Raw genomic sequence first — 72,089 nt, 5'->3', positions numbered from 1 at the left:
TCACCGGTACTGTCACACCAAAAATAACCGTGAACCATATTATGTAATAGCTATAATCTTGCCAACTGGGAGAGCAGTGGTGGGTTTTGTCGGTGTACACAAAATATGAGATAAACCCGACCGTTGGTGGCAGCGTGATGGTGATACTGACCACCCAGACGAAAGCGATCATGAAGTACACTCGACGTCGCGATGCCGGGAAACGTGTCGACCAGACGATGGAGATGTATCGATCAACGGCGATGCACATGACATTGGTGAAATTACCGACGCTACAGGTGATGGCGCAGAATCCATTGATCTGTAGGAAATAATGTGAGAAAGTTGGGACTTTGAGTGGAAATGTAAAAAGCATGTAAGATTTGACATAACAATACGTATTCCTTGTCACTCATCTCCTGAAGTAGTTGTAAATTCAAACATTGTTGGCAGCGTGATGGTGATACCGTCAACAGTTGCAATTTCAGTGGTGGGTCAAATTGAACTTGACATCTGAAAGACAGTATGGCTACTGTACATGCAATTTGGTGTTAAATGAAAATATTACAGCACTAACGAGGAAAAACTTAACAGTTCAATTTATGAAATCTCGACTCCTAATGTTAGTATTTATACAATGCGGCATAACGTGTGTCAAGCAATACAGGGGGTTAAAAAAGTGTACCCAACTTTGATGGCTTCTAATGAAAAATTCATAACCAATATGACTTTGAAATAGATTTCATGATGAAGAGTAACTTGTTTTCTGTCCAATGATACCCTGTTCATAATATTAGGGTTAGTGTCTCTGTAGCTTCGCCATTTACAATGACCCCAAAGTCGTAGGTACATTTTCACCACCATAATCACAACATTGACAGGTGAAAAGGTATTAGATGCAACTCAGGATCTGAGAAACAAAAGAGGATCTACAAAAGACAAATAGCACAAGCGAAACAGAAAGTAGAGATTAAGTAGAGATTAAGTCTTAGTATTATACATAATATAACAATATTGTTTGCTGAATGTATAGGAATTCAAAAGAATTCAGAGTTCCACTTGGTTGAGAATGGCAACTGATGTTGGGTAGCGTTAATCTCTACTAAACAGAGCAGTTCCCCTTTCAGTTCTTCAAGATCGAAAAAGAGCACTGTCGGTTAATTTCAAGCACCTGTTCGATGTTTTCTTATGGGACCATAATTGTTAGTAATTTCCATCATAGCAAATATTCAAGTATTATCTAGGGTTAGATTATGATGCAGTTATCGTGATGTTGTGGATGGCCTATTTAGGTTAAAAATAGGCTTTTGAATGGTTTCGTTTTATAGATTAAGGTCGATTATCTAATACACGCCCGAGACCCCTCAACCAGGAAGCTGTCACAAACTTGACATACTGTTTATCGTAGGGGTCACTACTGCTGGGGGCAGGATAGTGAAGTCATGTGGCGGAGACACAAGCATTGGATGAGGATAATATACATCAAATCTTAGGTTTTGTAACAAATGCAAATGCAGAATACCTTCTCTTATCAACCGAATTTCAATTTTCCCATTGATATGCCTCAATATTATTAAAGGGTATGAATTTTAGACACCAACTTCAATTTGAAAGTATCCGGGATCATTTACCGGTCAGCTGCAGGTTTATGAATTGGCACATTATTATTCAGAGTTAATTAATTATACATGTATATAACAAACCTCTAATCAGTATAGAAGGCCATCGTTCCAGTCTTAATTTCGGAAAAGAAAAACAAAAGTATTGAAATATATGCCAACTTACAAGCCCAATAGATTGTCCAGTTATTTTCCTTCTGCAGAAAATGACGCGTTTTAAAAAACATATTATAGATATCAGGAATTTCGGTGCGTTTTCTATTAATAGCGTTTTATTAATGCGTTTTCTATGTGATAGCTCATCACAGCTGTGCTCACTTTGGCAGATAAGATGATAATTTACAAAATCGGTATCAAAACTATCTCATGGGAAATTAATGGCTATACTACTTTTATCTTTTTCGCAAATAGAGATAAACCATCTTTAACTTATTTCATTATGTATTTTCTTGTACTCAATGTTAGAATATGACAAGAAATGTTTTAAAGATGTTTGACCAAATTAATAATGGCACGTCTATGTGGGTGGTCCCATTTCCCAATATCAGTGTGCAGGGAATTTTATTGTTTCCGATTTTCAACACTATTCTGTCCAATCGCTACAATTTCGATAATTCAGAAATCTCAATGATTTTGATAAAGTTTCATTAACAACGCACTTACGTGGCAAGTACTAATCTTTTCTTTAAAAAAGGGTAATTTTCCGAAGGTTCGTTAATCCGAAGGTTCATTAAGGTTTGTTATTCCAAAATTTCGTTAGTACTAAGGTTTTTTTTTATTCCGAAAGTTCTTAATTAGGAAATGAAAAGGTTTCGTCCTTCTGAAAATGACATAGGTATCATCATTCGGAAGGTTTGAAAGTGCAGAAGACCATATTTCATTACCAGAAAAATGAACCTTCTTGAAATATGGACCATTAATAAGAAAAATGAACCTTCAGAGAAAATAAAACTTCGTAAATACGTGTGTCCCTCTCCCATTAAAACATACGGGAAAGGAAGATCAACCTACCGTGCAGACGATCGGGTTTTTCTTCAAGAGATATCCATCATCAAAGATGGCGGCAACGGAGAATGTCATGCTGAAAACAGTGATTCCTAGGTCGATCACGTTGAGATTGACGATCAGGAGATTGTGGTGGATCTTCCTGAGCTTCTTCGACGTCAGGATCTGCGTCATCGCCAAGATGTTTGCGAAGAACGAAGCGATCATGATGACGATGAGGGTAGCTGCTTCGGTTATCCCTTCAGGACTGTCCCTTTCGTGGAGGGGCTCATCAGTAGTAGCATTCGTCATGTTTGTTTCAAAGATGTAACCATCCATGATTGCAAACTCTGTTGATATTGCACTAGTGCTCGTAAGTTGACTCATTTTCAATTAGTTTTTGAAAATGAAATGTTATATTGACAGATACGCTAGCTCTTAGTAATATTGTGTATACTTCAGTGTCAACTTCAATGCGTAGACTTGGACAAAGACAACGAAGAGCATGTCGCGTCGTTATAGTCAGTTTTGCTTTGTACTATTTTCTATTAGTCTGTTAATATGTTAGTCCTGACCTTATTCATATATATATATTGCTCTTGCTAATGGCTTTTAGTAAAAACTACTCGGTCGAATGTGAGAGTGTTCATACTTTATTCATAGAGTCTCTGTCGGACTAACCCCGGCTTCCTGTCCTTTACACAAGAAAATTTCCTGATCAATTTACATCAATGCTTAATGATTTAGTTCGAAAGCTGCCTGGATTCCATTAGAAAAAGCATCATGTAGATGGAGAGTAAATAAAAAATCAGAGGTTGTCTGTGTATGGCGTTTCTAGAAAATTGCCATACAGATTTTCTTTGTCGTACTGGTTTTTAATGTCACACTGGTGTCCATTTAATAATTACGAGCGATAGGTTCCTGTTCCCAGTTAAAACACACAACAATGAAGATTGCTTGTCAAAGGTGACTGTAGTTTAGACGAAATGTCAGATCGCTGTTTGATTCTGTAAACAGAAACAAATGGGTTTGGAATTACAGAAAATGATGTCAATCAAATATTCTACAGTTTCGTGTGAACGGTTGAAATAAATACACTTTAAGGAAATTAGCATAATTATGTTTGTAATGTTAATTTGAAAAATGCCTTTGTTAAAGATTTGTGTTACTTGTTTGTAAGCTGAGCCTTTAAACATATACGCTGCTGGTCAGTTGAAAAATAAATAGATAAATTGATAACTAACTAAGTTAGTAAGTAAGTTACTAGATAGATAGATAGATAGATCAAGAAAAAAACCCAATCAATTTATAAATATGAAAATGGATAAACTAATAAATTAATAACAAAATAAGAAAAGAGAGGAAGGCTGGATTCGTTAGAATTGATAATGACCACATTGGTTGGAAAATTACAATGCTTTTCCTAGCTTGTAACATATTTCTTTTTAAATAATTTGTATGTGAAATACTTTGTTATTCAGTTGGTAGTGCCCCAGAAAAGTACTTCAGGCACACTCAATCTTATTTGTTGGGAAAGACAACTTTAGATTGAATCCAATATTGATTAATTCACTTTAAAAGTGGGCTACGCTCTATCAATTCATCTTAATATTCGTACGCTAAGGATTGCTCGACAAACATTTCAAACGTGAAGGATTGCGCGGCAAACATTTCAAACGTGAAAAATAAAATATCGAGTTCTTTTCCGAATGAATGATAATTAAACGAGGAAATCGAAGCCCGGTGAACATTTATATCCCGTCTTGTTATGTGATTATCAAATTAAAATCATTGCCAACAAGAAGTCTGTTTGAAAGGTAATGTTTAGAAAAGGTTTTTTTTTGTTAAAGAGCTCGGATTGAAATCGATATTGATTCATTCACTTTGAGTGGGTTCTGCTTCATCATGTTATTACAATATTCCTATGCTGAAGATTGCTCGGCAAAAATTTCAAACATGAAAAATAAAATATCGAGTTCTTTTCCGAATGAATGATGATTAATCGAGGAAATCGAAGCCCGGTAAACATTTATATCCCGTCTTGTTATGTGACTATTTAATTAAAATCATTGCCAACAAGAGGTCTGTTTGAAAGATAATGTTTGTAAAGGTTTTTTTTTTTTAAAGAGCTCGGATTGAAATCGATATTGGTTCATTCACTTTGAGTGGGTTCTGTTTCATCATGTTATCACAATATTCCTACGCTGAAGATTGCTCGCCAAACATTTCAAATGTGAAAAATAAAATATCGAGTTCTTTTTCGAATGAATGAAATTTATCGAGGAAATCGAAGCCCGGTGAACATTTATATTCCGTCTTGGTATGTGACTATTTAATAAAATCATTGCCAACAAGAAGTCTGTTTGAAAAGTAATGTTTGGAAAATTGTTTAAATGATTTGGCCTGAATTTTCTTGTTTTCGTGTACTCGAAAATGTTCTATAGCATAGTCATGAATACATTTCATTTCTGTGAGTATTCTAATGATACAACGCAAAAAGAGTCTTTAACTGTATCACCGGTAGTGGCCCCACCCCCGCACGCACGTACACACACACACACACACACACACTCCCCCTCTCCCCATCGTATACAGATTATGAAATGTCGTGATTCATCATGGTTCGGTTTTCAACGTGATCTTGCCAAACAATCGTATTTGTGTGTGTGACATGAAACATGTCGAGGAGCAGCTAAATAATATAGGGGGAGGGGTGGATAATTTCACCATATCTTGCTTTGTGAGAATTTGATAAATGATCTGATGAACAGTTAATATAAAAAGGAGTTACAAGCAAAGGAATTAAAAACATCATTATCTAAAGAAAAGAATGATTTAGCGTAATATATCCAACTCGTGCTTATTTTGTGAGCAGCGGGTGTGCGTGAGCTTTCCCCAAAAGCTTTTCAACATTTGAATTTGCTGTGAATCAATTACTCAATAATTTATTAAAGAATGTAAAAAAGAACAACCCTGATAGTACAGCGGCATATCTGATCGTACATTTTTGTTGAAAACCAAGAAGTGACTACATTCGTAAAGCGACCTAATTCATACCGATCGATATCAGATATGGAAGCACTAGGAAATATAGTTTTATGCCACATTCAGTCCACGTCCGCCGGCCATAATGGTGCGTTTATGTACATTCGAAATCGATAATATCGTATGAATGCGTGTACGCGTATAATGATGGCTTTTAACGTAAGAATAATATGAAACTTTAAAAATATTAATAGACACCGCGTTTTACGTTTATTGCCATGTTTTCGAGATATACACATCGTGTTTTCTCCTTCAGCTGCTCCCTTTCCTCTGCCTGTTATATAGCTCTATTGCCTTTACCTTATCTGCTAAAACAAATTTGTTCTTCTTTGTTTTACAATTCTTCTCTTCCTTCTCCTTTCCCTTATACTTTTATCCATTATGTCATAAACCAGGAATAACCATGCAGAGTAATTCATTTCAATAAAGCATTTATATTCGGAATTAGTAATTTCAAAGTATGAAAGTGATTATTTAAAAATTAATTTCCATCGTGGCTACTTAACCGAAATCTTTTGAAATAAGTTTAAACCTATAGGCATCAAATTAGACAAAAAAAGAAAATAAACTAAAGTAACCTAACTATATCGTCGTACAATGGGAAATTTCACATATCCCCCCAAAATAATAAAATTAAAATATCATTACTCAATATTGTATAACATTGTATTCAAATAAGATAAGACAAAAATAAACCAAGGGACAGATCATATATCATCATGAAATCGAAAATTCCAAATATCCCCCCACCCCACCCAAAATCTAAATACCATAACTCAATATTTTAGAATCCCTTAAGAACCTACTAGGCTTCAAAGTACATGCAAAAGAAAAAAGAAAAACAATGAGACACATCGAATATCAATATACAAAATAAAATTCGATCTATCATAACTCACCATTCAGCAGTCGTTAATGCAATCTCTCCAAGGCTACGCAGAAATGTCATCTTTTCACTCCCGATTGACGACGAATCATGCTATTATTAAATGCCTCAACCTTTACGTCACATGGGTTAGCTACTAAACATCCTTCACAACGGAACTACCCCCTACAAAATTGACCAGACCTTCGTTGATTCTGACACAACAGAGGGACAGACGATGTTTATATACCAGCAGGTATTTACTGATAATTCGAGCGGTATAGAGCAAACATCCTTAATGACAATGAGCAACATTTGCACACGGTTATGCCATCCATTCAGTGCTTTAATGTCACTATCAATTAGCAAAGGGCGTGTTTACATTCGAATTATAACGTGAGATGCACCGTTCACATCATACGGTTGTATCGTCCAGTTTGGATACGCAGGTGATAAACACAAGAGAGGAAAGCACAAGCTCCTGCTTAAAGGAATTTACACCTTTCTCCCTGTATTACGTCGCTCTTGGTGTTATGTTCATTTTCACTGGATAAATTATCATTTGAATAGTTGTGAAATGCGAAGAGAAAAAAATGGAAGAAAATAATTATTTCTTTGATTTCAATTAAATATCGAATTTCGAAATCAAAGATTTTACATCTCATTGCAATCAAAATGCGGGATATGTCATGCCTTCCAAATAGAGAAAAATCGGCTATGCAAACAGGCTAATGGCCAGTCTTACGACCACTCTGACGTCAAAGCAATTTGCAACCAATCGGGGCTTTTCTAAGACGGGTAGGCTCCCTTCCTCTCAATAATTCGTCACAAGGAATGTACGAGTCCAAATTATTTTCTACGACAGCAATATTGTCAAAACTTTAGTCGTAGTTGGTTGTTACGGGATATTAATTATGGTGACTTTAATATCGTCACTGCACTGAAAAACACAAGGGACTACAACTAATTAATTTTCATAAATTCATATATATTACTTTCATGCAGTGGGGTTACAAAAGCGTCCAATACTTCCACACCCACAAACACTCACACATACACACGAGTCGACACGACTCCCCGAAAGTGGGAGACACAGTGATAACATGAGAAGGATAAAGGGAACGAGAAAGAAAGTGAAGAGGAGCAAAGTACGTAGGGCAGAAACAGGATTAGAAATTTAGGTTAACTGACTCATTCTTTTGTTTTGAGAGGAGGGGGGGGGGGGTAGACATTTTCATTTCACAGTACCTGGTTGTACAGGACGTATTATTAGTATGAACTGAATTCCAAATTCAAGGACCCTGGTACCTGAACATTTTTAATGAGTTTGTAATAATTTCATAGTATAATTGGCAACTTAACATTTAGAACGGACCCATTTTTTTAATTTGTCTAAATGTAAAAAATATTCCGACATCCATCTATATCATAGAGTTTTTGAAGATGAAAATCAATAAAATAGCATAAGTATTAGAGATGGAAGTAGGGCAAAATGTAGCACTCTATTCATGTTATGAATAATACTCTTTCTTTCTTGAAGTTGCCTACCAAGATATCTTAATCACATTCGTCTCTATTCACTATACTTCACTTTCTTCCGGAGTATAAAAATAGACAACTGTCATAACAAACCCGCCCTAGTTCTATTTTTAACAGCGATCATGATTATTTTATTGCAACACATCAATCCGTTTGTGAACCCCAAATGCCACTGAATCGTAGTAGGTTATATCTATATTGTTGGCAATGAAAAGGGTGATAAACGAAATGTGTTACATCCCCGTAAGATAGTGTATACCAGTGTAACAGGCCAGAGGGGGGGGGGGGGGTTAAACAGTGTAAAGTAAACTATACCTAATCAAACAGTCGCATAAGCGTCCTAAACCCTTTTGGTATTTTCCCTTTTCTATCTGGATGTGTTGGAATTTTTTATCTCGCTTTTTCCCCTTCTCCTCCTTCTTCTTTCTATAAATAATTTTCCCCTTTCATTTTTCATCCCTGTTCCTCATTGCACTTCTCCAACCCTCTCTCCCTCTACAGCGCCCTTCCCTTTATCTCTCCTTTTCCTTTCTCTGTCGGTCTCTCTCTCTCTCCCTCTCTCTCTTTATATGTTTCCCCTTTCACTGGTAACGGGTATTTTCCTATACACTGCAGGTCTATTAACTATCAGCCACATCGTAGAGATAACACCACACACCATTCATCTCTTCCTTTGCATTTCTTTAAAAACTATGATGATACTGACCACTCCGAAAACAGCCATGATATCACTATTAGGGACTTCCCCGATGTGACGTCATGCCATTGGTGTCCGTTTATCCCAGGATTGGAGAGGGTAATAGGTGGCGACTCTGGGAATTCCCCTCTCTGTCGGAGGGTCAAGGTGTAGGTGGGCGTGGCAGACGTTCGCTTGGTTTTTAGGTGGAATTGCAAGGTACAGGGACTTCTCCAAAACATTAAGATGTATATTCATTTGACACGAAGTGCTATGTAATAGAAATCCGAAGTTCTTCAGAGTTATATAAATACATAACGGGTTTTGAAGAAAAAAAAATAGATTTAAATTGTGAACCGATGAATTTGTTTTATTTACTTTAAAAAAAGTTATTTTGTGTATTATGTAGAACTGTTATCTCTACTAATAAATTTTTGTCCATGGAATAATTTTTGTGTATGACTGGAAAAGAATATGTTATATAAATTCGACCATGCTTTTATAAAAATTGTTGAATTACTTTTATTTCCTCGAAACACAATATACTGACAAAAATTCTGACGAATCAATATTTTAGAGATTTTAATTTCATATTTCATAATATACATAATGTGAATTTATATAAGCCCCCCCCCCCCCCTCCAACCTCCTCGTAAATTAGTACGGTCTAAGCGCCTAAAATGCATGGATAACCATTATCCTAAACACCTGTCACAATCTAAAACCTAGATTGAAAAAATTCTTGCTACAACTACTAAGAAATCCCCTTCGTCGCTCAAAATAAATGATGTATCTTCCATTTCTTAATTAAGGATGACAATCAATTAACATCAAAGAGACAAAGTCCAATTACGTTTATCAAAGTAGCGTTGGCAGATTTTGTAGTAAAGCTAAAATGTTTGATTAGTATTGTCAACACAGTCAGATTAGATTGTGACGTAAATGATATGTTTATCGAAATCTGTCTTCTACTTTGTCTCTCTTTCTTTCTCTATAATAGGCCAATTTCGAAATCTATTCAGATTTAATGCTCAAATCTTTGTTAAGTGACTCGTTACAAATTATTTCATGGACCTGTTACAAATAATAGTATAAGTGCATATATTATATTATGAATATGAAGTTTTGAAGTTTATTTATTCCACATTTTACATAGAAAAACAGTTTATATTCTTTTCTTTTTTTTATACAGGCGTATATTATTACAAGAATAAATTTCACACAAGAATTTTTTTTTTAGAGATTTCAAATCAAATATAATGTACGGGAAAAAAGTACGAATTTTCGAGATATGTATATATAACAGGCTGGGTAGAACAATGTAAAATGTGGGGAGCCTTAATAAAAAGCATAGCTTATATGAATAGGCTCCCGTACTGAGTAACACAATATAATAGGTCTGGATTTAAAAGGTATTATAGGAGGCGAAAACGGAGTAGTATAGTATGAGATTCTAAAGACGTACAAAGAGAGTAGGTAGGACAAGCCATAATTGCTGTCCTATATTGCTGTCCTATATACCCAGCAACGATTAATATGTAATTCGCATTCTGACTATCGAAAAATGATTATTCGTAACAAGTGAATTAAATAATTTGTAACGAGGCACCTAACAGGGATCTGTGCATTGAATTTGATTACATTACCAAAATTGTTTATTCTATCTTTGTTCACTTCTTTATATCCACCCCCTTTTTTTCTCTTCCCATTTTCCCACCCCTCCTTGCATACATTACCTCTAAGAATATATGTCGAAACCCCTCTATCTGTCTCTTCTCTGTAGCCTTTTCCCTCACCTCTCTCCCTCTCTCTCTCTCTCTTTCTGCCTCTCTGTCTCTCTCTCTGTCTCTCTGTTTCTCTCTCCGCCTCCATTCTGCTTTTCTCTAACACCTTTTTACTTTTGTGGTGTTCTTAAAGAGAATCTATGTGATCTTGGCAGCCAAAGCACTACCACCCCCCCCAAAAAAAAAGAAGAAAAAAAAAACACATCGACGGGTAGAGTTTGCGTTCGGTCCATGAAAATCTGACCAAGTTCATTCCCATGGCATTTACATTTTATATCTGTAAACATCGATAAATAAACTACTGTGTTTATTACAGGATAGCCTTTCCTGAAATATGCATGAAATAAAGATGTTTGGACACGGGGGCACTTAGACTGTTAGCCGCGATCGCTATTTCCCCGACATAAAAACGCCACGCCCCCAAGTCCAATCTGTGAATTCCTGAAGAGCTCACGAATAGAAATTCAGGTTTCATTGCTTTTACGAGAACAATTATATATGTGATGGATCATCTTGTCAACTGACATCATATGTTTGTAGGGTAGTACCGCTCCCTTCGGGGGGTGGGGGGGGGGGAGGGGTAGTAGGTGGCGTCATTTAAGTGACACTTCTACATTCTTTTCTGTACTGTGTCTTTAAGATTAGGAACTGTGGGGTGGGGTGGGGAGGAGGCACGTGCCCCTGGACCCCCCCCCCCCCCACTTTAGTTTATCGCCAACACTGTGTACAGCTTTAATAAGAGGTGAGGTTTATAGAAAAAACATTTCAATTTATTCCAGTTTACCGCATTTTTTTATTAAACAACTTTTTAACTTTCGAGCATGAATACTCAGAATGATCTGCCATTCACATCCCGTTCATTCAAACTTACACAATTAAAACAAAGTGTAATCTCATTATTTTCTACAAATCGCGTTTGGAGTAGAAACGATGAGAGAATAATGAACAGGAAGGGTGGATTCCACGATGTACATGCTACTCATCACGTGCACACGCTGATGTACATCGTCCATATCTTAAGAGGGCATTTGCAAGCTGAAAAAAGGTATCAAATGGCAATCCAACCTCTGCAAGAAATGTGCAATACAAACAACTTTTCAAATTATCACAGTTTACCGCATCATTTTTTTTACACAACTTTTTAACTTTCGAGTATGAATACCCAGAATGATCTGCCATTCACATCCTGTTCATTCAAACTTACAACATTAACAATAAAATTGATCGCATTATTTTCTACAAATCGCGTTTGGAGTAGAAACGATGAGAGAATAATGAACAGGAAGAAGGGTGGATTCCACGATGTACATGCTACTCATCACGTGCACACGCTGATGTACATCGTCCATATCTTAAGAGGGCATTTGAAAGCTGTAAAAAGATATCAAAGAGCAACTCAACCTTTGGAAGAAATTTGCAATACAAACAACTTTTCAAATTATTACAGTTTACCGCATCCTTTCATAACACAGCTTTTTAACCTTCAAGCATGAATACTGAGAATTATCTGCCATTCACATCCCCGTTCGTTCAAACTTACAACATTCTTTTATTTTTGTAATCGCATTATTTTCTAAAAATCGCGTTCGGAGTAGAAACGATGAGCAGACAATGAACATGAAGAAGGGGGAAAACAAATTCCACGACTGTACATGTCACCAGTCACGTGCACACGGTGATGTACATTCTCTATCTCTTGAAGGTCATTTATAAGTTGTAAAAAGGTATTAAAGGGCAAGCAACCTTTGCAAATAAGTTCATTTATGATAGTGTGAAAGCAGGAAATTGAGAAACAGAATTCCAAAACTTTTTTTCTTCTTTTTTTTCTTTGCGTATTTTATTGAAACAAATCACGAATACCACATATTTACAAGATTCGATAAAGTGAGAGAAAAAAAGAAAAAAAGAAAAAAGAATTCAAAAAAATTCAAAAAAATCGGACAAGTATTAAGAAGTTATGGATGTCTGAAATATGAGATCACTAAATATATATGCGAATCTCAAATTGGCAATGCGGTTAGTGGATTGTGATGTATTCCACGGTCAACTCTCTTGTTTGCCGTTTACTATAACATCATTACTTTTCTCTAATGCTCTAATTAAGTCTCTCTCCTATATTAAAGGCTTCTCCATTTGGGCACCTATCAAAAAGTATTATGGATAGCGTTTTTATTATATAGATCTCCGAAAAGTAATGACCCACCGGAGAAATACATTTTGAAGAAGAAAAAAAAATAGTCGTTTTCTTTGTTGATACATCAATACGGATATGTGTTGGGCACTACATGTAAGGCCTAGTGATTACAACTTTCAACAATCCCTATCTTTTTTATTGTTTGTCTGCTTTCGTCCAATCTGCTTCTCTGATCTTTCTTCTTTCACCTGGAGCAAATTGCTTATTAAAGGTAATACAAAGTTTTTTTTTGTATAGCTCCCTCTCAAGGTCAAGATATTAATTAAGCTATAAAACAATATTTCTCGACTAAAATCGACCGATTATCTATTCCCGTTTGGAAATTATATATCACAACTACATATTCTGAGATTTTTATGGTCGCAGCTACCATTGAACGGTCGTAGGCGCTATTTGAAATTCAATTTTACTCGAAAGCAGAAGTGTTTTAGGGGCTAACATTTCTAGTGCTTATAATACATCCACAGGAGCATCCAAATATATCAAAATTGTAAAGAATCACTATCCACCTAATTTCAAAATTTCCCAGAACTTTGTATTACCTTTAAGCTTGGACGTCCCTTTAAATTCAAAGTTTAAGGTAGAGATACAACGTATGTGCGTTCATTTGACTTATCAGAAACAAAATCTATGAAATTTGAATAGTTGTATTCAAATCGATATTTTACCGCACTGCTTTCCCGCCTGACCGATGATTGCAGCCGGAAGAGTTCATACAGACAGTTAAAAAAAAATCTATATATTATTTATGCCTGCGACCTGAATGTCTTTTGGTCTGAAAACGCTGTTACCGCGATACTATAATGTTTCATTTAAGCTTTTCTATTTTTAAACCAAGAAAGAACAGCAGGAAGGCTTTTTCCACATTCTTTGTAGGTCTTTGTACACATCATAGCAAAGACTCGGAAATTCATGAAATATAGTTATAGCCTTTAACATTTTATATGTTATAAATATCTATCTTTGGCATCTTTAAATGTAATGAACCCTGGGAAAATATTGATTGCTTTTCCCCCTAGTCTTTAAATCTAAAAAAAGACAGAGTTACAGAGCAATAATGTTACATTAAAGTGGAAATTGAGAGAAGGGTTCATGAATATCACGTAAAACGTGACATTTGACAGTTTTACTATAGCATACCAGCCAAACATGGCTATCACCATTTGAAAAAATGTTTCTCCATTGACACATATAAAAAGGAAAGAATGCTGTACCATTTTACAAAACAATGCATCATGATATATTACAATTTTACATGATCAACATTAGCCTTTAAGATTCGGGTATCGATGAAGGGTAAGATGCTGAAGCGGGGTGAGGTAACCGGGCAACAGAGAAGTATTTGCTGGAATAGAATCCGAACCCAGGATGGTAGACGATGATTGTTTTGCGATGTAATGGATAATGATGAAGGAGATGACAATATCAATGGGTTCACGAGTTGCTTTGTTTTTAGATGATGGAAATTAAGGTTAAACATGAAAGCATGATCACGCTCCCTCCTTCCTTTCTTCCTTCTCTCCTCTCTCACATCCTTCATTTTCCGTCTTTTATCCCTCCCTCCCTCCCTCCATCTTCCCTCTTACATTTTCCCTCCTCAATTCCTCCCTTCCAGTGGCGTATCTAGGTTTTAGTCGCTTTCATTGCGGTAAAGATAATACTTCGTCATCAAAATAGACGCTGCCCGAATATTAGGATTTGGGGGGGATCCAGTTGCCAAGACTCAGCCTGTTGTAAGATTGTGCAACTTAGCGGAGCGAGCAAGCTAAAATGAAAAACTTGATTCCTTTAAAATGTTATTCCATCATCAAAATTCACTAGCTTAGATATAAAAATGATATAAATATAATGATATTCATAAATATGTGGGCATGTCGATTCCCGAATATGAGATAATAGATAATGGTTGATGAATGTTAGAATTTTGAAAATAATCGGGGATCCTCCCCCCCCCCCTACCCCCTTACAGCCTCGTACTTCTATTAATGCAACAGAGCAAAGTACTGTGAATTTCTTCAACTGGGGTGCAAAATTACGAATTCTCTGCAGATATAGTCAAAAAAGGAAAAACGAGGCCGGCAACCCATGGGACCGAAAGCCGACGTGAGACCGACATGTCGGTCTTGCGGACGTCTGATCAATTTTTAACAAGTTTCATGATAACAAAATTGTCGGCCTCGTAGGCTGTCGGTCTACTATGTTGTTGTTGTTCTCGTGGGCTGTCGGTGTAATGGGTCATCTGTCTCGGGGACTGTCGGTCTCGCAGGCTGTTGGTAGACTGGTCTGTTTGTCTCTTGTCTATCGGTCTACTAGGTTGTCGTTCTCTTTGGAGGCCGTTCTACTGGGACGTCAGCCTACTCGGCTGTCGGTCTACTGGGATGTCCCATCTGCTATCGTATACGTAACATGGCGATCTCTTTGTGGACTGCCTCTAGTGGCTCGCCCGGGCCCTTCGTCTTGTCGAACTGCTTGCCGTGGGCACCATTACTGTCGTAGCTCTCATATTTCTCAAGTGACAGTACAGATGGTCTGTACCTGTATCGGTCGAGATAGAGTAAATATAATTTTCGACATGTTATTTGTAAGGAAGTTGTGTATTGATATCCGTTAATATAATACATCAAAACATTTAAAAGGTTATCCTTTTTTAATATTTATAGTAAATTGTACTATTGGAGTCACCTAGTACCCATAGTTTTACCCAGAACCTCTCAAGACAGTGAATATTTGTATACTAATCATAATTACAATGATAATAATAATAATAATAATAATGATAATGAAAATAAGAAGAATAAGAAGAGCTAAGAACGAGAATATGAAAAGCAAGAAGGAGAAGAAGAAGAAAGAAGAAGAAGAAGAAGAAGAAGAAGAAGAAGAAGAAGAAGAAGAAGAAGAAGAAGATACACATCATTTCGTGGCGCTTTATAAAATCCAGGATTGGATTGGAATGGATGTACGAATCACCTTGGTAGTAGATAACACCAGCAATCTAATGTATTCGGCTCAGAACCATCTGCTATCTTGTCCATTCCTATCACGATCTTTCTGCGTTCGTAACTATCAGGGCAACCTTCTACCTCGTCGAGGTGAGCAAGGAGATCGTCATCGACCTCGTACACCTCGCCATAGACGTTCTACGAGAAAGATTGGAAATGTTAAGACTACTTATGGTCATGCGATTGCATTGTGAAAGAAACGTTGTGGAATCGATCAGAAAAGGTTGATCATCCAGCATATAAGTATTGGTGTGTACTGCAAGGTTCTGGAATCATCAAAATGATAAGAAAATTTGGCTCAGTCTTGGTAAAGTTACAAGCACTGTACACAGAAAGACGTATATTGGACTACGCACACATGCGTTATATCTATCACGTCCAAATAGATAAACTAATTTATCAAATATATCAATTAGTAGGCGGTTTTCCGGCATTTTTCTTATCATCATGTATTAGTCAAAACATATTCTTTCACATGATTAGTAATAAGAGCTTCCATTTCATTTTTTGAGAGGGGGGCATTTCCAAAACTGGTTTTTTACCTTTAATTGTATGAAAGAGGCAATCTTGCCACAAGCACTATTCATTATTATTGGGCTGTGATCGCATTTGGGTTTAGTGTTAGGATTAGCGGTCGGTCTAGGTTTGAAGTTAGGTATTGTAGGTTAGTGACCGAGGAACAGCTTTTTTTTTATTGGAGCTTGTGTCGAAGTGGAGTCCTGCAAACGTATGAAGCGATCGGCGTTATTTTTTACTCACATGTAACTATGTGAAACAGAATTACGATTATCCAGATCAATTTTTTTCCAGAAAGTTGTCTACGTTTATTTTTAGGACCGCATCGGTGGAAGTTGTCAACCCAGTGTTTTATGAGTATATCGTTACAAATTTCGTGTGTTTTGAATGCATTATACTTGACAAATCAAATCAAATCAAACCAAAATGAACATCTTATCAGCTCGAATCAAGTCAACTCACATCACATTAAATCAAATCAATCCTGCCTTTGAAAACGGGGGGGGGGGGTAGGGGGGCCTGAGCGTCAGTTTCACCCTTATCATTAAATTAATTGCCGGGTGTTCTCTGTCGTTAGAATCTATTCCGAAAGGCAAACTAGATACTCACGTGTCCTTCTCCTTCACAGTCCAAGAGAAAAGGAATGTTGTATTTTGTTGCAATCACCAGCGGCCATTTTGTTTCTGTCTTGCCCGTACCGAAAAATCGACAGCGTACTGATCCAGCTCCAGGAATCATAGAATGGTTGGGCTGGCCTGTTTTGAGGGTTCCATATACGAATACACGGTTTGCCATTTATGAAATGTGATTCTGATGATAATCGCTTTAAAAGAGGTTCGTGTAGGCCTACCTTTCTCCGCCACGTTTTCTACCTTTAAAGAATAAGTTAGAAGCTTGTTGGAAGTAGTAGTTGTGTGATTCAAGCTTTCTAAATCTGGTCAAAAGATTATCGCAAATATGAACACAAATATGAACACAAGTTTAATTTGTGCACCTTTCACAAACTGACAAAACACTATTGATGTTGTACAGTGATATGTGTAGATATAGCAGTTTATGCAATGAAATGTCTGAACTTTGCACCGTTCCTTGTAGGCCTATAAAGGCATTTACGGTATGCAAATAATTTATGTTTGCGGGTCCTTTAGTGGATAATAGACGAGATTTGTCGAGTTCATTTTCATTATCAGGTTAACCGTGACCTAACCGCCGTCATGGGCCGAAATATTCTTTGAAAGACATCACAGTAATTTTGTGCGGGTCACAGATTAGCCTCTTGTCGATGGCCCTCGCTTTGTTGGAGTCCGTAAATTCTGGCGAGCGAAGCCAGAATTTACGGACTCCAACAAAGCGAGGGCCATCGACAAGAGGCTAGTCAGAGATACGCATAATGCGGGTCGGGTCAGATTAACGCATTTGCGCATAAAGTGCCCTTTAGGTGCCAAAACATGGGTCGGTCATTTTTTACTCCCTCTTTGGGGCAGATATTTCTCAAATTTGAATGCTTTAATACATTTTTTTCTTCTATAAAACGGTATTTTTAGAAAAATACGTTTATTAACTAAAACAAACTGGGAAATGTCAGCCAAAGAGGGCGAAAGAAAAAATCCCGACCGACCGACCCATGTTTTGGCACCTATAAAGGGCAATACAATAAACAAAAATTAAAAGGCCTTATCATATCATCTTTAGCCGTGGGTTATCACTTTTAGGTGGAAACTTTCTTACTAGTGCTACTCCCACATGATCATGTCCTGCCATTGAATACGTATAGAAGTCTACTATCTATTACTTTACTCTATGTTTATAAAATGCACTTATCGCGATCGACTGCTATCATGCAGTCCACTGCATTGATGTTACTCTTTAGCTTCACTCTTGTGCTCCTGTGACCAGTTTAGTTATAATATGTCTTGCGGCCCATGGGATCGCTGATCTCCGAAATATAGCGGAGGGAGAATAAGATGGTGATGATGTTGGTTGTAGGCGTGGTAGGAAAGAAAGGTGCACGCGGTCACGTGGTGTCATACATTTTGACCAATTAGACTGCCTATACATTCTTGAACCCGTTTTTAAGTATGTTTTATTGGTTGTCACATGAGTAGTTTTGAAAACCAAAAATTAAAAGTGTTTACGAGACAAAGCAGCAACTACAAAGGAATGCAATCACTGTTTTTCCTACTGTTGAATTGTTCTCTGAACCATTAATTTGCCCAACTCAAGCTGGCGCCATCCGACATCTACAGGCTGCACGTATGTGTGTTTTCGTTGTTGTGGAAGATAGATTCGTCAAGTTGATGTATTATGTTACCGGTTTCGATTCTATCATTGGCCTGGCGTGTGTGGACCTTGGCTTCCATGGCGTATAAATCAATGGGTATTAGTAAACAAAAATACAAAAATTAGAAAGAGATCTACCAATAAACCTGGCTGGTTTTGAAATATCTTGAACTTGAACCATACTTGAACTGTATCGGGAAGAGGCAAACAGTTAACATGATTCAAATGATTTTATTTCTCATGCAAAACTTAACACAATAAGACAGTATATTACAAAAAAATTACAATGAAACGACAAATATGATAGAAATATACGAGAAAGGAGTAAATAACTTGAAGCAGAGCTTGTTGAAGTGTTAATTCCTCAGATGCTCTTTTACAATATAGCTTGAACAAAGTATACTTAGCAAATCATTTTTTTTTTAAATGTAGCAAAGAAATTATGGATTTTGTCGTTTAAACTGTTGAATTCGTATTGAATGAAATATGCGCACTCATAGTTTGTTTGTTGTAACAACAGACAAGTATAGTAGATGCTGAATGAACCACAGGAGAATAATTTATCCATTCAATTCTTATGGTGGGAATTAAGATTTTGTATTTTATATATATATATTTGGTGCTACTTTCAATACTCAATGTATAATACATAATTTAGAATATGAATATCAAGCTAGCACACAAGTAATGAAATTTGTCTACCCCATTGATAAGACATGATATTTACAAAATATTAGTATAATAGGAGTAGCCTATATATACGCAGCTTTTCCAATCAGTTTTATGTTGATGTAATGATGTTTGATGTTTGTTTTACTTCTTAATATGCTCTACCTGGGTATAGAAAAAATAAAGATAAATGATATACCCATACGTTATTACGCTATTTTTAAGACAGGTTCGTTGGCGGCAAACAATACACAAGATATAATCATTTCATTGATTTATATCTTGATGTGATTATATATGTATTTTAACTTTAGTTCATACCATATGTACCTAGTTTGTATACTATTTTCTATCATAGGTTGAAAGTGCAGAAATAAAATCAATCGTGCAAAGAAACAATAAATTGAAGGCAACATTTAAAAAAATAACTTAAATAAAATGGTATACTTTAAAGATCAGTGCTAAAAGTACGTATGCTTTACTTTAAAGAGAAATATAATATACCTTACAATTGCCTTGAAAGAAAAAAAAACACTATTATTTTCTTTCAAACTTCGACATAATTATTTTACAAAATTTAGAAAGTTTCTTTAACTGTTGAACATAATTTATATTGAATAACTGATAAAATTTGATAATTTTAGGTCTATGTAATAATATTTCATACTGCGTGTAATGTTATCAAAGGCTGGACATACAAGAATTTACTGAAATAATCAGGACACTTCCTTCTTTCTCTTCAACGATACCTTAACACTTTGTTTTGTTTTACGTTATGTGCTGCTTGTGAAATTCCCTACAGGTCGGTGTAGCTGATTCTTGTACTTCTTGGTACTTCTAGCCATATATGGTGCGGGATATTTAGAGAAAGAAGTGCTTCCCTTGATATTTAGGTTAGTAAGTAATAAAGTAAATGAGACTGTACATTTATATATACTACGGAGTTGAACACTGCACTAAATCTTACTCTTATTTGGGTCGAGCAGAATGCAGAAACGAACACTCGCATTGCCATTAGTACTGCATATGCATTGCATCGAATTGCACTGCATTGCACTGCACTGTTGCAATTCCAGCGGTGTGCAGTGCAATGACAAAGTGAAGTAATCTAGACAGATCATTGACAACATATAAATTTAATTATATGATAATCACTGTAATAACTAACGAGTATTAGTGTTACCATGAATTACGCATGCGGTGTAGCTGTTAGTGTTAATTAGGGACATCAATGCGTAACTGTTAACTCTACGTCACACTCACAGGGCAAACCATTTTTATTGGCATTGCATTGTCATTGTGCAGATCGATTTAGAAAAAAATGGATCTAGGTTTTAAAAAATAACATCGAAAATCATTTTAGAATATCAAAATGTAAGGACTTACTTTCAGCTGATCTGTCCCTTTTTCTTGAAGCTACTAGTACGTGCGATAAGGTTGGCAATCGCACACAAACTGCATTGCGTAACCCCCCCTCCTCACTAACACGTATGACACACTTCTGAGCCAGACATAGTCTCAGTGGACAAACCATCAACATCAGAGACTGAAGCCTTCGGTATCATACAATATGAATTGAACATGCTTTTTTGTACTTTCAATTGCATGGGAGAAAAAAGAAATGGACTTACAATCTACATGTAAACTGCGCTCGACATAAGCATGATCGTGAGCCCATAAATAATGCTCTGTTAAAAAAAATTGATGTTGTTCAAATACATCGCATGTATAGAGTGGTGAAGTGTGACGTCATCAAAAATCTATTTTTAGAATTTATCAATTTTTTTCTTCATTTTCCGAAAGAGCATCAAAAATAATGTCCGAATGTCGAAAAACAATAGAATAACATACTTAGGCACCAGAGCACTATAACACTGAGTTCCCATAGGACATATATTCAGATGGTCATATCTCGGCCAATAATTGGTTTTCGACATTCAGGCATTATTTTTGATGCCCTTTTAGAAAGTGAAGAAAGAATTGAGAAATTCAAAAAATATATTTTATGATGTCACAGCTTCGATACTCTTATTACCTTTTTGTGTTTTATTTTGTTCTTTCTTTCTTTCTATTTTGACAGTTAATTATGATTACTCTGTCAAAGAAATTAAAGGAAGATGCAGCCAGAAAATCATCTGGTTCCAACTCCAAATCACCAGACCTCAACAATTCAACAAAGCGGGTTTCAATACGAGACAGATTGCTCATCAAAGAAGTGCCTGAAATGACATCCAGCTTACCAAGTAAGGAAATGTGTTTTTAGCAAGGTCAATTTAAAGATAAACTTGAGTTCTAGTAAAAAAAGAAAATGAATTCTCACAGAATCAAACGAAACTCTAACACTGAATGTTCAAGATTACAAATAAAATAAATGTGCCAAACAATTTTGGTAGAAAATGTATACTGGCTGAGTAGAAAGCTGCATAGAAAGATAAGGAAATTAAGGTAACTAGGCCCGACACCATTTGTGTAGTCCCATTTACATCTTTATGTGCACAGTGCTTGTTACTTGACCAAGACCAGGCCAAATTTATTATGATTTTGATGACTCCAGAACCTTGCAGTACACACCAATACTTGTACATGATCAACTATTTCTGATCCATTCCACACCTTTTCTTTCACATTGCAATCAAATGACCAAAACTCAATTTTGTCTTTAAAGTAGCTTGGCGAAGAAATTTCACATAATCACTAAAAATGGGCAAATTATACATGTCCGTGTAGCGTAGACCAATTTGAACACACACATTCTGCTCTAAAGTCTTGTAAATATAAATGAAACGCGGTAAGAAGTTTGGTATTCGCAGTGGGGCACTCGACTGGATCGAGTCTTATTTGACAAATCGTAATCACACTGTTGTTATAGGAAATGAACAATCGTCTAGTTATTGTAGTTCTCAAGGGGTACCTCAAGGTTCAGTGTTAGGTCCCCTGTTGTTCACACTTTACACTGCTCCACTAGAGTCACTAATTGACAGTCATAATGTTCATAAAATGTTCTACGCTGACGACACTCAACTGTATATTGCATTTAAACATTCAGATGTCCAAGGTGTTATTTCTCAAATGGTTGACTGTGTTCAAGCAATTAAAGAATGGTCACAAATCAACGGTCTTAAGCTCAACAGCAACAAGACTGAATTCCTTCACATATCTTCACGTTTTCGTTCTACAGATCATATATCATTCATTAAATTAGATGGCACACAGGTTAATTCTGTCAGGAAGTGTCGTAATTTGGGTGCGATATTTGATGATAATTTCACTATGGACAATTTTGTTTCACAGAAATGCAAATCAGCATCTTTTGCACTTCACAAAATTGGGAAAATTCGCAATCTGATAGATAAACACACTACTGAACGCTTGATTCACGCTTTTGTGGCGTGTCATCTTGATTTTTGTAATAGCCTCCTTTCTGGGATTTCGGCTCGTCAAATGCAGAAGATGCAGGTTGTGCAGAACTCAGCAGCTCGTCTTATTTATCGTATTAGGAAACATGAATCTGTGTCTCTTATTTTAAGAGACTTACACTGGCTACCCATTCACTCTCGCATTTTATTCAAAATATTGTTGTTAGCTTATGAATGTTTTTATGATTTTGCGCCTCCTTATTTGATTGAGCTATTAACATTGTACACACCTTCTAGAAATCTTCGTTCTAATAAGAAAAAATTGTTTGTTATTCCACCAGTGATGACCAGGTCATATGGTGAACGCAGCTTCGCTCACACTGCCTCAACTTCATGGAACAATCTCCCAGAACATCTAAAAAACATTGACTCTATTGTTAAGTTTAAGATTGCTTTAAAGACGCACTTATTTAACATTTAATTCATCCATTTTGTCCGTTACCCAGTATGTCTTGTCTTTGTATTCTGTTATGTTTTTTCTCTAGAGCGCTTAGGGACATGTTTTAATACTATGTGTTATGCGCTATACAAGAACGGTTAATTATTATTATTAAGAAGCTTTTTCCAAGAACCTTCTCAGAACTTCTATTCCTGGCTTGAACATTGAACACTGGTTGGGCACGATCGCATTTCTAAGCCTCAACCTCGCCTCTCGCACAGCTCGCGTGCGGTATTTCGCATATATACCCTAGACCTATACGTATACATTATCCAGACTTTGCATGCTTCATATTATCTCCAGAAAGTGGAATAACAATCTCTAGAAATCATGTAATTACACATAATATTAAGCAAATTAAATGTAATATAATACGAGGGGTGAATCGTGCAATTTGATTTGTCCAAATACCCTTCCGTTCTGTGTAATTTGCTGAGATGTTTTGTATTTGTTCGGTCATCATGCCTTGGCGTGATAGTGATTGCTGTTGATTATATACGGAGACCATGATGAGTTAATCGCGAGTGTCCCTTTGCATTTTTATGATGTCCTGCAGCTGCAGTTCTATTTATGAATGGTGCATATTTGTAAATGATTTTCGCCAAATATAATCTCACATCTATTCGTCTTTGTTTTGTTATCCGTGATATTTGCCAAAAAGCCCTACACTTCCCGAAAAATTAGAAAATGTCTCGCCCAGTCACCCCAGTGACCCCCAGTGATAGGGTGCATGACAGATTGATCTCCAGTTGAGTGGGGCCGTGGGAGCTGAGCAGCAGCTCAGCCAGCTTGCGCTGATATGCTATCACTTGACCTGCACCGACGCCGTCTTCTCCGAATTGATCTCTTAATTCTTCCATCTATCCTACATCCCCATCATCATTATCATCACTATCACTACCAGTACCACTGTCACTGGTTGTGGAGCTGTGCTCATCAACTTCGAATTGTAAATCGAGTAAAACCTCTTCTTTGAGCTCGGACATTTTGATCAGATATTTAGCGTTTGAGTGGCGTTTGTATACGTATAATGTATACAGTTGAGAGAGTTGTGTGAGAGCTCTTGGGAGCACTCTCGCGCTCATGTGCCCAACCTCATACGTCACAAATCGTACGTCACAATAGCGGACCGATCAAGGGCGGAATAATCGGGTAGTAATTTCACCACTTTTAATAAGTCAATTCTGTAACAATTTTTGAAAACTAAATATGAACTATTAAGAAAGATTGTAACATTTACTTTGCAATGATACCAACAATACTAAGGTTAAAAGCCTTTTGAAACCTTCGCTCAGCTACTTTAAGAAGGATTTAAAAAAGTCATAGCTAGTAGAGGAGAGACAGTTGTGACATGCGCATACACGCTCGTTCATCGTTCAAATTCATAGAGCACTGAATAGTCTGCTCTCGTAGAGATACAGTATGTAAGAGGGAACTATTTAGAGCTCTATGACTTGACTTTTGAGGGCACATGGGTGCACATTTCACAACTACATCTCTCTGTAAGCTATGGAAAGAATCAGCCGTGCCACCCTCTTGTCAAGGAAGTTACATGTACAGTGTAGTTGCAATCTATCATCCTTGTCAGGGACTGGATTTTTCTCAACTAATTTTTTACATTTGGAAAAAGTACAAAATCATGCAGTCAATTGCCAAATTATGCATAGAATTATTACCTCTTCTTGACGACCTTGTGGTAACTGAGAAATGAAATAGATGTATTATATATATAACAGAAAGCTTATACCGGTAAGCCATATATATTACAATAATGTCAGTTGTTAGTGTGTGTCAGGGGAGAAACAACTCCAAATCTATTAAAGCTTTGAAAATTTGAAAAATTGTGCAATTGTCCAATACTGAAAAAGAAAATAATTTGCATTTCATATATTTGCATTCTACCTTCATTCAGCTTTCCATTGATATTCATGTACATGTAGTTATATTTTATCGGGAAGGGTCTTTAAAAAAGATTGAAAAAGAAATAGTTCTGAGTAGACCTGGACTGTGTTTAAACTGGGATTGGATTGGATAAGGTTGAGTTTACAATCACTTGTAGGAATGACCCTCACTCTGACATTACATACACTGTTGCTACTGAATAGTGTTAAGAGCATTCTTGTTAATATTTTCACTGCATTGATTATTATTTTTTTTCATTTTGCAGAGACATGTAAAGTGCATTTTCCTGATGTTCATAAACTTCACCATAGTCTCTTAACAATATCTCCTGAAGAGGGCTACTGGAAGGACGGCAAATTCATCTTTGAACTCACACTAACAGAAGAATACAACATAGCGGTAAGAATCAAGAATTGTGTCCTCTTAAACCATTAAAGGGTTAGTTGAGTTCTGTTTTCAGACCGCAAATGCCTTTAAAGTGGATGGTTATTGCTCTTATTCTTATCTATGACATTTATAGTGCCCTTATAGAACCTCAAATTGCAATGAAGGTAATTTTAGACCCCAAAATGTGTGAAATTTAGCCAATACGATCATACCAATTCAGCTCCATTTAAAAAAATATGGTGACCGTTAATTAATTATTCAATAAAAAATAACAATACATGGGCAGGCTGGTTGTGCGTAATATAACCAACACGAAAATGCCAACAAAAAAAACAACATCGGCATCGGCTGAAATACGACGTAAAAGGCACTATTTCGTTTTTTCAACAGCTTTTTCAAATCATCTGATATTTGTGGTGGTGCACAAGTATTAGAAATTGTATATTTATGGATATTTCAGCCGTCTCTGAACCAATTTTGATCAAACAAAGATGATTTTGTCATTTAAATTGTATGTTCTTTCAAATTTGACACTCAGTTTTTCATTATCTCACAAAATAATTATTAGCGCCCTCTGCAACAGAACTCAACTATCCCTTTAATGTTGTAGAGAAACTCCAATGTGTGGTTTAGTCAAATATTGAGAGTTATTAACTTCCATGTGCTACATACAGTAGACCGATTCTTAATGCCTTAAATTTAGAACCACTAGTCTAAACATATGTGGAAGTTTGAAGTCCAGGCTAAGTCTATACCTTTCTTAAACGACAATTATATATATATATATATTTTATTGTTGCTGTGTACATTTAAAGATATTTCCTAACCGTACATAGACGGTTTCATGGTACAGGGGAAGAAAAAAATACTAACTCCACATCAAATTTATTTCAATGGGTAATACAATCTGCATTGAAATTCTCCTTAGATTGATTTCTTGAAAATATTTGTGATTATGTTTCGTAATGCGAAAGCATTTTCAGTCACAAGAGCACATCATTCTATGTCGGTTTTAACATAATTTTTTTCTCCTTGTATTCTTTCAATAGCCTCCAAAAGTCAGATGCAAAACAAAGATATGGCATCCCAACATCTCAGAGGAGGGTCAGATCTGTCTCAGGTGAGGATTTCTGTTTTATCTGCTGATGGAAAAAGAATTTATCTGTCGAGACCGTAAAATCTATTACATCAGACATAAGATCAGTGATTAATCTTTTGATTCGGCACTAGGATAATGTAATAATGCAAGCTCCTACTGAGGTGATATGATGCATTAATAATTTTGATAAGTGGCATCGATCGCTTATGAAGATAATCGGATGAAGTATAGTTCATAGTTCATAGTTCATTTAATTTCTTCTTTCACAAACATTTGTAAACGGGATTTTAAAAAAAGTAACAGGAACAGCAGATTATCAATACCGGTACAACAAACATAATTTGAAGTGCAATGTTGATATTCAACATACAACTCTAGTCATTAACAAAAGACATGTTATAAAAAGTTACTTTTGTAAGATCATGTTCTGTACATGAAAGGAGGAGGAGACCTAGAAGTATGATGACAGGTTGCGAGACAATTTTTTTTATTAGCACATGGTATACTTAAAATAGTAAGGGACTGCTTTGATGGTTGGTATACAGGTATTTGATTTTCTGTCTGAGGGTCATTAAAGGTGAAGTGTCTGCTTGGTGGATAGATCTGCTTTTGCTTTGTCGTTGACTTGATCAATGCCAAGTACCATGATGTGTGCCATTCAGCACAGCTGGACTTATTGGTGAACGTCATACTACACAAGAGTATTCTAGAACCGGTCTTATATAGGAAATAAACACTGTAATCAAATCATGAAGTGGCATAGAGATACGTTTGAGCATCCGTAGCAGATAGAGTTTCTTGGCTGCTTTTGATGTAATGCAGTTGACGTGTTCCATCCACTGAAGATCACTGCTAAGGATGATGCCAAGTAATTTCATGTGTTGCTTGTCCGGGATTTGATTATCGCCGATCAAAACTTCCGCTATATTCGTTAGCTGTTCGGAAGAGTTCACAGAAGTGCACTAGGGTTGATTTTTAATTTCGGACATGTTCAAAATATTGAGCGAGTGGAAATCTGTAGTTGGACTCTGGCCTGTCCAGACAGGGGTGCGTGGAGATGATAATCCCCGGGGAGGTGATGCACTCTCGTCCTCGGCTGCTGATGCGGTCTGGGTTCCTGTTTGGCAGGTTTGGCTGGCTGCTTCTTCCCTTTCTTTACATCAGAATTCTTGGAAGGCATGCTGGTACTGGAACTGGAACTTGGGGTTAGTGGACCTGGGGAGTGTTTCACAAAGACTAGGATCAACTTTAAGTTGTACTTAACTATGGCAGACCATTCTTGCCACTAGTTGCTCTCACCATTGGCCTCTCAATTGCGATCTTTAGATAACATTTTTTCCTTCAATAATAAACTATCAAAAAATGTAAATTCTGTTGATTTGTGACAACGTATGGTACATGTACGTCCCTTGAGAAACCAATGCCAGTAAATGATAAGAAACAATAGCATGGCATGAATGACATGAACGACCTGCCATGCTTAAGTCCAACTTAAAGTCGATCTTAGTCTTTGTGAAACACTCCCCAGGTCTGGAGATGTTGAATGTCAGAGGTATCGTGGTGAGAGTGTGGGTCAGCCGAGACACGTCAGCTGGCCGGCCATAGCATCCAAAGCATGCTAGGCATTTGCTGGTCATTTTTTGTTTATGCTTAGCATTCGTTTGATGGACGCTATGAATGTGCTGTCATTCCTCTCTATGGACGCTAGTTATACAATCAGCAGTCGTTTGGCATTTGTTATGAAACAGATTTTGGCCAAGAATTTGAGCGTATGTGAGCATATCTGCACTTTGCCAAAAGAATGTACGCTAGGCAATGATTAGCTCTATTCACTACTATGTGACAGGGGCTTTAGATATATATGATTTCATGTGATCAGTGGTGCTCTGGTAACCTTTCATCTTGTGCGTTACTGAGCTGACTGAGATGACTATTGTGAAGAATCTAATAGCATATTCTGATTACTTCTTCTTTTTTTTATTTTTATAAAGTCTTCTACGAGAGCATTCAATGGACGGGACAGGCTGGGCACCGACAAGAACCCTGACAGACGTGGTGTGGGGACTCAACGCTTTATTTACAGTAAGTACATGCAGGCAGGCAGATGCATGAAATCTGCATATCATGTGTTCAGAGCAAGAAAGGCATTAACTTCATGTTAAAATTCATGAGTGAAGGTCCTTGTGGCTCTTAACGAACATGGTTAAGTGCCTTTTCCCAGGCATGTGCCATCTAAGGTCATAATATATCTTGAATGCAATAATCAAATGTATTTAAAGGCAGTTTGTAATCTTTATCCTAATTTGTGCTGGGGATAAACTCTTTAGGAACAGTTTGATTGTCATGTTATTTTATCGTTCATTTGAGTTAACAAAGAAATGATAGCAAATAAATGATGCAAGAGGCCATGATAGCAAGACTCGGCTTGGAATCTTTTTGAATTTGTATTTTTTGAATTTCATTTAAAACAATCCTCGAGACATTAAAACAAAGTTATCTGCTTTTTCTCCTCCCCCTTTAGGATCTTCTTAACTTCGATGATCCACTCAACATCGAAGCAGCAGACCACTATCTCCGGGACAAGCGAGACTTTGAGGTGAAAGTCCAGCGTTACGTCAGGAACTACGCGAGATGACATGCGCTCGTGGCGTTAGTTCTACTGTACTGTGTAAATAAGAAGGCACGATATGGTCTCGAAAGATATTCAGGTCATACAGACATATCTAATATTTATTGTAGACTTTCTACTTTGGGAGTGTTCCAGTGAGGAACGATGTGCTTCTTCTTGTTTACGAATCATTCCCTGCCCAAAAGAAGGCCGTAACTGCCAGTGACAATACCTAGCTGTTACGGCTTTCTTACGGGCAGCTGATGAAATGCTTATTTTATTCTTGACCCCGTGTGCACTTCAAGTTTTCTTCCATTGTACATTGTTGTGCACAGGGCACTCGGGTTGTGCAACTAATTGGGAAAGTGTTATATGATGTAGGTATTTGGCATCATATCCTTTTTAGAAAGGGATATGATTTTGTTGATAGCTAATTAGAGTAGCCGGGTCATGCGAGAAGCAACTTGGTTGATTTAAGAAATCAGCTGCACATATGCAATATAGAGTACATTGATTTACATGTTAATTACTGATTACTGATGTCAAATCACTTCTCTTTAATTTTAATTGTAGTATACAATTGTTAAGATCAGCTAGCTGCAGGATTAATTTATTTTTTTTTTATTTTTCTTCGAGTGATCATGCTCCTTCCCAAGCAATAATTCTTTACTAAAACAATCTCATCTGTGGCTTTAAAGGCTCATAAATGTATGAAGAACAGATGGTAGTATTGAGATGATGTCCTCAGTCCTGACAGCTTTAAGTTCCATCCAGCTTCAAAAGGTTTCGCCTTCTTGCATGTTAATTTTGCAGTCCATTTTTGTAAGGTTTGAGTCAGAGCTCGGTTGACCACCTCTTCAATGCTTTTGCAAAAGTTTATTAATAAAAGACCCTACTTGTGAAAGGAGGGCTTGATCAGTATAACATTTGATTTGCTGCATGGTGTGATTGCATGTTAGTGATGTAGCAATTCTTTCTGATTTCCTTCATTTCTCTTCGTTTCTAGGTGGAATGTTTACTAAAGGATTACTATCGATCATGTTTGGGTATTGGGTTTAATTTTATCTGGTTTGTATTTCATTTTATTCCTTCGCTGCGGAATGCTGTCCATCCAGACATTCGTAGATCAGTTGAAATGTTTACAATTAATCCTTAAACGTATTTGTTTAATTCGGCATTTAATTAATTGCTCTTTCATGTTTGTTTGTTCTATCTTACTCCTGTTTCTTTGTTTATAATGCAGATGCTTTTATGTGATCTCTTTTTGTTTGTTTTTTGTTTTTTGTTTCACAAGTGCGCCTTGAGCATCTGCATTCAAGAGGGTTCAGCATAAGATTACAAAGTCTCTTGTGATTATAGGATTTAAAGTAGTACCAGTCTATCCTTGATATCTAGTGGAGCCTAATGGTAACAATCACTAAAATGACATTAACAGTAATAATTGCAGCAAGAAGTATTACGTCATAAGCGACGTGCTAAATTCCCCGCCAGATCTCGCCCGCCAATATAAAAATAGGACTACTCGCCAGTGCACTCCGGATTGAACTCCTTGGCCTTCTCCTCGATCAACCTAGTCTTCATTACTGTGTTCTTGTATGACTTGATCCTACGATTGTACAGGCACTTTTGGTCCCGGTACCATACCGCAAGTTCCATTTCCTGATAAAAATAGGCCTACTCAACAGAGCACTCCGGATCAAATTCCTTGGCCTTTTCCTCTTCTCAATCAACCTAGTCTTCATTACTGTGTTCTTGTATGACTTAATCCTGCGATTCTACAGACACTCATGGTCCTGGCACTATTCCGCAAGTTCTAGGTCCTGCTGTTCGGTGAATGTGTATGGGATTGATTGTTTCTTCCGCCGCTTCGGGGTGTTCTTCTTGTCGGCTTTTCTCTTGTTCCGGGGGTGGGGGTTGCTAAGATGGGGTAGAAGCTTGAGAGTATAAGCCGATGAATTTGTTCTTCTCCTCCTTCTGGACCAGCCCTTCAATTAAGCTCTGTTCAGTTTGGGCCTGGTCTTCGCTTTCCCTCTGGCCCTGCTCATCATGGATCTTCTCTTCTATTTTCAGTGCCTCTTCTTGTTTTCCTAGACAAAATATACATCAGGTTTGAGGAGTTTTGTAAGATATTTCCTTCTTTTTGGTGGAGCCAGGCATTGTCTCAGCGGAACATATCCCTGAATGAAAAACCTGTAGACAGATTTTTCGGTCAAGTATTTTCCTAGAAAGTTTTTTGATTGATGTCTTGCTAAAGGACTAGTATGGGCCTAGGATTTGAACTCCTTACCTCACGGTTGAAAGTCAAGTGAACAAACTACTGCGCCATAATACTTTTAGTGCTACTCTGTATAAATCTTTCTTCCCTGATTAAGTTATAGTGGTATTGTAAATAAAAAGCTTTTTTTTATAGCTTATTCTAGCGTTACCTTCTTCAATATCTATAATATTTTTGTCTTCTTCCTCTTGTGATTTGAAAATTGATCAGCATTACAAAATTTTACAGAGATACAATTATATGGTAGTACTCAACAGAAACTGTGTATATTAGAATGTTCAGTTACTTATATATTTGCCACAGCACAGCATTTAGTACTTTAAATCTAATTTAAAGCTAGAAACAGAAAATGGCACAAATGAAAATAGAAGCTCCAGGAATGCTAGGTTGTGAGGTACATATGTATCTGGTAAATGATTTGGTATTCCTGGTATACATTTTTAGAAAAAGATGTGCAGCAGACCAGTTTACTAGTATATTGAAATTGTGAATGTTTCAGCACAGAACTCCTCAGGCTGCTAAAAAACTGTTTGATAACTGTTTGATATATCAGGCAAGGTGCAGGCAAATTTTTTTGTTAAACTTCTGTGTGAGAAGAAATTATGTGCAAGTAATTGGAACACATAAGTAAACATGTATGTTGCTGAAAGTTAATGTTTCATGGATATGGTTTTCAACTATAACTGCATGTACCTTCCAAGATCAAAGAACGCTATCAATTTGCCAAGGTCATTTATTACATAATAAATAAAGGACATTTTGCTTCAGTCCAAGTAATATGGTTAAAATTCTGAGACATGAATGAATGCATAGAATTCGATTAAAAATGCAATGCAACTACTACATATTTGAGTAGAATAAACATGTATGGTTTGGTTGTTTAATTACAAACTGCTTATTTTGTAAAATAATTACCAAAGTTCAATATATTTCTTCTTTCATACAACTGTGAGTAGGAGGGGTGTCGTCCCTTTCCTACTTATCCTTGGGTTTCCAAATGATGGCATAGACAGTTAAAGTCCCTCTCAAGTGATGGAAGCCCCCCAAATGTTATGGCAAAATTTCATGTAAGTTGTATCATAATGTGAAGACATATTTCTGCAAGGATTTTTAAAACATGTGTTTGAAGTCAAATATTGATAAAAGAATACAAAATTAAGACTGTGCACAACAGAAAACCCCAATTATGTATTCTTTAATCAATTTTGTCTTCAAACACATGTTTTCAGCGGGAAATCTTAGCAGAAATATGTCTTAAATGAAATCCTCTTTCCCATTATGATACAATTTAAGTGCATTTTGCTATCAAATTTTTGGCGAGTTTGAGGCTCCCAACATTTTAAAGGGGCTTTAAGAACTAAATTATTCATACCCCTTGTAACTTTGATCTGTTTTTTTATCAACTCAATAATGAAAGGTGGACTGGTTGAATTATGGGTAGGGCCTTTGTTTAAAGCCCCACTATACTACTTGTAGCTACTTGCTCTATATAGAAAATAATGCCTAATTGGTGACCGTTGGTCCCCCATGATCGTCTTTTTCTTATGTTAATTGAGAGCTGAGTTGATGAGATAGCTATCTGTCAGTGACCACCCTGGGTGGTCTAATCCCTCTTGGCCAAACGGTGTTAAATACTTTTAGATGTAAGCTTTGATATGATGCATTCTCAAGAATGGTAAGGGTATGAATAGTTTAGTTAACTGTATTATGTACCCGTATGCCAGTGTTATTCTTATGATCTAGAACAATGCTACATTAAAGATAAACTTGAGTACTGGTAATGCGATTGCATTGTGAAAGAAAAGGTGTGGAATGGATCAGAAAAGTTGATCATATAGCATGTAAGTAATGGTGTGTAATGCAAGGTTCTAGAGTCATCAAAATCATCATAAATTTGGCAGAGTCTTGGTAAAGTAACAATTACTTACACAGATAGATGTATATGGGACAACACACATGGTGTCGGGGCTAGTACTACCCTGATTTCCTTATCTTTCTATGCTCATTACTCAGCCAGTATACATTTTCTTCCAAAATTGTTTGGCACATGACATTTATTTGTAATCTTGAACATTCAGTGTAAGTTTTGTTAGATTCTGTGAGAATTAATTTTCTTTTTTTAACAGAACTCAAGTTTATCTTTAAGGCTTGTGCATATATAGCAGTAAACCTTCGCGGTTTGCTGCGGAGGTTTTTTTACGTACTGCACTTCACATTTTGCATCTTTTTATACACGGATGAGTGAGTAGGCAAAGAATACTTGTTGATGCCAGTTACTCTTCTCATCCCGTGTCTACTTGCCATTCATTTAGTAAGAAAAAATAATTAAACATGGGTTTATCTCGTAATGTGTGAATATGCCTGTTCTGTGATAATAGGAAAGTTCACAATACATGGAAATACAGGAAATGGAGATTACTCATATTAGCTTGAAAATATTCCATTGCTAGTACGCTTCGATACAAAGCTGACAAGTAGCAACATGCTTGTAGATAAGGAATATGATAGGGCTATCTTTTCTTTTTTTAAAGATGGATATCAACTCACAATTTTGAATTATTCAGGAGGATTTGGTCTACATGTATAATCTTTATATTGCAGTTATCACATTTAATGTGTATACATGTAATTTGTCTTTGTTTCCCAGAGTTATTCTTGAATAAATGTCATTTTCAACTGAAACTTGTTTGTTCTGGATTTTGATTTCATATTTTATTCTGTATTTAATGTGATACTCACTGCTGGGAATCATTTTTTTTATTTGTTTGCTTCCCATCTGTGTTGATAACTTCTTCAATCATTTTGTAAGTTGCAGTGTGTTCAGAATGCATGTGCAACTTGTGTCCAATTCCTACAAATTGTTGCATATTACACCTGTTTTAATTCAGTTACATCGGTTGCCAATAAGGCAAAGAATTGCATTTAAGATACTTTTGCTCGTTTAAAAAGCATTGAATGGTCAAGCCCCAAATTATTTATCTGAATTATCATCTTTTAAATCACATCCATATGCACGTAACTGGCAAGTTACACAGGACAAGCTGCTCCTATAACTACCTCACACAAAAACAATAGTATTTCTTAGAGATTGAGCTTTCAGTTGCGCCACTACGAAACTTTGGAATAACCTAACATAAGAAAAGCCTCATCTGTTGCTGTCTTCAAAGTTTTGTTGAAGACGCACTTGTTTTCAGGAGCTTTTGAATAATGTTAAAATAATTTGTTTACTGTGTGTCTGTTAAGTAGCACTGCTAGGAGTTTAGATTCCATCAAAGTGCAGTAAAAATATATGTATATAGTAGCTTGCTATATAAATTAATCTGATTATTATTATTATTATTATTATTAATTATTAATTATTTCCATTAGTTCTCTCTATTCTCACTCGTTCTCATATTTCTGTTTCATCTTCCTAGTTCTTGCTCTTTTTCTCTCTCTCTTTCCTTCACTTCTACTCTCTCTCTCCCTCTCTCTTAATTCTCTCCTCCCTCACTCTCTTTTCTCGCTCGTTCTAATATTTCTGTTCCTTCTTCCTAGTTCTTGCTTTCTCTCTCTTCTCTCTCTCTATTCCCTCTCTCTCTATTCTCACTCGTTCTCATGTTTCTGTTCCTTCTTCCTAGTTCTTGCTTTTTCTTTTTTTCTCTTTCCTTCTCTTCTTCTCTCTCTCTATTCTCACTCGTTCTCATATTTCTGTTCCTTCTTTATAGTTCTCACTTTCTCTTTCTCTCTTCCTCTTCTTTTTAGCTCTTACATTATTTGTATATTTGTATTTGTATAGCCTTATATCATTTTACCCATTCTCTATAGTCTCTGAGGATTTGGTTCCCTGGAATCTTCCTCCTCATAGCTCTTCAGATCAACAGCTATTCCAGGATTGTCAGAAAAAAGTAGCCAAAACACGATGCATACATGTAGATGCATGACCCCCAGGGATGTATAACACACAGCAAATATTGTTAGATGTGGAGGGAAAGGGGGGAGGGGGGGGGGGGTAATCCACTTATGTAGGTAATTTACATGGAAGCCAAAATTCCACTTATCATTTGTCTGCAGAAAGCCAGAAGGACTTCAACTCATCGTCTCATATCATTCAGTTAACACCCTTTTGGCTCAAAACAGACATTATATCTGGACTTCACACAGAAAATGTGCAATCCATTTCTCACTAGGACTATTATTTCAGTTCCTTCTTACTAGTTCTCTCTCTCTCTCTTATACTCTGCCCCTTTCTCATCATGTTAACTCTCGATTCCATGACATTTGCTCCGGCGACAATTGCTCCGCTGTAAATTTCATACACTAATCGAATGGCTTACTTCAACCCTGGATTCAACACTATACCCTACCCTAAACCTAACCCTAAACCTAACATAAAACCCTATTGAAACCCTAACCCTAACCCTACATCTTAGACGAAATAAAGCCCGGAGCAATTGTCGCAGGAGCAAATGTCGTGTCACCTAACTCTCACATCACTACAGAGTTAACACCCTTCTGGCTCTCAACAGATAACTCATCTTCATTTCAAACATGCATAAACCACGATCCATGAAAATAAACTGAACATAGCACTCAATTCCTTTTTTTTGTAGGCATATAATGTTTATTTGTAAAAGAAATCACTACATTCAGTCCATAATTTATTCATGAGAATCAAATGCTGTGCCATACGGTATATACCTAAGATAATGATAATTGACTTGCCATATCATGGTACTACTGTACACAACACTGTATCCATCAGCGTCAGTGTGTTTACATATTTATAATAGTATCAACGATATTGATATAATATTAATAATAATACATAGCATAGTTAATATAATAATGATACAGCATACTTTCAGTCCTTCTCACCGAGTCATCATACTACATGTACGTGTCTTATAGAATATGTCAATTTTTTTTGCACAAAGTTAGCTCGTATACACACCAAGCTTCCTTTTGGCGTGCTTCTATATCTGTTTCTTGTCGTTATCTACTGCTTTCATGATGATAACATGGTTAATAAATGACGTTACACAGGAAACATGTAGGAATGAACTCACAAAAGACAGGACACATCAACATTTAAAGGGAGAGATCAAGCGGCCAATGCTCTGATTCTCACCGACGGTGAGAGAGTACGACTTGCACGCATCGTCGTGCGGAAATGTGCGGTGCAAAGAGACTACAAAAATGTCACTTGTTAATGGTGCAGTTTTACTGTATAGTAGCCAGTCAGTTATTTAACCTACCTATCACTGATAAAACATGTAATTGATTTAAAACGACCCTTTTTTTAATATTACATGTCCCATAAATTGGGAATTTCTTTTTTTAATGGGGGGGGGGGGGGAGGGGGTTACCAAATCCCATTATTAATTCAATTTAGAAAAAGTAACCAAAAAAAAGTTTGTTTTTTTTCTCCCTCATAGCTCTTGGAAATTTAACAAAAATGGTGAAGACTACCATTTAAAATGTATCTTCCAACTTGTCAATATAAGAAAAGACTTGGTGAGTAGAATTTGTATTACCGGTATCCCCTTTAGTCTACAACAATAAAAAGATTGAACTAATCAAATTTCAATTTAATCTTAAGATTCAAATTTACTAACATATGAAGATTTTTTTTAATAAGAAGTAACTTGTAGAAATATCATCTCAGCAAAAAGGTTTAGGGTCTTCCCCATTTCTTTTAGAAATCTGTATTTTAATCCCCCAAATTTAAAGCATTGGCTTATTGTAGCATTTCAATGACCCACTATTCAGCATTTTGTAGGTTATTAGTCAACTATTTCCCAATATTTTTTCATTCCCATATTAGTATAATTCAATTATCACTACATGAAATACTAGTATCATGTTTTTCTTTCTTGTCTTCATTTCATATACAAAATTTACATATTACATATTGGTTTAATCCCATCAAATTTAATCTTTCTCTCAAATTTTTTCACAAACAAATTAAATATTTAATACAATGATACATGCTGCCTTTCAAAATGATCTTAAAACTAAATAAAAGGAGCCATTTACAGATGATTAGTTCTAAGATTTAAGAAATAAAGAAATCACTGTTTCCCATTAGATTTTTAATTGGATGAAACTTGGGGGACACTGTCCGTGGATTAGAACTCTGTTCATAGGATTGCATATTTTTAGTAATGTATTCTATACATCTTTTAAATTCCAGTTGAGCATTTTCAAAAATCAAATCCAACATATTAAGCATATGAATGGTTAGGTTATCCATTTATGTAAGCACCTTAACTGAGATACAGGCCCTACCAATAAATAGGGGCATTGAGATTTGGTAAAAATTCTTTGCAAGCCAGTTTAGATTTCAAATCATGGAGGGAAAAGGCTAGAAATACCTACAAAAACCAAACAAACAGAAAAGGGGCATTGAACACAAATATGCCAAATATGCAAACTCGGTTTTATTTGCTGTTCGCAAATGAAATTTGTTGTGACCGTTGTAACCCCAGCAATTTGCATTCCAGGCACTGTTGGCTACTTTTTGGCCTTGTTTTGAAGAAAAAAGGGAACAGAGAATAACAAGAAACAAAGACAAAAACATAACCAAAACATCAAAAAAACATTTTTGTTCTTACTTTAAAGAGTGAATAACTGATCAGATTGTTTCGAGCATTATATTATTTCAGGGACTATTGTACCCTTGGCCAGAAAATATAGATTCATGGCCCGCTTGACTATTATACAAACATTGTCAGTACATGAGTAGAGAATACACATCTTGGCAGCTTAAGGGTTAATGGAATACATCTCTATTAAAGGGTTGGGGTCGGGTTAGAGACACAGGAACAGAGTCGTACTACTTCAACAACAAAAAGTCGATAATTCAAAAAAGCCTAAGTATTCTCTTCAAATCTGTCCAGAAGAAAATCACACACGGAACTAAAAAATAAAATTGAAAAGAAAAAAAAAAACTTGCTGAAAACAATCCGTATTGGTATGGCTTGTAAAAGTCCGGTGTTTGGCAAAAAATAACCGACAGCACTTCATTCTAAACTCCAAATGGTTCCTTGGTGAAGTACCGTCCGATAAAAGTCATATCGGAGAGCAACGCTCCCCACAAATTTAGCATTTGAACAATATTATAACATACAAATAGGGAGTCAAAGGCACAAGCTTTTTAGCCGCATTCTTCTCTTGAATAATAATGAAGATAATCACTACAAATAACTAATATGATTGACCCATTTATTGTAGCTTGGATGACAAACAGTAATATAATCAAAACGAAATATTATAGACATTTTTCTCTTATGTATTTAGAAAACAAATTTGCTCAATCATTTGATGTATACATATGTATATACACATATATAACTATATGAATATATATACATATATATAAACTCATACACATATATCAAGCAATAGCAACATCCAGTGTTGAAAGATAAATTGCATCAAATTGTAAAAAGAATGAAAAAATACGAGCTATAATTTCTCAAAACAGATGCTTATGGAGAGTGATATAATTCTTTTTTTCCCAAATTAGCAAAATAAAATGGCACTTAATAGACACAAAGGAATCTTGGTGCATTTTTCTGGGGAGGGGAGGGGAGGGGAGGGGAGGGGGAGGTCAGACTCAAAACTGTTTTTGTTACAAAAATGTAAACGAGGTGACATAGTCGTATTCTGTGATATATGTATATATAATGTATATATACTGGAAGAACCTGGTGTAGTTTTCTACCCCATTTTCTTTTTCCTTCTAATACAACAAGAAAAGCCGAGATGAATATCACACAGTATGTACGTGTGTTCAGTCATTCCCATGAAGCAAAGCACGATACGTACATACAATACACCTTCTATAATTACCTACGGTCGCATTTTAACAAATTCTTCAAAGAATTTCTACACATTTTGAGTGGTACAAGTAGAAACGGTTTTTTGAAAATACAACTTTGGGGAGCTTGCTTTATAGAGACGGTGCCACATGTGTTTACTAAGACTATTCATATACAAGCGCTACACTGAAAAAATGACCAAATCCCTTGATAGTGTCAATATATATCACACCCAGGTTTATATAGTATACATTAACTACTTTCTTTACAAATGCATGTAAATGTTGAGCATTTGTAAATACCATATTCCACATTTATATAATGTATTTACAGTAAAAAAAAAAAAAAAAAAGAAGCATAAAAGTCCATTCGCCCATGCCTACACAAGTTCAGTACAACTGAGTATATAGTCAACTTCATCTGTCAAAGTCAGGAATTTTATATCTTGTAAATTTAGAGGTATAACTGTCACATATTTTGACAGACAATTAGCATGAGCAGTGTATACGATTGTACTTTTGAGTAAATATATGATACATAGTGACAGTCACATGACTACAATGTGTAGAAAGTGAATGTTGGATATAGTTCAAATTGGTAATTGTACATTATGTTTTTCACATGACTACAAATCTACTACTTCTTACATAGAACTACATTTGACTTTCTACATAAATGCGCAGTTGGTAATAGCCCATTCATATCCAAATTCTCATCCTTTATGTCTAGATAATATTATTCATTCATAATTTCATATACGATGTAGTGTAATAGTGATATACGCCTCTGATTAAACACGTTCAAGTTTGATTGTTGATACAGTATATTTAATACAAACCAAATCATATTTTCCTTTCAAATATTTAATGTGATAAATGAATCTTGAAAACTTTTAATGCATAGATTTATGAAAGCATTTTGTATTCCTATATATGCTTTGTTTGAAAGTACATGTATAGCAGAACATGAAAAAGGAAAATCTTTTTGATTGACCAAATTTTTCTCTTCCATGATTAAATATAGAGAATCGTCAAATGCAAGCTTCCGTTTGAAACTCGTAAAGATTGAAATATTGTCAAAAAATTCCAAATGAACATTTTCTTGAGCATAATTTCTGAGCTCACTGGCAATAGATGTTATAACTGATTTTAATCCAGTTAAAATCGTCTAAATGATATGATTTAACACTTTCATGCAGTGTCATCCATTATAATGTCTTTTCTCTCATAATATAGGTTGCCCATATACATATCATATTCATGTAAAATGTCTGTATAGAATTAATGTGAAAATTATGAAGGGTAGTAGTGTCTCTTTAAACAAAAAATTCTACCCTACATCATAGTCCACCCAGGCAGATGGTATTCCACCCAAACTGAAACGGCTTGGATTCTCTACTGCTGTCTACAACTACCATTTTTCTGATACATTTCTCATTTCTCTCATTTTTTTTTTCTTCTGAATTTTGTAGCCAATTTTTTAGAAAAGTGTGACAAAATCCAACAAGCACTAGCTACCAGATAAGAGTTCCGTACAAAGAGGATCTTTGAGGTTTGCGATACATTCAATTACAGAACAAATACATGAAAAGTGACAGCTGTAATACATGTATGTCTTCACTCATCAGCAACCAGTTTAGATATATATTTATATTTATATGTTTACATATACATATATATGTATATATAGCTAATATGAATATATGAATATATAAACATATAGATATAAGTACATCCAACAGAGAACAGGTATTGTTATAAAGAGGCGATTGGATATGCAGGCGCGACATCTACACCCTGTTAGATCATTTCTTTTACAGAAAGGAATCCTATATGTATTTATAATTCTTGCACAGCAAGGAATCAATTGAAATTCTAGTCTAATTCTGAATGGTCTTGTAATGAAAAAATTGTAGTGCATTTCGGATCACATACGATCCACAGAAAAGCCCATTTCGAACCATTTGAAAGTCCCACAAGATAACTTCATTTCATCAACACTTTAATCCATGAGGTCCCTAATTAAGAAACATTTTCACACAGTCCTCTTAACTTCTTTGTGATTAATGGTTTTTTAATAAAAATCAAAAAAAATCTGCAGTACGGCTTGCAGTGGCATGAATGATTGTTATGAATAAGACATTATGAATAAATTGATGAAGAAAATAATAAATAAATAAACAAATAAATAAAGGAATGAAGAATCAAATTATTTAGAATGGAAAAAAATCCTTCAGGTTCAGGAGTGAGATTTCAAGCCAAATAGCTTTTATCAATGACATTACTCACTGGAAGGGTTGGTGTACAGAAATTTGTATCTGGGGGCTAAAAACTTATTTTTATATAATTTGTAAGAGCCAGAAGGGCAGTAACCCCTTCTGGGTCTCAATGAGTGAATTTGGCATGGTGCTTTAAATGCATTGTTTGACCGATGGTAATGGTATTCATTGTAGTACGCCCTTTGCTTAAAATGTGATGAAATGAAGTACAACTGTTTATAATTATACAATGAAAATCTGCATGAGATGTATGCCTTGTCTACTCCCCCCCCCCCCCTTCCAACCCCTCCCAGCATCACAAGTTGCTTCTCTGTCTTTTTCCCACTGATATTGAATTATTGAAGGTCCCTTGATAATCGTCCTTTACTGAGGTTCACATTGGGCTCTAAAATGGTTCTTGAATCACTGTTTTGCTCCCTAGGCCGTATATCCAACCCGGTATGGAAATGAACTATACCCCTGCTTATCCCTAGACCCCAACTCTGTCATCATGTTCTCTATTGGAAATAAACTGTACAGCTGTTGCAGAGTGATAAGATCTCGTTCTTGATACAAGCTCAAATTGGTGATCCATACGAAATAGAAAAAAAGGCCTCGCTTTGGAGGCAATCATTAAAACATCTAAACCGTCCGTCTAACAATTTGCCGTTTTTCTGCTTACTCAATCTTCCAAATCCATTAATAAAAACTGATATATTTCACTAGCGATGATATAATAAATGTTATATGTATATATTTATATATAAGATTCATGTCTCTACTATGCACACACTGTTTTAACGATAAATTGTACTTTGTTTCATGCAAAGATACACCAATCCTGGACCTCGCCTGTCAACCATATTAATGAATATAATAGAACACTGTCGTATGTATGGAAGAAATCTTGTGCTTTCTACAACACAGACATGGCACAAACATGTAATATGTTATAAACATGTATATGTTCTATATTTATGAATGCCTTGTAGGAAAAAAAGTTTGAAAAGACAGAAAAGTGCAGAAATACATGACTTCAACAAAAAGGGGATAAGAAAAGGGTTGAATTGATGGAGAGAAGCAAACAGAAAACAAAAAGGAATTAGATTTATGAAGGAAAAAATAGTTACAAAACACACAATCAAGTGTGGTTATGTGGTGAAATTGTTGGAAAAGACTGACAGAGGTTTTTTCTATATCTTCAAGATAAAAGTTCAAGCAAAACAATTTTTTCTCTACCGTTCTTCACACATTTATACAAAAGTTACAAAGCTTGCGGACCGACCGTGGAAAAAAAAAATGGAATTGATACAGACTGATCATGTGACCATCATGTCATAAATCATGTGATACAAAGAACCCTGCCTGCAGAGGTTATCATAACACCCACAGGATGATCTGTCCAAACTCAACCCATCATCAAATATTTTGACAATGATGTTTCTCAAGAACCTTCTCCAAATACTTTCACTTCACTCCGTTTTGTGAATTATGATTGCCATTTGCCGTTTTATGTGGGTGAGTGTGTGTGTTTGTGTGTGTGTACACTACACGTGTATCACAGTGTGCTACCTTGTGATGATGATATTAAAAACACTCTCAAATATTGTTAGTTGTCGTACACTACCTAACATGAGCTCTGTCCAAGTAGTCAAGTCATGATATATGTCTAAACGTCAGAAATATAGTAATTTGATCACCCCAAAAATATGCTGAATAAATCTTGAAAAACTTGGAAACCACAAAATGATAGAGAGAGAGAGAGATCAAACACTTCCCATTCCACAAGAATTTCTTTTGAATTCTAACGCGAGGAGTAATAATCTTGCTTTCAAAAAATCCCTCAAAAATTTGACATCATTGGTTGGTAAACAGATGTCGCATGGTTGGAGTGAAAATGTGGTCACATGGATCATACACTATGATCTCTTGCCTCACTGAGTCTAACCAAGTGGTTCTCAAATGACCACTGGTTGACACCGACAAGACCCAACACCAAGCCGCCACCAAATGCTTTACTATAAAGCAAATCCAAGGCCTATACCTCTCTCACATAATACCGTACGCAGAATGCTCTGATTCAAAAGATCTGAAGTTAGAGAAGCATAAAAAAAAAACTATCAGAAATCAGGCAACTCCAACATACACAGCCATTTTCATAGAAAATAGGTAGTAGAAAGAAGGCTGGACTACTACGACTGACTGCTGCAGGAACTCTGTTGAGAGTACAACTTGGCTGGAACACATAAATTCAATGCTCGCAGTACGAGATGTCAACTCAACATGGAGTTAGATTGCTCTACTGGCATTGAAGAAACTTCCAAAATAAAATGAGACCGCCGTGTTGGGCTGGGCGGAGGTAGGAGGTCAGCGTCAGGGACGCGCCATGCGTTGACGAGGACCCGGTGAGGCATCACGACGTGCCCGCTCTCTAGAGTCCTGGTACCGTTGATGGTACTGCTCGGGGTATTGTGGGCCCTCACGACCTCGCCTACCGTACATCTCCTCCATCTCGATCTCGTGCTCCCGACTGCGAGAGCTGGACCCCCTCTCCGGTGGATACCGCCCTCGCTCGCTGACATGACCTGGCCCGTCGTCGTAGCGATCACGTTCTCTGTCTGCATAGCGATTTCTCTGTTCCGGTCTATTCGGATGTTCACTCTCGTACCTGACCGCGTCCCGCTCGGTATAATTCCTATCCCGGTCCCGAGGAGGCCCTCTATCATGCGGGCCTCGCTCCACATCACGAGTCCTGTCTCCCTTCACATGTTTTCTTCCTCCATGGGAATCATAGTCTCTATCCTTGTCGCGATCCCTCCGATCATTATCAAAATACCCTCTGCCGTCCGTGGGCGAGACGGGCCTCTGGTTATAGCGAGCGTCCCTATCATCTCTTATGTAATCACTCGGATGCTCCCGGGAATCACTGCGGTATCCGCTCTCGTAAGGCTCGTTGGGGTCGCTTCCGTCGTACTCGTCCTTGCCTCGTTTGTTGTGATGGTGGTAGTCCGCCTTCTTGTCTGGCTTCTCCGTGTGACTACGGTGTGAGCCTACCCGCTGTAGAATGTTATGCATGGGTGAGTTATGTTGGGGGCCTGCCTTAGCAGGGACCTCGGGCTCTGGCCCGTGGGTGGCCCGCCAGTATGCTTCCAGGTATTCAGCCATGTGTTCACAAGCATCTTCCAGCTGGTTCTCATCTAAGATCACATCAAATAGGTCCTACAACAAACAAAGAGCACACATATTGGAAGAGAATATTCATGAGACTTGTACACTGTAGGTTTTATGCCATAAAGTGACCCAAAATGATTTTTTATTCTTTATTTTTTTCAATAATTTGTGAATCTGTTTTTCCAAGCTGGTTTGCACTTAACATTTTCCAATATTCCTCATCATCAGTGTCATCATTATCATCAGCAACTTCATTTATTAAAGTCAGCATTTTCACTCTTACTAGGTGTTCCCGGGTTTGATGACACTCCCTCCCTCCACTTCTTCATGTCTCGGACATTGATCTTCTTCAGTAGTTTAATGTCTCCAACATACTGTATGGAATAATATCCCATCATTCTCTACACCATCTTTCCCATACACATGTACATTTTTTAATATGATGCAAGAATTTCAAGTTGGTGGTGTTTATCACTCAAATACCTAAAATATGGGAATTTTCATCGTTCCCAGGATTTAGAGAATGAATCATATTAAGGTATACTTACGGGTGGACACTGAGCAAGTTTATCGGATGCTACTAGCTGTACATTCATATTTCTACTCTGGGATTTTGAGCGTGACTTTATTAGCCGTTGTAGTACCTATAAAAGAGAAGATACAGAAACATAATAATAATAATAATAATCATAAAAAAGGTGCTTATGAAGCGCTTACCACCGAAGTCTCTTAGCGGTAAGCCTAACATATCACAAAAGGTACTCAGATATTTTTTGGCTTTAACTTTTACATTTCTTTGCCCCTTCAGCCACTTTGTATCATTTTCCAATCAAACATTAAACAAATTTCTTTTCAGGATTTTATTTCACGATATAATTTTCTTGACATGCAATACTATCTAGTGTCGGAAACTCAATGCTTTACTTTAAAAATAACATGGCACTACTGGTAATATACACTGGTAGTAAAAGGTTGATTGACATAATTACTTCACACGCTATTAAACAAAAGCGTTTATTTGACTTAATATAGCACAAGTTTTCCTAAAAATTGGGGATCATATAATATCCTAAAAGCAAGGATACTGGTTTCAATTTACATAGGGTTAATGACCGTGTGGCTCTCAACTAACACTACCATCGGCTAAGTGCAAGAAGTGTCATGTTCTGACTCCTAGCCAATGATACATGACTTGTATACACATGTATGTCGTAGGACAAACTTATCGACTCTTGAAAGCCAGAAAGGCATTAATCCTGTGTAATATGATCAAAGTAAATGCCAGTCAGCCTCTAAGCAGATGATATTATCTGTTGAGAGCCAGAAGGGCATTAACCCTGAGTTAAATGACCCAAGTAAATGCCCATCAGCCTCTATGAAGCAAATGATATTAACTGTTTAAAGCCAGAAGGGCATTAATCCTCAGTAAAATGATGCGTCAACTATCACCCTTCTGGCTCTCAGTAGACAATACGGCATTAAACAGTCAGGTGTAATAACAAGTTTGGAATATATACCTTTGGAGACGAGATTTTGACATAGACAATGATTGGGGCAAGAGACGTCTTTGCCAACTGACTAGGGTGATTAATGGTGTCGCAATCCAGGATAACAAGCTGCATGCTACGCGCTAACTCAAATATTCTATCTATCTCCGCCTGCACTTCAGCTGTAAAAGAGAGAGAGATATGGAAAAATTGGAAGAGAAAAATGTGAAAACAGTGATTTTTACTGTTAAATATTGTTACATGACTGTTCATATCTCATCCTGAAGTTACCCAATCAAGACAGCAAAATCAATATATTTATGGAATAGTGAAAGAGAGAGAGATATGGAAAAATTGGAAGAGAAAAATGTGAAAACAGTGATTTTTACTGTTAAATATTGTTACATGACTGTTCATATCTCATCCTGAAGTTACCCAATCAAGACAGCAAAATCAATATATTTATGGAATAGTGAACATCGTTTTGCCTTATGGTTTTTAATCAAAATGCATACTGGAAACTAAAGATTGAAGGAACTACATGTACCAAACGTTTTCAGATAACTCCACTACGAAAGGATTAAGCCAATCTACCTAGATAAACATGTTTCAAATTTGAATGCAAACTTTTAAACCAAATTATTTAATCACTCAACCACTCATCATATAAAAAACAACCTAGCTATGTCAATTTTTTATAAATTTCTCATACAAACAATCATCTTTTTATGTATTTCTCCCACTAATTCTGAATTTCTGATATTATAATGACAATGCATTTAAACAAATTTGGCCATTGAAGCATTCATAATAAAATTTGCATGCCAGTTATTTCAGATTCAATAGATTGTTCTATGATGTAAAAATTTGGTAAAACTTTTAGGAGTATGATAATTTTTTTCTTCATATTGCACGCTCTTGCCAATGTGAAATAAGAAACAAGCTGGCTTAGTACATGTGTATATTACAGACAGAAAAATGGCTACACGACTACCATTGTATTGCCCAACTCTAAGCTATAACTATGTGAAGGAATGTCTCATACAAGCTCTACTACCGGTAGTTGAACATGAAAAAACATACATCCGTTTTCTACCTCACAGAGGACCTCCTAATGCACTCAACCATCCCAATTTCTCTCTTAACAGCTAGTATATCAAATTTCACTAATTGGAACCCACTGTGGCATTGTGCATTGGTATCCCTCAATGACTACGGCCTTGCTTTATTCATACTACAATTAGAAATAAGAACCCGTGAAATCCAGTGGCCGTTAAGCGATAATGGAAATAAAATGACACTCCGAGTTAGGTGTTCGGCAAGCGAGGGGGCCGTTTCCTTTTCTCGTTTGGAATTGCAAGAGGAGGGAGGGAGGATTGGGGGGAGGGAGGGGTGCGTCTTTTTTCATTCTGGTATGCCCTTGGTATGATATGACTGTTTCTGTCTGGCTAGAGTCCCCTCATTTATTCATTACATTTTCACACGTTATCCACCCGTCTCCGTCGCTCAATAAATACTCAATAAACTGTATGAACATCAACCCAGGCATGCACTATGCATACACCTCCACACCACGCCCAACAATTTATCCGTCTATTTTTAAAGCCTTCTATTTTTTCACTTGTACAAGTATAACACATATATCACAACATTTGTTTTGTGTTATACATATAATGTTAAGCAAACCTAATTGATTTGATTAATCATGACTCAAAAGAATTATGAAAATGAATTTAATGATGCATATATTTTAGGTTGTTTTCAGTATTACTCCATATTTTTTTTTGTCAATTAATATTATTCCTTTACCAGAAGAAAGCTGTAGATTATTCAAATGAGCTGTAATTAACAGAAGTGGATTACACATTACAACAGAATTTCATAGTGGTAATATTATAGCACAACAGTAAAATTCATAATATTATCCTCACTTCTCTAAAACTGCCTGCGAGAAATGAGACGGTTTCTTAATACTCAAGCAATTATCTTTTGTTTTATACTTTGAAGTAATATCCACTGTAATTGGATAGAACATTGAAAGGTCACATTTCTTCACCCACAGTTGAGGGTCTTACATATGCTGGATAAACTACCAATTGACCACTCAATGATTTAAATTTCTGGATTGTTTAATTTAGTTTAGTTATAATGTTTATTGAAATCCGCTTTACTAAGTGCTATATGACAGATGTCTGAAGAGGGGAAAGAGCCCAGCAACTTTTATAACTCTCTGTCCAGCGAGGGCCTTACCTATACTGGATGAGCGACTATTTGACCGCTCGATGATCTGCCGACTTTTGGGATTGTTGAGAACTGACCGCTTGGCAAGGGCAATGTCTGCTGTCACACGTGTGATGCAAATCCTTGGTGTAAGAAAGAAAAAAAAATTGAAAATAAAATGAATTAATGAATCATAATACAGTCAAACCTGCTTAAGTGACCACCTGTCTACAAAGACCACTTTTGTGTTTCCCTTGGGCGGTCTCTGTAGACAGGTTTGACTGTATATCAAATCATAACCTCTGTTGAGAGCCGGAAGGACATTAAGTCTATTTCAATTAAGTCTACACGAGTTATTTAAACACACTTTTGGCTCTCTGCTATCAATAACAATGTAATATGTTACATGCTCCACGTACAAATGTACAACACCCTTGCATGAAAAACTCAGGATATCCATATTGAAAAAATTACCTGATTAAAGAAATTCGTTCAGGTCATTTTTCTTTTTCTCTCTTCTACTCTCTATATATAGAAACTGGACACCTAGGCAACATATGCCACATGGAAAAGGCATACGTGAGAAGGGTGTATACCAGCTAATATACTTATATTTAACCAGTTAATGCCATTTTGGCTCAAAACAGACCATTTACTGCTGTAACATGAGAAGATAAAACTTTAGTTATGACCCATAAACAATCATTACTTGGGTTGATGGTCCTATATACCAGCATGCATGTATTTTTTTATAGGGCATCCTTCCCACAATATGGTTTATGCAGGTACCACAAGATCATATTTCCTTTTTGGCTTCTACCATGCGAGGTCAAACAATGAACAATTAGAGTTAAGACCCCTACAATCTTTATTAATCAGACTAAGTATGAAATTGTCCCCTTAAAGGGCAAATCCAGCCCATTTATTTGCAAATGAATTGAACGAATAGAGAAAACTTTAACGAACAAAACAGTGAAACTTTCATCAAAATCAGATGACAAATACTAAAGTTGTGGAATTAAACTTAAAATTAAAATTAAATGAATCACATAATTTGTTCAATTTACGTACGTAATGGATAGAAAAAAGTAAGCGGATGACATCATCAACTCAATACTTAGCAAACAGCCTATGTGCTACATATCACTGTTTCCCAAATTATACCAAAGATTTAATTGGAATATTGATACAGTTAACTCTGCATAAGTCGAATCTATGGGACTGTGCAAAATAGTGTGACTTATCCAAAATTTGTCTTAGGAAGTGTAAATAAATGCATGTTTTGCATTACATGTTTGTTTTTTAAATTTGACTTAAGATTTTACGGAGCTAACTGTAATTGATAAATGGGGGAAGCGGGTCTTACCTTCCTTCAAACTTCCTTTTCAAGTAATCAAAGAGTGCTTTCTGCATCATATCAGTGACCTCATAACCCTTGAGTGAGGGGCCAACCAGTACAACAGGTCGCATCGACGGTACCACATCATATGGAGGAACATTTTCCGTCTGCAAGAACGACATAAATGAATAATTATCACACATCCATACATTCATGTGCATGAACATGTAAATAAAAAAAGAAATGTTAAAAAGATACAGATCTAGCACATACATGTACTCCAATATTAAAGGCTGAATTAGCTTTCTTAAGCTTTCGTCGTATGATGGAACATTCTCGGTCTGCAAGTTAAAACATCAATGAATACTTATCAATCATGTACAAGTTTCCTTATAAGGAATATTGCCAAGCCCATGGCACAAGAAGTTAATGATAAACAAACTTGACAAATCTTTTACAGGAGGCAATGTATAAAAATATATTGCGGAAAGTATCTGAAACGGTATCTCAACACTAACAAGCATTTAGTACACATGGGTCCCAAATTTTAACTACATGTATTAGAGTAAGGGGAGGAACATTTTTCGTCTGCAAAAAAAACAGGAATGGATATTTATCATGCATGTACAGGTCTAGTCAAAGAAATATTGGCTGGTCTGTGGAATACTCATATATTGCTAGACAAGCTGGATATTTTTAAAAACTGCATATGGTACTTTACAAACAGTGACACTAAAAGTATTTTCATTCCCACTGTTTGGGTAAGAATATATACATGAACATGTGTGTACAGTGTTCTACAATGTAAGCATGTCTGATATCAAACATATGTATTTGAGCTACGAATTTTAATATGTCATGAAATTCCGCTCAATTCAGAGTGTCAAAGCATATGTTCAATTTGACACCTTCTAGGTGTCTTACTGTCTGTCATGTTTGACATGACCTTAGAGAGGAAACCACAAGTCTGGTAGGATGAATAATAATTATATTTGTTTTTCAATCATGTTATGTTGGAAAATGTCAATACCGTCACTCCTTTTGGAATTTATATTCATTATTTGAGAACAATACATGGGACTGGCGAGCGATTCAATGTTTCGAAAGTTGCATAAGAGCCAAGGTAAACTTTAACATTTCTCTGGTAAGCTAAAATTCAACACTAACTATAAAATAATTCAACTTTCCCAATAATAAATTCTAATAGTGTTCTTTGGAACAAAACAACAAATTATTTTTTACAATGAAGGGTATTTTATGCTGGTGGGAACCATATATACTTTCCGCCTTATGCAACCTCAATTTAAAATTGGTGGCAAAATGAGCTTTTCAGCATATGACATCTATCCCGAGAACAACCTGCATAAATTGTAGCGTGAGCAAATGCTAATCAAAGATTGTTGAAAAACACTTGACCTAATTTACTTAAATCTAAACCAAAAACTTCCCAAAATGGAACCCAAAACATGTTCCATCACAATCTTTTCAACATTTGAAACACAAGGTTCCAGACCTTCTGTCATTCATGTTATATAGAATGTGACATTTTTTCCTGTGCACATTTACCAGCATAAGTTGCAAAGAAGCACGTGCTGACTAAATCTTGAAGAGGTAGTTAAGTTTAATAAAATCCAAAACACTTAACCCTCCAAGAACCTTAGATCATGGGATAAATCTGATTGCATCAAGAGCTTTTCAACATTTTCATTTAAATTAATAAGGTTTATAACCTTACTGCTGTCACAGTTGATCTAATTTTGCATTTTATCCTGAGCACAAACAAAATACAGTTAAACCTGCTTTAGTTACCACCTGTCTACAAAGATCACATATTTTGTTTCCCATGAAAATGGTTTCTCATTGAAACATGTTAGAAAGAAACCTGTCTACAAAGACCATCTGTCTACAACGACCACTTTTTGTGTTTCCTTTGGGCGGTCGCTATAGACAGGTTTGACAGTAAAATGTTACAGAGAGTCATCTAAAGTGGACAAACCTTCTTGAAGAATGGTTTACGCTTCTCCTTAGGTTGTGGCGAAATCGTGCTCCCTCTTGACCGACTTAGCGTATCGCCTGTGTCCTCCTCCAGCCCATTCTGGTCCCCATCTATCGAGCAGAGACATAAATAACTTAATTATCATATTCAATTATTATTGATTTATATAGAAGAGTTTGTGAGAGGAGACCAATTATGTCCCACACACACAGTCCTTACTGTTCCAATGCTTTATTCATTTTCCCCGACAAGAGCGGACATTCAGTGCGTGACCCATATACCAACAGCCAACCAGCTTTCATATTTGTATGTAACAGTTAAGTCCTCGTACCAACCCAATTTTTATATAATACTGATTAACTTTTAGATGGAGCATAAGGAGCTTAAATGCAGCAGGCAAAACTTGAATTTTTAAAAAGGGCATAGCATATATACAGACTATGTATTTTCTGTTTTTACATACAAAATGTTTCTGACAGTGAGCTAAAAACAGCCCCAGCATCAGCTTTACTCAGAGCTTTATGGGTTCTCATCTGAGGAGTACGAAAGGAGACTTTGGAATCTTTGGATAATTGTGGATTCATCTGACATCTTCAATGGCCCACGGAAAAGAAAGAAACCAGAGAGAGAGAGAACAAGGCAAGAAGGGCAGAGAAAGAAGATCTGACATTCTCTTCCATTGAATATCGGTGTTCGTATAATGTCTTGCTTTAATACCCAAGGGGTGCTATGCTAATCTGCTACTTTTCAGTCACTCTCAGGACTGACATTTTACAAATGTCAATGCAGAAAAAAAACAAGTTTGAAACATTTCAAAACATTTCAAAGAGAAAACGAATATGGAGGATTGGGTAATCGCCTAGAAGGATATTTTGTTGCATAACCTTAAGTGGCATCGTTCTTGGATGTTTTGCAGTATTGGCAAAGGTTATAGGGTAATGTTCAGATCTATTCCTTGATTCCAACTCGTACAGAGTTTCAACACATGCACTGACATTTGATAATTCACAGTCAATTCACACCGACATCTTGTCAAACTTTTCTCTCATCTGTTTATCTTACTGACTGGCTACTATTGCCAATACTGTCCCATTATTTTTGAATACATTTTATAAATGTCATTGCATAATGTTTTCAAGAATCATGGCTACATGTTTTTGGGTTTCAGTGGTCTCATCACGATAATCAGTACAGTTGGGTATTGACATCTATTGAAAGCTTAACGCTTATTTAGGCTAAACGAAAGATTTTGATTGCTTGATATTAGGAGGGGAAAATCCCTCATCTGTTTATCTTACTGACTGGCTATTATTGCCAATACTGTCCCATTATTTTTGTATACATTTTATAAATGTCATTGCAAAATGTTTTCAAGAATCATGGCTACATGTTTTTAGGTTTCAGTGGTCTCATCACGATAATCAGTACAGTTGGGTATTGACATCTATTGAAAGCTTAACGCTTATTTAGGCTAAACGAAAGATTTTGATTGCTTGATATTAGGACGGGAAAATCCCGTTTAAAGATTTGAATCTTCGACCTTTCAAATTTTGTGTATGCTTGATGGAGATGCCTGTGCTTTTAGTCTCAAGATTTCATCCATACTAGAAGGAGTGTTTGCCCTTATGAATTATTCAGTCATGCTTCTAAAGCCTTCAGATGTCTGAAATGGTATGGCCTAGCTTTGCTTTGAAGTATAAACAACAGCCGACTGAAATATATTTGTGTAAGATATGCCTACAAAAAAGAAAATGTCGGCTGAAAACTAAAGGCCTCTTGCTTGTTGCATACTATCAAAGTTGAGTCGAATCAACCCCCTGGAAATGATAACATCCTCATTTTTACAAGAACTTATGCTCAATATATTTACTATTCAAAATGTTGGTTGTAATTCTCACGGTGAAACGTCCTAGGTATTTTTGATAATTGAAATTCTAGTTGGAGTGGTGGATGGGGGAGGGGGGCACGACTAGCCCATTGACCCTTTTGAATCCAATTTGCATATTGTACAAACACAATAAAGAAAACAATGCCCATTTAATGACATTTCTTGGCTTTGTCTCCCCAACAAAATCCTGGATCCGTCTCTGAAGTTTCGTTTGATTTATAAAAGTTGCATGTAATTTTAACTTTACATGCACAAGACTTGTAGGCTCACCTGGAGTGGGGGGCGTGGACCCTCTTGAATTGTTGGATGACTTTGAGTTGGGCAGTCCAGTCGGGAAGTCGCCGAGGTTGGAGCTAGAACTGAGACCACTGGTGGACCTGCTGTGACGGGGGGAAGCCAAATGGTTGGTCTTACTAGCGTTAAGAGGGAGTGTGGAGGCCTTGTTCTGGAGGAACGACAGGCCCGGGAAGCTAGAAAGGCTTCCCTTGCTACTAGGGGAGGAGGGGATGGTCATGGTGTTACTGCTACTTGGGGAGGGGGGCAACATCGAGTGTAAAAGGGGTGAAAAGACCAGCATCCCGTGTGATGGATGGGAGTTCACATATGACACGATGGGTATGATGATGGTGTCATATTTGAAGTGAGAATAGAATATAGGATGTTACGGATGAAATATGTTACAAATGAAATATGTTAATGGAGTTTCAGTTAAATGAAGATCAGGTTAAATGGTAGTTTGGGTTAGAATAGGGTAAAATGGTAAAAATGGGTTGACATTGGTTAAAGAGAAGGGTTGGTATAATGAATGGATGGGTCACAAGTTAGAGGCAAAACAGGGTACCAGCAGCAAAATCCAAACAGGGAGGGAGGAAACAAAGACGGGGAGAGGTCTCAAAATTTGGAAGTATGATGTAGGGTTTGAATTAGATTAGGGATATAATGATAATTGTAAATTAGGGATTTTTAAAAGGTAAAGATGTTTAAATTTGAAATTTGAAAAAAGGTGCATTGGATCATGAATATCCAGACACCAGAGTAATTAAACAAATAATTAATCAATAGTCCAAATGATTAATTGGAAAATGAGCCAAAAATATAAATGGAGAAGAGAATTGAGGGGAAATGGATAGAATGGAGAGAGAAGGAGACAAACAGAAAGAGAGACAGAGAGTGACAGAGAGAGAGAGAGAGAGAGAGAGAGAGAGAGAGAAGAATGGAGCAAGAAAATATAATGTACAAATAACAGATAAAGAAGGTGGAGAAAGGGGGGGGGGGGTATGGACAAGAAAGGACACGGAAATGGATAATGGACATCAAGGGAGGATTGTATTTTTTTTAAATGGCAAAAATATAGGATACAGGAGCGGTTGATCGGTTAAAAAATAATGTTGGTTCCACATATAGAGTAATCCACAGCAATAGGTGCGTGCAAATATTCACACGCAGGGTTTAGTTATCACAGCAATTATGATTTTTGTTGTTGAAAGATAAACATGTAATGTATTAGTTACAGAAGGTAAATCAAATTAGACACAACACACAGGAGGAGGAACAGGCAAAATGTCCTCATTTAAGATGAAAAATGTTTGAAAGACAGATCAGATAAGAAATTTGAGGGCAAAAGTGATTAAAATTGGTTTTAGTTTGATTAAATTGGATAGTTGGTTTGATAAGTATTATTCAAATATGATAGTTCAATTAAAAACAATGGAAATTAGGGTTAAAAGAAATAAGATGAGGGGAAAAAAGGAGTGTTTGAATAGATTATTTGATTGGGAAATAATTGAAATATTATTGTTATTTCAGGAGAAAGAACATGAGAATGATTTCAGCAGGACAGAAGGAAGAAAGGAAGGATAATATTGAGGGCGTTTAATTGTTGGTTGGTGCGTTTGTTTGGATAAAATTGAGGGGAAGGGGGAGGGCCCAATATAACGCCAAGGTGTGGATCAAGTAGCAAATGAGGGCGTGTCATCCAGAACAAGGCAACCAAAACATTGAATAAAGATGAATCGATTCATGATAAAATGTGTCGGGACATTAAAAAAAAAAAGGAATTATTATTGAGTACAAAGACATGAATATTTACACAGTGCATAGAAACATGTATAAAAAAAGTGATCGTAATCAACCAATGTTGATTTCGTTGAGAAGTACAAAAAAATGTATTTCTCATGAAGATGAAACATGCATTACCACACGAACACAAACGTGATAAAAAGGATACAAACAAAATCATTTGCACATGCATGCAAATCAAAATAATTAACACAAATCATAGTAAGAAAAAGAAAGGTGATTGCAAAATCATCATTCAAGCAAAAAGCATCATTCCATTTTTTTTAAAAATTCAAATCATGCCAATTCAGCAAAAAGGATTTAGCAGGGTGTGGTGAAAAACAAAAGAACAAAAAGGGTGGGGAAAAGAAAGGATCATAGAAATCATTAGTTATCATCAACATAGGATGATCAACCCAAAATCAATTTGTCAACTAGTCAGGAACAATAGGTAAAAGTAAATCAACAAAATTATAACACCACGCATAAATATGTTTCTTTGCTTGTATAAGAGAAAAAGATTTAAAAGCAAATAAAACAACCTGTTTTTTCAGATTACAAAAAAAATCATAAGTATAGCAACAAGCAAATAAATGCTAAATACCAAAGTGTTAGAAGGCAATACTCAAAAGTGAACCTTTGCAGTAAATTAGAGAAATAAACTTAGCTCTCCTGTCAGCCTATGGGTTCAAATAAAATACTACTATACTAGTATTCCAATTTCAAGGGAAATTGTGGAACATACATTAAAAACAGTAAAAAAATCTCTAGTGACACAAACAACATTAGTGATTGTTTCAGAATGAATTGTGTTTTGTGAATGTAGTAGCAATACAAAGTTAAAATTGATTGATATGAGGGAAAGGAAGGACATACTAATAAATCATAAACTGTTTCATATCTTATGTTGATGTGATTTTAAATATTTACCGGTAATGGATTTCTGCTTTAATCTACTAGCAGAAATGAGGATGTTATATAATATTTTGATCTTTTAGGGAGGAAACCGTTAGGAACATAAAATTATCAGACATATATTTCTAACAAGGAATGGAATTTATTAAGAAATATAACTGATACGATGACAATGCAACCTTAATCTAAACATTGAAGATATCGCAAACTCAGAAAAGAGCTTCTTGAATAGTTCAACCGTGCCATGGATTGGCAAAGCGGACATCGCATAAATTAGAACTGGAATAAATACATCCTATATAATATTTATACTCCCACTCAAGCTAAAAGCATTTCTGGGAGAACGGACCTTATGAATGCCTCTTAAGACTGAGCCATGCCAGCCAGTCTCTAGGACGGGATGATTGTCTCCAAAACCCAATGTATGATTGTGTGCAGTGCCATACATGGAAAGCCATTGTGCATAATGCAATATCGCTTGTGAGTATCTCTGACTGTCCAGTGATGTGGTTTATGAAATAAATATGAACTCTTCTCTCTGATAGCCAAGCATAGAGAAGGCATAATGGATATTGGATCTTTCATTTGGTTTCCAGCAAGCAATGAGTCAAAGACCGCTTAGGGATTTCTTTCCAAATGTAACCTCCCCACCCTTGAATGAGCACCATGCGAGTGATTCGGTCGAACCCATCAATTCATAAATTAAATAAAGCGTAGTGCCAAACTTCCAAGACTTAAATTATAAAACTGTTATGATGTTAACCAGTGTCTGATCTAATAAAGCACTGTCAATGGTTATTCTTAATCTTAATCTGATGCTTTAGTGCAAACCAAATGTTATCCTTTTACAAACCTATGAGTTTTAAACCGTTTTAATCATATCCCTTCTGTACTAAGCCCCCAAATATTGTCTTTGTGCTATAGGGAGTCATATGAAAACTAAGTTTTAACAAATTTACTGCTACATAAGTCTAATCTAAAAGTCTGATCAGGGTAGTAACACTTGTGTTTCAAAAGAAGAACTAAATGAAGTTTTTACAAATTATCACCCATTAAAGTCAGCTATTTCTATGAAATAACCTTCTGATTCATATGAGAAAATTGCAAAATCTGCAATTAAGAATCAAATAAGTACTTTGCACCATGCCATATGCAAAGAAAAAATGGGGAAATGCATGCACATTTTGGCAATAACTGAACACAAACATCTTAAGAACCATCTAAATGCAAGCAAATATTGTTCAATTGGGTTTTGCTATTTTCTTATTTCGATTTGACAACCTAATAAGGCATAGAGGAAACATAATAAAACAGAGGAAATATAGAGAACAGAGAGAAGGGTACTGAGGGAAAAATTACGCCAACCGTTTCATTTGCAAGTTTGGAAAGCAGGTTGTAGGGGGGGGGGGGGTAATAAGATTTTGTTGAAGTTTATGGAAATATTGTTTGGTTACGATACAGCAAACTGGAATTTAAAGGCACTGAATAAAATAAAACAAATTGGGGAAATTCTAAACCATTTTCTCCTTTCTTTTGTTCAACTTGCAACCACCACCTTGCCATAGGGAATGACTGTGACATACTCCATAAGGGGGGGGGGGGGTGCAACAACTCCATAAGGGCAATTTCCACATTCACGCACCATGAGAATCATTCAAATAAATTTTCCTTTTCCCTTTTCTCCACTGGTTTGAGCATATTTTTTTTTTAAGTCAAAGAGTTGCAAACTGCTGACAAGGAAAGCGTCCTACCTCCTCATGTAACTGAGATCTGTTTGCCAATATTCCCTTATGATCAAAAGTGAAGGAAATAAAGTGGAACATTTTGTTAGGGTTTAAAAAGGGCTGGGATTGATAATGGTTGTGCTATTGCACTTTCATCTTACACCTATGTCCCTATGCTTATGGAAAATACATCATTTTCCACTTCAAAATTTGGACCATTTCTGTAACTGCGCGGTAAGGACCCTCCCAATTTGTGAAGACCAGATTGCATTATCATAATTTTTGCAATCAATGCTTATTCACTTGTTAATGTATTTAGATTTGATAGCTACTTAGGTTTTTATTCAATTACTTTGTTATTTCAGTTTTGGGGAAAAAACACCCCAAAAGGTGTGTACCAAAATGATACTTGGGACAATCTAAGAACACATTCCACAATGCACACAATAAGAGAAACAATAACATCACAGAAAACAAACAACAAACAGAAATAAACAAAGATTGACAAAAGACATATCAAATAATAAAAGGTGTGTTTGAGTGTATAGACACACAGCTTATAGGCCCCCAAAAGGGGGGTAAATTTGTTACAAATAGGATTATTTCCTCTACTGGCTCTGAATATTCATGAATACATTGGATGCAAAAGGACATTAAAATTCAAATGAACAGCAAGAACCATAGTTCTCTATACCATGAAGAATCTCTTTTCTGCTTTTAAAGCACATTTGTGGACAAATACTCCAATGTGAGTGAAAACAAAATAGTTCAATTGCTGTACCTAATCCATTTTGTTGTATGGTATCCCTGATATGAACTACAAATTTGACTAGACTTTTTAAAAAGTATCTACTAGTCTTTTTCTGGATAAGAAGTTGAAAGTCCAACATTGTGTATGACACTTCATCCATAGCCTGCTGAGAGCCAGAAGGGCATTGATAAATGTAATTTAATGTCCTTCTGGCCCTCAACAGACATCACATTCAGAGCCAGTAAGGGTTCTGATGGGAAAGGCCTCCCTGCGAGGCCACAGAATACGCCTATTTTCAGCACAACCTTAAGGTTTGTAACTGTTCTTCAATCAAAATGAAATCAAAGAACGTAAACGAGGGTGTCGCGATCATGCACGCTACTCACTTTCCAAGTCTATTTCTTGTCCCAGAAGCTTGTAACCTCATGTTCTCTAGCTTTGCTGGACTAGGTATGAAGCCGATATCGGCTCCTTCCTTCACTAATTTACCAATCCACCAGTCATTGTTGTATTTCTGCAGGATGAAAAGAAAATCAAACATGTTCATCACACAACCGTCCCTCGGATAGGATGTTAAATGGAGACCCTGTGTAGAGGAGCGCCACCACCTTTGCACATTAAGAACCCACGGCACTATTCGTATAAGTGTAGGGGGAAACCCGGTGTAATGGTCTACATGCACACCCCAATCAGTTATACCGGGAGTTGAGACCCGAGGGTCACAGTGATTCAGTTCGCTTTCTCGCTTCCCAGGCACAGGTGACGCCAAATACTTAATAGTAATGATAATAACTACTTCCAAATATCTGGCAAAAAATAGGGGCCATACTGTCTGTACATGTGCATCAAAGATCATTGATTTGAAATTGTTCCATCTCATTTTTTTTTACTACATCACAATGAGCTCTATCTTCATGTATGACAACGGTCCGACAAAGACTACAAAAAGTGAAGCTGGTGAAAGTTAACCTAAAACAAAAAAAAGGGTTCACTGATTTTGTAAATCGTCATTTGTAACACATATACCACCTTGATTTTGTACTTTGAATGTACTTTCATTCTGAAACATCATTTTTCCAGCTCCTCCAATCAAGTTATTTTTTGAAGAAAATAGTGAAATGCCCCAAACACCATAGAGACAACAAATATGCAGGAGGTACATGTCGCCTGGAACTTTAATGTAACATTCATTAACTGTTCTCCTTTACAATAGATGAAGTTGATAATCTATGCCTTTTACAAAAACAAAAAGTTTAGCAGGATAAGGAGACCTACCTCTTTTATATGTAGGAAGTCTTTTACTTCAAAAGATATTGCGCATCCTTGCACAGGGGAGTCGTCGTCTATTGAACCGTCATAATTTACATTTGTTCGTACCGCAAAGGCAACTGGCTTTGTCTGCAAAAAGAGAAGGAAAAAAAGACTTAAACATGAAAATGTATCCACTGGAATCATCTACTTTTTAAGTTAAGAAAAACATATTCTAAATTTACTGCAGTGTTTTTGGAATATACCTAATAAGAAAAAGATTAACACAGAAGTGATACCTAAAATAGACTGCATCTCATATTTTAATTCAGTCATCCTTTACATATCTTCCAATGTCTCTGAAGGAGGGATTTTTGAATAAGGTGCTAAGGACCTGATAGTCTTGAAAACGTATAATTTTTTTAATTATGATAAAAAATGTTCTCTCTAACTGCAGAGGTCTGAACAACATGCTTTTCTATAACTATATAATATATTCAAGATAATAATATATAATCCATATACTGTCAAACATACCATAAATGTTACTTATTAACACTACAAATGTTAATAGCAAGGACTTATGCTTATGAAACCTCACGAACAAGTGTGAAACACAGACACCTTTCAAAGAAAATCTCCAGAACACTCTTTGTATATTTGTCCTTCTTTAACACTTGCGTTTGTAAGCATATCCCATCCCAAAATTGAAATTATGAACTTGATGATTTTGTTGATTAACTAAAACAGTAATATGTATTCTGAGAATGGCTAATACCTCAATCACACCTTCAAACCAATTCGTGACCGACTCGAACCGGAAACGAACCAATCGTTTGCACTTGGAGGTGATGTTATTGTTTATTTGGTCTGGATTCGGTCTGGTATTGGTTTCATTTGTATGCCAGAGGTATCACATGGGAGATACTTTATGCCCCATCCAACAAGTAAACAAAGGAATGAAAATTCAAAATTGGACTCTTGGAAGTTCAACTACGGTACTAAAGAGTATTTGTACACCTAATGGCACAGCCTGACATGAAAATGTTTACATACCCTAGCTTTTTCTAATTGTGCTAATGCTTGTCTCTCGGTCTCTCTTCTGAGCGCTTCCCTCTCCTCATCCAATGACAGGTCTGAATCCGAGGGCCGGCCGTAGTTTGAATCCTCAGAACCCTGAAAAATACAACAAAATAATTGTGGTTACACAAGATGAAATAAACAGATGCACCCAATACAAATACCTATGTTGATAGGCTTGTTAATCAGCTATAGTCTCTGAGACCAAGAGCGTATTGTCTGTCTGGAGCTAGTAGGGTGTTAAATGATATACCTGAACACAGAGTTAATGCCCTTTTGGCTCCAAGCTGACGGTCTAGTGGGATGTCAGTGTGTATAGGCTGTTGATAAATTCACAAATTGTCTGTTGAGAACTAGAAGGGTGTTAACACTGTGTTAAATGATACCCTGTATTGCCCTTCTGTCTCTCAACGGACAGTATATCATCTTTTCACAACCAGGAGGTCATTAACTCTGTGCATATGAATTAACGCCCTTCTGGCTCCTAAAAGACAACATAAGAACCAGGAGTTTATCGTCTGCTGAGAGCCAGAAGGGCAGAGAGTCGACTCCCTTCTCGCTCTCAATGGATGATACCTACACTTAAATTTTAAACTTCTTCAAGTCGTATGAATACATGCACTGCGTGTAGCACATATCATGTGCTGAGAACCAGAAAGCATTAAGTCAATGTTTAATGGATGTAGGTTAACACCCTTCTGGTTCTGTAAACACATGTAAATCTCTCATTACCAGTACACATATACAATAGGGCTGCCATTTTGACAATGAAGATAATTAGTAATGGCTGATCATCCACCTGAAATGAGTTATTATTACGTAAGATGTTGTAATCTACCCAAAGATTCTTAATAAAGTCGCATATTCCCCTGGGTAAAGAAAGGCAATACATTGATTGATGCTTTGTTATAGAGGGAATGCACAGGCTGAGAGTATAAACCCTGGGTCAGGTAATCTACAGCGCTCTCGCTCAATGAACTAGATCACCTCAGGTCAAAAGCATAAAATATTATATGACCCGGTGAAGCTTCGGCATTTACCACCACCGAGGATGGAAACGCTTGAAACAAATGGAACATAATGTTCGTAATCACCCATTAAGAAGCCCGCAAGGCGCAGAGTCTGTCTTCCTTAAGTCGCGAGATCAGAACAATGACCTTTTCTGGCATTTCAAAATGCCACAAAGGAGCCTCAATTGTGAATATCAAACCCAACTGCGTGCTTTTCCCCTCGGTGCCTCACGTATTAATTGACTGGATGACATTATGGGAATCTTAGTGGATGATTGAAAGTCTTTATTCATCAAGTGGTTTTGCCTCAACCATTAAAGACAATTTAAACAAAATTAAAGACTTTTTTTTATTTCTCTTACTGACTGAGTAAAGAACCATGATATTTAGTCATGAAATACAGTATGATATATTTCATATTCAATACAACATCGCAGTAGATGAAAAACATGTGGACACAATTATGGCAAGTCTTGATAAGGTATTGAAAGGAAAATAACTAAAGACATAAAGATTTAGTATGATGTCCTTTAACAAGATTTCATAATAATATTTGATCAAAATGGATTATCCAATTATGTTTGGAAACAATCTGTAATGCAAATATCTATGAGCATTATTGATTGACACATTTCAAAACATATCTTTACTAGACAAATATATAATATCCAGAAAGGGGCAAGGCATGCCAACCCATTTCTCTAAGGAAACTTAGAAATAATTGCAAGATCTTGAGAAAACATTGATTCAGAGTATCCTACATTTTCAACAAAATACTGCAGAGATACGAATACTGAAAGATGTTTGCTATTTTAAGCTGTTATATTTAGCAGGGTTATATTATCCCCTCCTCTGCACTCCTGATTAAACCCAAGTTAGGAGACATCCCTTCTAGCAATTAAAATGTCTTCTGATCAATTACAAAGAAAATGGATGCTTTTCCACGATGGTGCCGTGCACGAGACATGCTGCTTTGCAGTAACGTGTTGTTTTTGTCTCTAGACTAAAGTCAGATGCGTGGGAGGAAATATTAGATTTGGTGGATGTTAAAAATAGCCGAGGCAAAACACTGAGTGGGACTTAGGATGAGAGGGGCAGAAGGGGGTCACCTGGGAGAGTTTGTGAGTAGTAAGCATTTCAATGACATTTGTTGAATACTGCAGAGCTATATTCATTCAAGGGTACTCATTGCATCTGGGATCAAACATGGGCTTCACCCTGAAAAGGGATAAATAAGAATTGAAGTTTCGCTTGAAAATTGTCTTTCTCCTCCCCCTCCTTCATTTGTTCATTCTATATATTTCATGGAGATAGCTTATAAATGTATTGCACCACTCTGAACATCAATCCACTTTCCTTCCCCTGCCTAAGGTGCATGCTCTATCCCTCCCACCTTCTCTTACTATTCCCCCATCCCCTCTCATTCACCCTCCCTCTCCCTCTCTTGCTCTATATATTTTTATCCTTTCTTTCTCTCTCTTTCACCATCTCTCTTTTTTCCTCTCCCTCTCCATCTCGCCTTTTCTGTTGGTCTATTTGTCTGTCTCTCTTACCCACATACACACACACACGCACACACACCTACCCACGCACCTTCTCAAATCTTGATATCAGGTTTACCTACATGAAAAAGATCTTTACTTTTCAGTTTATAAATTGCCTCAACTGAGCAAAAAACAAAAGCATTCAATCTCCATCTGTCTCTCTGCAGATAACATTTTTTAAAATTCATCTCGATATGTGACAGCATGTAAAAGATACTACGCAGCAGACTATTTGTCGTACTTTGGGGTGGTTGGAAATTCACTGCCCACACCTTGTACACTAGTGTTACATGCAAGAGGCAAGGAATGCATAAATATCTTATCAGTTTATCTCTGTGTCACTGAACATCCTACGCCAAACCGGAAGGCCTCTTGCATCATCCAAAGGTATTGAAAAATAAATAGACATTAGAAGATGAAAGCATCGCAAGAGGATACAAGCCCAGCCCAAGATATCTATGAATACATAATACGTTAAGAGCTAGAGGGGCGTTAACACTGTGTTATAATGTATGAGTTAATGCCCTTGTGACTCCAAACAGACGATATATGACTTAAGGATCTTGTGGTCCTCAGGAGACCATCGACATGCGGTAGACATGTGTTCTTTATTGAGATCAATCTGATAACTACGCTATGCTAATTAACCGTGCCATCATCACCATTAAAAACATGCACATACTCAAGTGCATTTGGGAAGTTGTAGTAGTGCATTATTAAGCACTTGTGTATTATGTCTAAGTTAAATAATGATTCTAATAGATTTCCAAGTACCATGATTCATTATTACATCACTATTCTTAGCATACCAAACCAAGTGAATATGATTATAACATACATGTACCTTTAAGATATTATTTGTGTATTTAAGTGTATAGATTTTTATTAATTATACCCAAACCAAATATCCCTGTGGGTTGGAACATACATAACATAATCTTTTATCCAGACTTGCAAAAATATATATTTTGTTGATAAAAAGTACTGCTTCTGCACACATTAAAGTGTGTTTCAAAGATGCGCTCTTCAACAAAAGGATATAGATATACGATACACACACATTTTTATTACGTAGGAGGTATTTTCTGTGTAGAGCATCATCTACCGTACGCCTGTATAGCCCCAAGACACAGTTATCAGAAAGGGTAAATATTCTGAGGTATACAGGTAGGCTTATTCATCCGCACAGTATACCTACTGAAAAGCTTTTTTCTCTTGTTTATCTCAACCAGATGAGCAAAACACGGTATAGAAAGATCACAGCACACCCACACAACAAGGATCACATGTAACCCGACGCATCTACTAGAAATTAGCACCCCCTCTAATGTGAGTGAAATTGTAAAAGGGAAGAGATAATACACAATACGGACAAGAATCTTCAAAAGAGTAAACTGTAATTTTCTTGAAAGAATAACTTATGTTTTTTTGTTATTGTTGTTGATATGTGAAATTAGAAGAAAAATCTTGATCTTTTGCTAAGAGTGTTTTAGCTTTTGCAAGCAAAGACAATCTTTCACAAAAAGTTAGTTGTGCAGAAACGAGAGAATAGAATAAAGAAATGAATACCTCATTATTCTTGGTATTTTCTCTGAGAAATCACTTCTAACATGAAATATTCGAGACAGCATACTTGTAATGGAACTGAGCATGAAGTTATTCTAAACTGTATCAAAAACATATTTGAACTGTCCACCCAAAATAGTACAGTGAGAAAATAAGAAAAACACCTTTATTTGATGTACCTTTATATCCATTCAGCAAATGTAAATACACAAATAACATGTTCTAATTAATACAGACATCCATTTATCCAAGATGTGAATTGAGTGTAAAGTTATTGCACAATCGGCAAACTATTAAACAAACCATCATTATTACGACACAAAACAATGAGCAGAAATTAGGGTGCATGAGGTGATGCAGAAAAAAGGGAGAAATAGCTTGTTTTCCTCTTTGCAGTTTCCCTTGGGTTCTTCTCTTTCTTGACCTACATTCTAAATATATCCCACCCTTCCAAAATAATAGTGTTAAATAACGGTTAGCAACGTCGACGGGAGGTGAATACAGATTAAATCAAATTGCCGACAGAATGCCAAAAATATCAATAGCAAGAGCAAAGAGTAAGCCCCTTTGGCAGCCCTTCGGTGCTCTCCGACCACAACACTTCCTTTTCTCCTGGAACTTATTTTGAGCTACCTGAGACGACGAAGACGTCACCTCCGCTTTTAGGGAGAGGCATCAATTTTATGTGACAATCTTCGTAGCTACGTACCTTCACTAGTGTGGAAAAACAGATGTTAGGCCTAGCTGGCGTGATTTCCAGAAAATGTTGCTTGTGGACTGATATATTTGTAGATAACCTTATCGTGTTATCGCCACGGAGCAGTAGGAGCGGCTGATATTATCAGACGAGAAGCTCCATAACTATAATGAAAGTTACCTTTAAAGGACACACACAGTAATACCTATGGTTGCTATGAAAAAGTAGGCAGAGTGATGTCATTTAAACTGCATTATTGTATTCCATCAACAGTTAATTACATAACTGTACTCTGTCATATATTGCTTCCATTTCTCTGTAATAGATGTTGATAATGATTGATTATGATTAATATTCCCCTTTTTTAAATTTTTTATTTGGATCATGAATAAGTAGTTATGTGAATTTTGTTGTTTTATTATTGTAAGGGGAATTAATATTTTTTCTGAAAATGAAAGGTGCTATAGAAGCCTAGGTTATTATCATCCTGTATATCATTTGGCCATAGATTTCTTTTAAAAACTATACCAGTTTGAAGGAACAAATAATGCAATGCTACATCTAAAAGACTGCTATTTGGTTACTGTGCAACTGCTTATGAAGTTATGATGAGTGCTTTTAGCCATATAGATACAAGATGATTCTAATGAAAGAAAATAACATAAATGAACACACTTCAGTGAAATTATCAGTGAAAAGTTAGAAAGGAGTTAGCTGCAGTTTGAAATGAAAGGCCTTTGTAGAAAACTGGTCAGTAATTGGATTTCTAATCAAAAGGGCGGCAATTTCCATAATGTAAAACATGACGCTAATACAGAAACCTCGCTATAATAGCAATATATGTATCACCACTGTTTAAAATCAATTTTCAAAATATCATATTGTCTGCTCGCAGCCAAAATGGCGGTAACTCGGTGTAAATGGTTACAATTCAACACCTTCATGGCTCCTGCCAATTATATTCACTAGAGTCGTAAGATACAGTTGTGGCATGTAGCTTTTCTGCTTCATATATGTAACATACAGCTGTAAAATGCAACTGTACAGAAAGCAGACTAAGTTTTATTTTCCAAATATCTTTTCCTGTATCACATTTTAATAATGATCTTATATCTATAATCTCCCATGTGAATGTGGGCAACAGGAATATGTCTATTCTCTGATTTAAAACATTTACAGTGTGTTTAATATGTGTATTGTGTTTGTGTAATATGTGTATCGTATGTGTATGATATGTGTATAGTGTTTGTGTAATAAGTGTATAATATGTGTACAGTATGTGTGTAATATGTGTATAGTATGTGTATAATATGTGTATAGTATGTGTACAGTATGTGTATAATATGTGTATAGTATGTGTGTAATATGTGTATATATGTGTATAATATGTGTATAATATGTGTATAGTATGTGTATAATATGTGTATAGTTTGTGTATAATATGTGTAAAGTCTTTGTGTAATATATGTGTGTAATATGTGTATCGTATGTGTATAACATGTGTATAGTATGTGGGTGTATGTATGGCTATCTCGAGTAGATGTGGAATCAGAAACACAGCTTCCGTCATCAAAAGTGCCTTATTTAAATGAATACAGACTGCAATGTGTTAGATACATGTTAAAAGACAGATAATCTATACTAAAAAGCTTCATATGATATGCAGAAATTGCAAAAAGAGCTTTGGGGGGGGGGGGGGGGGGTAGAATACACAAAATTCATTGGGGGCAGATGTCACTTCTACAAGAGTAAATCCACTGAGGGCTCCCATGAATAAAAGTGTTAATGATGCCAATATGTTACAAGTATTTTTTCCCTCATTTTCTTAAAAGATTTCAATAGAATACTGCCATGTTCCCTATTCATTTACATCATCAGTAGATGTAAACTTGTTGAGAAAAAAAGATGGAATCAATACTTCAATAGCATGCAGCATAATACAATTCTAAAATAAAGTGAGGGGTAGATATTAAGTTAGTGGTTCAAAAAAATTAGGGGCTCCTTGCCCCCCCCCCCCCCCCCCCCCTCCTTGAATCATCGCTAGTCAGTATATAAGGCTTTGTAACATTGATAATGTTGATAAAGTATTATTGTGTACATTTAGGCCTAAGTAAAAGTATCAAGTAAGTCAAGCATTTAATTCTATTTGGTAAATTAATATTGTATATTTATGAATTATTATGAAATTATTAACTCATGAACCAAAATCATTCTTTTAGACAACATTCCATTCCCATTGAAAGTGTATCTACATTTTTCAACAAAAAAATGAAACTAGATTTTGAATTAAACAAAAAACAGCTAATGAAGTCGATAGGTTAAGAATTAAGGAATCAAAGATCAATGTTACAGTCCTGTCTAGCGGGAACATTAACTTCCAATCAAACACTTGCTTGACCATCTGCGCCATTAGAGTTTCAATCCACAACAAATATAGCCGTTAATATACTGTTTTGCGGTAATAAAAGGAGCCTGGAGATTAGATGACGCACATTGCGAGAGTAGAATCGAGAGACAGAGCGAGAAACTCAAGAATCAAGAGACGCAGAGTGAGAGAGAGAGAGAAAGGGAGAGATCGAGGAGTCCAATGCGAAAGAGAGAGAAAACCCAAAGAGTAGAGCATCTAAATATAGCATGCAAATAGAATCAAAGAAAATGGCGGACAGTGTGAGCTACATGTACACAGAGTTTCTCTATACCCATAGTCCACCCGGCTATAAAAGAGTATGAGTGCGTGTGTGCATCTGTGTGTGTATGGAAAAGTGTGTAAAAGCACTGTTATTTGAATGCCGTTTTGTTCCCGGCTTCTACAGTGGAGAGTGTGGCTAGAAATGAAAAAGGAAAAGTGTGCAGGGAAGTCTACGGCTCAGTCGTCTGCCGCCGTGGCGAGCCAGTGAATAAATTGGCAGCCAGGCAACGATTTCATACAAATAATCAGGACTAGCTTGTACATCGGTCGGCCGGGCCTAGCTGCTCCCTATAAACCTCGGCATGGAATTTATATAGCAACAGTGCCGTAATAACCCAAACGAATGTTGCCTGTGCCCCTCGTCTAGCGCATTACGGGGATCATTCATAATGACACGGCACGTCATGTCCGCTCTCTCTCATATACAGCGACCATGAATTCATGATGCATGTAGATGGAGAGTGATAGAGAGAGAGAGAGAGAGAGACAGAGAGAGACAGAGTGGTGGGAAAAAAGAGAGAATAAATTTGACATGCATGCTCCAAGGTCTGACGGATATAATACATGTACTTCTATTTACAGTAGGAAATTCAACGCCTGGTTACAAGTTAACATCTTACTATGTCATGCAAGGTACAAAATAGGATAACATGTTTGACATGCCTTCATGCTTTATAAGGCTTTTTTAAAACCTAATAATTACGAGTATCATAGGCATATTTACATGTTCGTCTTTGAATTTTCTGGATATAATGGGTGCTGTGACAAGACAGCTGTGAATATATACTTAAAAAAAAATATTCCCTACTTTTCCTTCATGTTTTTGTTGCGACAGGTGCAATGTCATGTTTTTTGTATTCTATTTATTTTACTTGCAAGGTGATTTTGTCACAGCTACCCGTTTGTTCACCTGCCTGTTTCATTTTTTCTAATTGTATTTAAATTAAAAGATTGAGGAAAAAGACTACCTTTGACTTTAGGCATTATGTAAATTTTTTGGTATACCTTTCACAAGCTCTACAAAAGAATGGTCATAATTTAAAAGCAAAAGCAAAAGTTATTTCCCATTGCTTGCTACTCAGAGAGCCTTGCCACTTTTTGAAGGCAAACTGAAAACCGTAGACTTTCAGAGCGTCAAATATTACAGCTCAAATCAACTGCAAGAAAACTAAAGCTCTACAAAATAATTGTGAAGAAATACATTATGTCTTGCCGACATAGAATTCATGATTAATATTCTAGGGAATGCTTACATATGTATATATATATATATATATATATATTATACAAATAATGAATGGTTATGGGTTCAATAGTGCAAATATTTATATGAGTTGAAGATTAACATTCTATTCAATGAGGCGTCAGCCGACTTGAATAGAATTAACATTAATCTTTCAACGAATGAAAATATTCGCACTATTGAACGAATGAAAAACATTCATTATTTGTTTTATACAACATCAAAGAAGATCTAATAGAACGTTAATCAACAAATGCTTTACTCCTTATATTAAAGATAAATTAAAGTTGGAGTCAAGCCTTCTCGATTACATTCAGATTGCCTTCGCGTCAGATACACGCAGGGATACGCGCACGGCAGAGAGGTACACAGTCTGCATATAACCAAAAATGCACGGCGAATATAACCAAAAATGCACGCCCGTGCAATAGAGCATCTATTGAATATCGTGTGACCAACAATCCTCCAATCAAATGACAAGGATCCACGTAGGTGTTGTATAAAAACTGATAATACCACTATGAACTCATGTATAGTACATTCCAAAATAGTGCGTATGCTGCACTATTTATCCTTTGATATTGTTATCCTCCACGAATACACGAATACTGTTCCCATTTCAGCTGATGAAAGCATTGAATATAGTACAAACCATGCCTGAGAAGTCTCCTTTGAATCATCAGGTGATCATGTTGGGACGGGTGGTTGCGTTACCCAACCTTTTTTTAACACAAGCCCCTTGTTTTAAGAAATGTTAAGGGGTAATGTTTGTTAGATAAACTCCTCTTATCTACAAATGGCCTGGTCCAATTTACCAGACACTTTGTGAAAACCCTAGTAGCTTTTGCTGGAATGCTCCCCAGGGAGTGGAGAAAGTGCATACATTGTGTGCGGGCGAGCCAGAATACTAAAACTGGATATCCCTGCCTGTATGCGGGTACTTGTAAGCTTACCATGCAACCCTCATTTATTCAAGGTTGGATAATTGAGTAATCATGTGACCATCCTATACTGGTCACATGTCAATTAACTCATCCCGAGAGCACACAAACTTGTGGACGATGCCTTGTTCAGGTGTGCTACGGTCAACAGTCCGGGATAAATGTTATGAATTAAGTGTATGCTTCAAATTTCTCTATCTTATAATACACGATAAGTAATTATGTAATAATAATAATAATAATCTTTTAAAGTCCGCTCCAAATTTTATTAAGTTAAACTGAAAATGGAAATTCTTTGTGCCCAATTCATCGTAAGCCCGGCAGTCACTGAGCAGCACCAGATCGACGTTGCTCTATCCCTTATTGTTGAACGCCAAACAAGGTAGCAGCAACTCCTGTCTTTTAACGTCTTTTGGTATGACGTGGCCGGGGTTCGAACCCACGACCTCCCGGTTATGAGGCGGACGCTCTACTGACAGAGCTAACACATCGGTATCGCACATACACATTTATTTACATCCCTGTTTGCAACTCATATGCATGAACAAATTTCTGCGGTAAACCCAAGCACTTTAATACCTCATGTGTGAGCGGGAACCTAATGGCTACAATGCTGTTCTATAAACACAATCAATACAAGACAATAAATGGTGATGATGCGGCAGTTGTACTGGTACATGTACATTACTCAGAAGAGCAATGATTTTCCTTGACCCCCTGACTGTTTTAGAACATTGCATATGTCAGATGTTGATTCTGGAAATCCCAGTTTAAGTCAACCCGTGACTTTATTACCGGTAATATAAATTAAACTTAGTTCTGAGAAAGGCAACCGTTACAGATTAATTCACGTATGCTTACATTTGACTATGACAAATAAATTAACCTCTGTCATTCTCTAGGCAATTAATGGTAAAATTAAACCAGTTAATGCCCTCCGACTCTGACAATAAATGTCGCAGCATTTTCAATATTTTATGCGAGTAACAAATAGTCCATTATGCCGGGAGGAAAGTAAAATGACATGACAATGAACTGTCTGGGATGTTTGGTCAACGTGTGACAGTAATGAATTGACAAATTGATTTTTCAAAAAAATTCCACTGCTTGATGTTTGCATAGCCTAAAAGGTTCGTGCAAATTGGTAAAGCATGAACATGATTCTCCAATCACCCCTCCCTCGTC

The 72,089-nt window shown here is 36.3% G+C and overlaps 4 protein-coding genes across 5 annotated transcripts in view; 1 reads left to right on the top strand and 3 right to left on the bottom strand.

Moving 5' to 3' along the window:
* LOC763634 (tyramine receptor 1) overlaps positions 1–6,714 on the bottom strand; it is a 10,354-nt gene extending 3,640 nt beyond the window's left edge. Inside the window, exons 1-3 of one of the 2 annotated variants that reach the window (XM_011663258.2) lie at positions 6,527–6,714; positions 2,610–3,589; positions 1–301 (exon numbers count right to left, since the gene is read on the bottom strand). The exon at positions 1–301 is cut by the window's left edge and continues 723 nt beyond it. In XM_011663258.2, coding sequence (XP_011661560.2) covers positions 1–301; positions 2,610–2,969 — 661 coding nt within the window. In that variant the 5' untranslated portion in view covers positions 2,970–3,589; positions 6,527–6,714. The remainder of the gene's footprint in view (positions 302–2,609; positions 3,590–6,526) is intronic. The other variant, XM_001199674.4, reaches the window with a different exon arrangement.
* Positions 6,715–14,322: 7,608 nt separating this feature from the next.
* Positions 14,323–17,295, bottom strand: LOC100891432 (putative gamma-glutamylcyclotransferase CG2811). The gene is made up of 3 exons (XM_003729484.3): positions 16,810–17,295; positions 15,653–15,822; positions 14,323–15,220 (listed from the first exon to the last, which is right to left on the bottom strand). Exons 1-3 carry the CDS (start codon positions 16,993–16,995, stop codon positions 15,076–15,078), a joined length of 501 nt encoding a protein of 166 aa, XP_003729532.1. The 5' UTR covers positions 16,996–17,295; the 3' UTR covers positions 14,323–15,075.
* Positions 17,296–19,912: 2,617 nt separating this feature from the next.
* On the top strand, positions 19,913–29,924 carry LOC585557 (NEDD8-conjugating enzyme UBE2F). Its single transcript, XM_785379.5, has 6 exons — positions 19,913–20,042; positions 21,230–21,392; positions 25,172–25,305; positions 26,343–26,413; positions 28,384–28,474; positions 28,914–29,924. The coding sequence occupies exons 2-6, from the start codon at positions 21,236–21,238 to the stop codon at positions 29,025–29,027; spliced, it is 567 nt and encodes a 188-aa protein (XP_790472.4). The 5' UTR covers positions 19,913–20,042; positions 21,230–21,235; the 3' UTR covers positions 29,028–29,924.
* A 7,211-nt stretch (positions 29,925–37,135) lies between these two features.
* On the bottom strand, positions 37,136–61,328 carry LOC585535 (voltage-dependent L-type calcium channel subunit beta-1; the record flags this gene model as incomplete). Its single annotated transcript, XM_030974528.1, has 10 exons — positions 37,136–44,556; positions 45,057–45,152; positions 46,026–46,177; positions 48,246–48,358; positions 49,582–49,721; positions 51,551–51,660; positions 53,709–53,815; positions 59,273–59,400; positions 60,162–60,284; positions 61,191–61,328. Coding segments are annotated over 10 exons (1,953 nt in total), but the record flags the coding sequence as incomplete, so codon positions are not given.
* Between the last annotated feature and the right edge of the window lie 10,761 nt (positions 61,329–72,089).

This window comes from Strongylocentrotus purpuratus, unplaced genomic scaffold (assembly GCF_000002235.5).
Source record: "Strongylocentrotus purpuratus isolate Spur 01 unplaced genomic scaffold, Spur_5.0 spur5_scaffold_7, whole genome shotgun sequence".
Classification (NCBI taxonomy): domain Eukaryota; kingdom Metazoa; phylum Echinodermata; class Echinoidea; order Camarodonta; family Strongylocentrotidae; genus Strongylocentrotus; species Strongylocentrotus purpuratus.
The sequence above is the reverse complement of the archived record's forward strand: the minus strand, read 5'-3'. Positions and strand labels throughout refer to the sequence as shown.

Excerpts from the sequence above, each read along its gene's own strand:
- LOC100891432 (XM_003729484.3), bottom strand. The coding sequence starts at position 16,995 with ATGGCAAACCGTGTATTCGTATATGGAACCCTCAAAACAGGCCAGCCC. Across the intron at positions 15,823-16,809 it reads ACTGTGAAGGAGAAGGACAC|AACGTCTATGGCGAGGTGTA; the intron begins GTGAGTATCTAG and ends TCTTTCTCGTAG. Across the intron at positions 15,221-15,652 it reads TGGTGTTATCTACTACCAAG|GTACAGACCATCTGTACTGT; the intron begins GTGATTCGTACA and ends CGACCGATACAG.
- LOC585557 (XM_785379.5), top strand. The coding sequence starts at position 21,236 with ATGATTACTCTGTCAAAGAAATTAAAGGAAGATGCAGCCAGAAAATCA. Across the intron at positions 25,306-26,342 it reads CAGAAGAATACAACATAGCG|CCTCCAAAAGTCAGATGCAA; the intron begins GTAAGAATCAAG and ends TTCTTTCAATAG. Across the intron at positions 28,475-28,913 it reads GACTCAACGCTTTATTTACA|GATCTTCTTAACTTCGATGA; the intron begins GTAAGTACATGC and ends CTCCCCCTTTAG.